Consider the following 72089-nt stretch of genomic DNA (forward strand, 5'->3'; position numbering starts at 1 on the left):
GAAATCAGAACCACAATGAAATACCATCTCACAATAGTCTAAATGGCTGTTATTAAAAGTCAAAAACTAACATGCTGGCAAGGTTGTGGAGTAAAGGGAACACCTATATACTGCTGATAGGAAAGTAAATTAGTTCAGCCATTGTGGAAAACAGTGTGGCAATTTTTAAAAGAAATTAAAACAGAATTACCATTTGATCCAGCAATCCCATTATTGGATGTCTACCCAAAGGAATAGAAATCATTCTACCATAAGGACACATTCTGTCACCCCGTTATTAAATATAGTATTGGAAGTTCTATCGAGGGCAATCAGAAAAGAGAAAGATATAAAAGGCCTCTAAGTTGGAAAGGAAGAAATCAAATTATCCTTGTTTGCAGGTGATATGATCTTGTATTTGGAAAAACCTAAGGACTCCACCAAAAAACTGACAGGACTAAAAAATTCAGTAAAGTTGCAAGATAGAAAATCAACATACAGAAATCAGTAGCATTTCTATATGCCAACAGTGAACAATCTGCAAAAGAAATTTAAAAGGTAATCCCATTTACAATAGCCACAGATAAAATTAAGTACCTAGGAATTATCCAAGGAAGTGAAGGATCTCTATAATGAAAACTATAAAACACTGATGAAGTTGAAGAGGACACCAAAAAATGGAAAAATATCCCATATTCATGGATTGGAAGAATCAATATTGTTAAAATGTCCATACTACTTAAAGCAATCCACAGATTCAATGCAATGCCTATCAAAATACAAATTACCTTCTTCATAGAAATAGAAAAAACAGCCAGGTGCAGTGGCTCACGCCTTTAATCCCAGAACTTTGGGAGGCCAAGGTGGGTGGATCGCCTGAGGTCAGGAGTTTGAGACCAGCCTGGCCGATATGGTGAAACCCCGTCTCTACTAAAAATACAAAAATTAGCTGGGTGTGATGGTGGGCCCCTGTAATCCCAGCTACTGGGGAGGCTGAGGCAGCAGAATCACTTGAACCCAGGAGGCGGAGGTTGCAGTGAGCTGAGTTCGTGCCACTGCATGCCAGCCTGGGTGACAGAGCGAGACTGTCTCAAAAAAAAAAAAAGAAAAGAAAAAAGAAAAAACAATCTTTAAATTTATATGGAACCACAAAAGACCTGGAATAGCCAAAGCTATTCTAAGCAAAAAGAACAAAACTAGAGGAATCACATTACTTGACTTCAAATTATATTACAGAGGTATAGCAACCAAAATAACATGGTACTGGCATTAAAGCAGACACTTAAACCAATGAAACAGAATAGAGAACCCAGAAACAAATCCACACATCTACAGTAAACTCATTTTTGACAAAGATGCCAAGAATGTATACTGGGGGAAAGATAGTCTCCTCAACAAATCGTGCTGGGTAAACTGGATATTCATATGCAAATAATGAAACGAGACCCTTATCTCTCATCATATACAAAAACAGATCAAAGTGGATAAAAGACTTAAATCTAACACCTCAAACTGTGAAACTACTGCAAGAAAACATCGGGGAAAATCTCCATGATGTTAATCTGGGCAAAGACTTCTTAAGCAATACCCCACAAGCACAGGCAACCAAACCAAACATGGACAAATGGGACCACATCAAGTTTAAAAGCTTCTGCATAGCAAAAAATACAATCGACAAAGTGAAAAGACAACCCACAGAATTGTAGACAATATTTGCAAACTACCCCTCTGACAAAGGATTAATAACCAGAAAACAGGCCCAGAGCAGTGGCTCATGCCTGTAATCCCAGCACTTTGGGAGGCCAAGGCAGTTGGATCATAAGGTGAGGAGTTCGAGACCAGCCTGGCCAATATGGTGAAACCCTGTCTCTACTAAAAATACAAAAATTAGCGGGGGCGTGGTGGCACGTGCCTATAGTCCCAGCTACTCAGGAGGCTGAGGCAGAAGAATCACTTGAACCTGGGAGGCGGAGGTTGCAGTGAGCTGAGATCAGGCCACTGCACTCCAGCCTGGGCAACAGAGTAAGACTCTGTCTCAAAAAAAAAATAAAAAATAGAATGAATAAGCCCTACTATTTAATAGTACAATTGGGTGACTATAGTCAATAAGAAATTTTACATTTTAAAATAACTTAGAGTGTAATTGGATTGTTTGCAACTCAACAGATAAATGCTTGAGGGGATGGATGCCTCATTTCCCCTGATGTTCTTATTTCACATTGCATGCCTGTATCAAAACATCTCATGTACACCATAAATATATACACCTACTATGTACCCACAAAAATTAAAGAAGTTTTTTAAAACTTAAAAAAAATGCACATGCATATGTTTGTCACAGCACTATTCACAATAGCAAAACGTGGAATCAAACTCCCATGTATGGTAGACTAGATAAAGAAAATGTGGCAGTATACACTGTGGAATACTACACAACCACAAAGAAGAATAAGATCATGTCCTTTGTAGCAACGTGGATGGAACTGGAGGCCATCATCCTAAGCAAACTAATGCAGAAACAGAAAAGCAAATACCACACACTCTTATAAGTGGGAGCTAAACATTGAGTACATATGGACACAAAAGGGAAGTATAGGCACCAGGGCCTACTTGAGGGTAGGGGATGCGATGAGGTTGAGGGTAGAAAAACTACCCATTGCTGGGCGTGGTGGCTCACACCTGTAATCCCAGCACTTTGGGAGGCTGAGGCAGGCAAATCACTTAAAGTCAGGAGTTGGAGACCAGCCTGGCCAACATGGTGAAACCCCATCTCTACTAAAAATACAAAACTTAGCCTGGCGTGGTGGCATGTGCCTGTAATCCCATTTCCCATCTTCTTGGGAGGCTGAGGCCCAAGAATCACTTGAACCTGGGAGGCAGAAGTTGCAGTGAGTGGAGATTGTGCCACTGCACTCCAGCCTGAGGTGACGGAGTGAGACTCTGTCTCAAAAAAAAAAGAAAGAAAAACTACCTGTAAAGTACTGTGCTTATTACCTGGGTGAGAAAATAATCTGTACAGCAAACCCCTGCAACATGAAATTTACCTGTGTAACAAACCTGTACATGTACCTCTGATGCTAAAAGATTAAGAAAGAAATATGGTATATATTAATCAAATTATATCAATAATCACTTTAAATGTGAGTGGTCTAAATACAGCAATTTAAGGAACTATTAGAGTGGATCATAAAACAACTACAAGAAGCCCACATTATATAAGAAGAGAGATAAATTAAAAGTAAAGAGATGGAGCAAGCTATGTCATGCCAATATTAATCATAAGAATGCTGGAGTAGGTATATTAATTTCAGAGTAGATTTTAGAACAAGGAAAATTATCAGGGATAAAGGAGGGGCATTACACAATGATAAAGGGTTCAACTGTCCAAGAAGACATAACAATTTTGAATGTGTATGCACCTAACAAGAGTGTCAAAATACATGAGGCAAAAACTGTTAAGAGCTGCAAGGAGAAAGACAAATTCACTATTATAATTGGAGACTTCAGTGCTCTTTCATCAGTAATTGATCCAGTGGACAGAAAAACAGTAAGAGTATTGTTGAACTAACTAATTTACATTTACAAGATATTTCATATAACAACAGCAAAATACACATTCTTCTCAAGCTCACATGGCATATTCACCAGGATAGATCACATTCTGAGCCATAAAATATAAAACAAATTTAAAAGGATAAACATCCAAATATGGTTTCACAACACAATGGAATTAAACTAAAAATCAATAGCAGAAAAGTAGGAAATCCTAAAGTATTTGGTGATTAATTAAGACACTTCTGGTCAGTATCACTAATCATCAAAGAAATACAAATTGAAACCATAATTAGATATTGTCTCACACCTGTTAGGATTACTAAGCTTAAAAAAATGATAGCATGTTTTGGCAAGGATGTGGAGAAACTGGAACAATTTTTCACTGTTGATGGGACTGTAAAATGGTGCAGCTACTATGGAAAACCGCATGGAGGTTACTAAAACAATTTAAAATAGAACTACCATATGATTCAGCAGTTCCACTTCTGGGTATGTATCCAAAAAATTGAAATTAAGATCTCAAAGAGATACTTGCACTCCCATGTTCATTGCAGCATTATTCACAATAGCCAAGATGTAGAATTAGCCTAAATGTCCATTGACAGATAAATTTTTTAAATATGGTACATACATAAAATGGAATGCTGTTGAGCCTTAAAGAAAGGTATTCTGCCATATGCAACAACATGGATGAATTGTAAGGACATTACACTAAGTGAAATAAGCCAGTTACAGCAGGACAAATATGGCATGATTTCGGTTATATTGAGGTACAGGAAGTCTTCCCTTAACATCATTGATAGGTACTTGGAAAATGTAACATTAAGGTAAAGGATGTATAACAAAGCCAGTTTTTGGGTTTTTTTTTTTTTTCCCATCAACATTGTAGGGGAACAACTATTCAAGAACCTTCTGTACCTCGGTTCACTTAAAGTCACAGTTCCAAGAACCTATCAATGACATTGAGGACTTACTGTATCTAAAATAGTCAAATTCATAGAATCAAAGAGTAGAAAGTTTTTTTTGTCAGGGTTTGGGGATACGGAGAAATGAGGAGATGCTATGCAGCAGATTCCATGTATGCAAGACGATTAAATCCTAGAGCTCTCCTATGCAACATTGTATCCACAGTTAGCAATACTGTATTGTACACTTAAAAATTTGTTGGCTGGGCACGGTGGCTCACACCTGTAATCATAGCACTTTGGGAGGCCGAGGTGGGCGGATCATGAGGTCAGGAGTTGAAACCAGCCTGACCAACATGGTGAAACCCCGTCTCTACCAAAAATACAAAAATTAGCCAGGTATGGTGGTGCTTGCCTGTAATCCTAGCTACTCGGGAGGCTGAGGCAGGAGAATCGCTTGAACCTGGGAGGCGGAGGTTGCAGTGAGCCGAGATCACACCACTGCACTCCAGCCTAGGCGACTGAGCAAGACTTCATCTCAAAAAAAGAAAAAAAATATTAACAGGGTATAGTTCATGTTAAATGTTCTTACCACAATAAAAAGGTGTGTAGAAGAAATATACTTTACATTCTCTTACATATATCTTTCAATAACTAAGTTCATATATGCAACTGAAATTAAAATTTCTGCCGGGCACAGTGACTCATGCATGTAATCCCAGCACTTTGGGAGGCTGAGGCAGGTGGATCACCTGAGGTCTGGAGTTCGAGACCAGCCTGGCAAACATGGTGAATCCCCGCCTCTACTAAAAATACAAAAAATTAGCCAGGCATGGTGTCAGGCACTTGTAATTCCAGCTACTCAGGAGGCTGAGGCAGGAGAATCGCTTGAACCCAGGAGGCCGAAGTTGCAGTGAGCTGAGATCGTGCCATTGCACTCTAGCCTGGGCAAGAAGAGCAAAACTCTATCTCAAAAAAAGAAAAAAAATTCATGAAGTAAAAAATAATAAAAATAAAAAACCAGACTTCTAAATAATATATGGATTAAATGTCTTATGAGAAATTCAAAACTATATTGAATTGTGAAAATGCAACCTATCAAAATGTGTGGAGTAACCAAAGATAATATTATATTCTTTGCTTTAAAGTCATATACATATTAAAGAAATCAAGAAGAAAAAAACCTTTTATATTTACCCAAACATGTACTGTTTCTGATGCTGTTTATTAGTTCTTTAAAATCTGAGTCTCTTTCTAATATCATTTCTTTTCATCTATAAGAACTTTCTTTAGCGTTTCATATAGTGAAGGTCTGCTGGATACAAATTTTCTGTTTTCCTTTATCTGAAATGTCTGTTTTTAGCCTTCATTCTTTAGAGATACTTTTATTGGCTATATAATTCTAGATCAACCTTTCATTCTTTTAGAACTAAAAATATGTTTTTGCACTGTCTTCTACCTATGATTTAAATGTTTTTCCTTTTTTTTCAGTTTAACTCTCATATTTTTAGTCTTGGGTTTCTTCATATTCATTCATCTTGTTTGGGATTAAATATTATTTTTGTACAATTTTTTCTTTCCTTTCCTAGAACTCTAATTCCATATAAATTAGACCTTTTGGTTGGTTCCAGAGTTAAATGTTCTATTTTTTTAATTGTTTATTTCTATCTCATCTATACATTGGGCATTTTCTGTTGATTGTGCTTCAAATTTACTTACTTTTTGCTTTGCCATTTCTATTATACTATTAAATTTATCCAGTGAATTTTATATTTTATATTTTTATGTTCTAAAATTTCCAGTTGGGTCCGCAAAACTCATTCCAAGAAGTAGATTTTCTAGAATTGTCTTCTAAGTCCCAGCCTAGGATGACTGTCCCATTTTTACTGGGACTAAAAGTTTTCCCAAGACTCAGGACTTTCAGTGCTAAAACTGGGGAAATTTTGGCAAACTGGGCAGAGTTGAGTATCCTAAGTATGACACACATATGGCTATCTTGCCCACCTATTTAAAGTGTGATATTCAGTGGCTTTTAGGGTATTTACAGAGTTATGCAACCAGACCATTATCTAATTACAGAACATTTTCCCCACCCAAAAAAGAAACCCCTACCTATTAACAGTCACTCCTCATTCCCTCTGCCTCCAGACCCTGGCAACCACTAATCTATTATACTTTCTGTCTCTATGGATTTGCCTACTCTGGATATTTCATATAAATGAATCACACAATATGTGGGATTTTATGTCTGGCTTCTTCACTAGCTTAATCTCCTCAGGGTTTATCCATGTTGTAGCATGTGTCAGTACTTCATTACATGTTATTGCTGAATGATATTCTATTGTATGAATATGCCACATTTTCTTTATCCTCTCAACAGCTGATGAATGTTTGGATTGGTCTTAGTTTTTGACTATAATCAATAATGCTGCTAGTAACATTGGATCCATTTACTTTTTTTTTTTTTTTTTTTTTTTGAGACAGAGTCTCGCTCTATCACCCAGGCTGGTGTGCAGTGGTGCAATCTTGGCTCACTGCAAGCTCCACTTCCCAGGTTCATGCCATTCTCCTGCCTCAGCCTCTGAAGTAGCTGGGACTACAGGCACCCACCACCATGCCCAGCTAATTTTTTGTATTTTTAGTAGAGACAGGGTTTCACCATGTTAGCCAGGATGGTCTTGATCTCCTGACCTCGTGATCCACCCGCCTCGGCCTCCCAAAGGGCTGGGATTACAGACATGAGCCACCACACCTGGCTGGATCCATTTACTTTCAATTCATCAGACAATCTTTTTGCCCTAAAGAGGTTGCTGTGAGCTCCCATATGTCTGTAACAAATTTCCAGAAACAAAGAAAGCTACTGCCACTGCCAAATGCTCAGCCTGACAGCAAAATATACAGTCACTGATACTCAATATGATACCAGCCCTCTGCCTCTCAGGAATGAAGTTCTAGGTTATCATACCAAGCAAGCAACCTAGACCAGTTGATATGCTAGAAAATGGTGAGCCGAATCTAGAAAGGTTAGCCTGGGCCTTTCCAGCAAGACCCCATCTCTGCAAAAAAAAATTTTTTTAATTAGCCAGGTGCTGTGGTGTGTCCCTGTAGTCCCACATACTTGGGAGGCTGAGGTGGGAAGATCTCTTGAGCTCAAGGAGTTCAAGGTTGCAGAGGTTAAATGTATATCCTGCATTCTGAAGGAGCACATACAGACCCTGCAGGGTATCGTCTCCAGCTGATGAGCATCTTAGTCATCTCAGGCTGCTGTAGCAAATTACCACAGACTGGGTGGCTTAAACAAAATTTATTTCCCACAGTTCTGGAGGCTGAGAAGTCCAAGAGCAAGGTGTTGGTAGATCACGTGTCTGCTGAGAGCCCACTGCCTTCATAGGTGGCCTTCTTGCTGTGACCTCACATGATAGAAGGGGCAAGGGAGCTCTCTGGAGCCTCTGTTATAAAAGCACTAATCCCATTTGTGAGGGCTCCACCTTGCCTCCCAAAGACTCTGTCTCTAAATACCAAAACATTGGGGATTAGTAACTTAGCCAGGGTTTTAAGAAGTCATTCCAATCTTCTATTATGAAAGCATCTTTTGGATGATGGAGCCATGGACTCAATGTTGTCCCTCCTTTGCTTTGAAATGGGCCCAATGGTTAAGAAAATATACATGGGATCCCAGGTCAGTCTATGAGGTACTTTGTGAGCCCTTCAATAGGTGTACCGGTAAATAAGCTGCAAGTAGAAAAGGAAGCTGATACCTCAAATACTTGTCAGTCAAGGACAATGAATTACTGTAGGGTGGAAGGGGTCTGATGTAATCAGCTTGCTACCCACTGTCTAGCTAGTGACTCTCTGTGGTATGGTACTGTACTGAGAGCTTGGTTTCTGCTACTAGCTAGGTCAGATATATGGAAGCAGCCATGGCTAGATCAGCCTTGGTGAGAGAGAGTGCAAGTTGTCAGGTCCATGCCCAGCCTTCATTTCTCCCACCATTACTATTCATGTAACAGGCTCATTGTGCAAATGCTGGGGTGGCTGATGACACAGCTGGCTGATGCCTACTGGGTGAGCCATTCTGTTGACCTAGTTGTTCGGTGTCTCCTCTCTGGTGAGTGCCTTCTCGTGGCAATAGACATAAGATACAAAGAACCATATACCTGTGTCCACTCCTATGAGTCACCCAGGCTATCCTGTTTCCAATTTTCCAAACTTACTTTTCCTTCGCTCCGAGTCAGCAAACAATTCATGTGTATTCATACTTCCACCAATTTTTCCTACACCTAGTGTTGATAACAAGGTTTACTGTTGAAAGATATGCACACTGAGAGGACATCTCCTCACCACTGTCAGGTTCAGCCCTCAGAGGATTGTAGGACAGCAACAGTTCATTATCTAACCCTCACTATTCCATTGAACTCATCCATCCATAAATTAGGCCTGAGTCCCTTCTCCATCAGCTGTCACAGGAAACCCCTACAGGCCACATGTGTGAGTGTGAGATAGGGGTGAGGCAGCAGTAGTAGGTAACATGGACTGGGCCACCTCTGCGTAATGCACTCTGTGGACATGGATCAGTTCTGTATTAGTCCATTTTCACACTGCTGATAAAGACATACCTGAGACTGGGCAATTTACAAAAAAAAAGAAAAGGTTTAATGGACTCACAGTATCACGTGGCTAGGGAGGCCTCACAATCAGAAGGTGAAAGACACGTCTCACATGGCAACAGACAAGAGAAGAGAGCTTGTGCAGGGAAACTCCCTTATAACCATTCAGATCCCGTGAGACTTATTCACTCTCATGAGAATAGCATGGGAAAGACCCACCCCCATGATTCAATTACCTCCCACTGGGTCCCTACCTCAACAGGTGGGAATTGTGGGAGTTACAATTCAGATGAGATTTGGGTGGGGACACAGCCAAACCATATCAAGTTCTTTTCTGCTTTTGTTTTTAACACTGTTTTTTTTTTCAAATTATTTATTTATTTTTGAGACAGTCTCATTCTGTGACCCAGAGTGGAGTGCAGTGGTGCCAACTCAGTTCACTGCAACTTCTGCCTCCCGAGTTCAAGCAATTCTCGTGCCTCAGCCTCCCAAGTAGCTGAGATTACAGGCACATGCTACTTTGCCTGGCTGTTTTGTGTTTTTTTGTAGAGATGGGGTTTCGTTGTGTTGCCCAGGCTTGTCTCTAACTCCTGGCCTCAAGCAGTCTTCCTACCTCAGCCTCCCAAAGTGCTGGGATCACAAGCATGAGCCACAGCACCTCCCCACCCTTTTTTTTTTTTTTTGAGATGGAATTTCACTCTTGTTGCCCAGGCTGGAGTGCAATGGCATGATCTTGCTCACTGCAACATCTGCCTCCTGGGTTCAAGCAATTCTCCTGCCTCAGGCTCCCAAGTAACTGGATTACAGGTGTCCACCACTATGCCCAGCTAATTTTTGTACTTTTAGTAGAGATGGGATTTCACCATGTTGGCCAGGGTGGCCTCTAACTCCTGATCTCAGGTGATCCACCTGCTTCGGCCTCCCAAAGTGCTGGGATTACAGGTGTGAGCCACTGTGCCTGGCCCCTCCCCCACCCCTTTTTTTTGAGACGAAGTTTCACTCTTGTTGCCCAGGCTGGAGTGCAATGGTGCAATCTCAGCTCACTGCAAACTCCGCCTCCCCTGTTCAAGTGATTCTCCTGCCTCAGCCTCCAGAGTAGCTGGGATTATAGGCATGTACCACCAAGCCCAGCTAATTTTTTTGTGTTTTTAGTAGAGACAGGGTTTCTCCATGTTGGTCAGGCTGGTCTCAAACTCCCAACCTCAGGTAATCTGACCACCTCGGCCTCCCAAAGTGCTGTGATTACAGAGATGAGGCAGCATACCCGGCCTGCCCCTTTTTTTAATATAGGGTCTCACTCTGTTGCCCGTGCTGGAGTTTAGTGGAGTGATCATGGCTCGCTGCAAAATTGCCCTCCTGGGCTCCATTGATCCTCCCATCTCAGCCTTCCAATTAGCTGGAACTACAGGCACGTGCCACCACACCTGGCTAGTTTTATTTGTTGTACAGACAGGGTTTCACCATGTTGGCCAGGCTGGTCTCAACTCCTGAACTCAAGCGATCTACCCACATCAGTCTCCCAAAGTGCTGAGATTACAGGTTTGAGCCACCATGCCTGGCCAAAATTGTATATATTTATAGTGTACAAAATGATGTTTTGAAACATATGTGTGTGTGTGTGTGTGTGTGTGTATATATATACACATATACATTTACGTGTGTGTATATATATGTTTATATATGTGCGTTTACACCCACACACATTGTAGAATGGCAAAATCAAACTAACATGCATTGCTTCACATAGATATTATTTTCTGGTAAGAACACTTAAAATCTACTCTCTTAGCATTTGTTGAGAAGACAATATATTATTAATTGTAGTTATTATGTTTTACAATCAATCTCTTTTTTTTTTTTTTGAGACGAAGTCTTACTTTGTCACCCAGGCTGGAGTGCAGTGGTGCAATCTTGGCTCACTACAACCTCTGCCTCCCAGGTTCAAGCGATTCTCCTGCCTCAGCCTCCCTGGCTAATTTTTATATTTTTAGTAGAGACAGGGTTTCACCATGTTGGTCAGGCTGGTCTTGAACTCCTGACCTCAAGCAATCCACCCACCTCGGCCTCCCAAAGTGCTGGGAGTACAGGCATGAGCCACCACGCCCAGCCACAGTCAATCTCTTGAACTTATTCTTCCAAACTAACTGAAATTTTGTATCCTTTGACCAACATCTCCCTAACCACTCTCCAACCCTCACTGCAGCCCCTGGTGACTATTGTTCTATTCTCTACTTTATGAGTTCAACTTTTTAGATTCTGCATGTAAGTAATATTATGTGGTATTTGTCTTTTACTTAATGTATTGTCCTCCAGAGTGTACCATTTCCATCATACAATAAATTACTGCTTCATCTATGAGCTCTATCATAAGGCTGGGTGCCTCTGACAATATCCAGTGCATGATGGCATGTCATTGCAGCCTCACTTCTTGTCTTGGTCAAACACTAAGAGTACCAGTAGTACTCCGAGAGCTGCTCTTCAAATGGAGGAGATTTTTCCATTTGAGGAAAGAACCAGCCATAGAAACCTAGGAGTTTGCACTGTGACTGTCCCTATTGTGGTTTCCAAAGATTCCAGACAGCATTCTTACCTAACAAAACCACTGGATCTATGGCCTGAGCGGTAGAGTGGCTTACAGCACAGCCTCTTCCTTTCTGAAACAGTCCTCTTTGCCTCATAGCAGGCAGTAAATGGGCTGAGACAGTATTGCCAAGAGTGGCACACACTGTTTCCAAAGTCCAAAGCAGCCTGTCAATCGCCCTGCCTCTTTCTTAGTAGTAGACAGTGCAGGTGCAGTGACTTGTCCTTTGCCTTGGATGGATGTCTTAGCAGGTCCTAGAACCCTGTATCTCTGAAAGCTTCACTGATGTGCTAAGCCCAAGACTATATTTAGCATCTATTCCCCACCCTCTGCTGCTCCTGTTTCTGTCTGCAGCGTCTAGAGTACTTGCCACTTGCTGTATCTCAGGTCAGATTGATGTAATGTCATTAGTAGTTGGATCCTGATGCTCTGAAAAATTGCATGATAAGGTCCTTGAGGGATAATTTGTGATGGAGAAAAGGAGAGTTAACATAGTCATGGGACAAGACGATAAGTATATATTGCTCTTCACCCAAGTGAAGCATTGTTGATCTTTTTCAGTCACATAAGCAATGTCCTCACTGGCTACTGCCTGTCACCATAGTTACCACTCTGGCCCTGCTGTCCTTTATAGTATTTCTACCCACTTTGCTTTTGACTGTTAGTGCTGCCTAATAGAATTTTGTCATCTCCACTGGCATTTGGGAGTCCGTTCCACAACGCATCTCATGTCACTATGAATTGTGGCCAATAGAAGACAGTCACCGCACTTGTGCACTCTTTATCACTTTGGTGTCCCCTGGGCCCCGTGGGTAGCACATCAGTCAGGAGTCCTCTACCCTTATGTAGTAGAACCATTATAAAATGTCCATGACTAGAGTCATCTGACCCTCACCTCAGTACAGTCCTCAATTTCATTTTTTAAGGATTACTTTAGCCAATGAATTTATTTTCATCTGAAGAGCCTTTACAATTTAACTTGTTTTATTATTTGTTCCAAAGTAAGAAATAAATAATGGACCACACATTGTGGTAATTTTTAGCCATGGTTTTATTCTTGTAACATATTTATTCATGATTAAGGATGTAAATATAGGAAATGGTCATCTTGTGTTACCCTACATTGTTTTAACCTGATTGTTTCTCTTAGCTGAGAGAGCCAGACAGACTCCATTTTAGTTCCTTCACTTACAGCCCCCTCTTCCTTAAAGGTATGACGAATGCAAGCTGACTCCAAGCACATCCAGGAATGCACTTGCTGATAAGATATAGAGGCAAGCTGTACGAGCAGCTCCTGGGGACGTGCTTGTTGGATGGTACCCAAAGCCCCTACATCATCTCTTTATGATAGTTTAAGCCCCTGCATCTGGAACTGTTTATGTTTCTGCAACTATCTCTGTAACCATTATTTTTTTAACTTTTTGCCTACTCTGCTTCTGTAAAAATTGTTTCAGCTAAACTCCCCCTCCCCTATTTAGACCAAGGTATAAAAAGAAATCTAGCCCCTTCCTCAGGGCCGAGAGAATTTTGAGTGCTAGCCGTCTCTCGGTCACCAGCAATAAAGGACTCCTGAATTAGTCTCAGAGTGTGGCGTTTCTCTACAACTCACTCGGTTACAACATTTGGAGGCCCCAGCGAGATGCGCCACCGGGTGAAGACCAGACTTGTTCCGGGCTCCCCCGGACAGATGGCGGGCTTATAGGGGAGGCACCCCCTGAAGACGTTCCAGGGCCCCGTGGGCCACTGTATTCCGGAGGGGAGTGGATTGACTGCCGGGATTGACTGCCCAACCAAATCCAACTCCTGAGTGCTCAGTCTCTGGTCCCAGAAAGGTAAGTCAGATCTGACTCTGTTTCTCTGGGAGGGAAATGGCCCTGACGAGGGTCCTCCCTCAGACTCTGTCCACACTCCAGGATGCTGGAAGGCAGAGTCTTGGTTTCCGTCAGGCTTCTCTGTTAAGTCTAGTCTCTTGCTCTCTCTCTCTTTCTGTCTCTCTCTCTTTTTCTCTATCTCCTTCTCTTGTTCAGGTCTCTAGGAGACCTGTTTTAGAATGGGAATAAAAAATATTGTAATAAACTGTGTGAGTGAGTGAGTGAATTTGGAGTTCAAGGGCTTGTGCTTGAATTTCCAGTTTGTAGCTCCACAGCAAAAGCTATGGAGTTCGAGAGGGCCCTCACCTGCAGTTCTGTGGTGACCTATAAGCCTTAGGGCAGCGTGGGGCATAGCTCGATCTGAGCCAGGGGTTTATACCAGTCTGCCAATGCCAAGAGGAGCCTAAGTCCCTGCAAGGAGAGTGGCCAGGTGGGCATCTGATTATCCCTTCATGAGACTCCCTCCCCTTGTCTGTGTATAAAAATTGTCATACTTGTTTTTATACCCTAGTGTCTATTGTCCTGTTTTGTGTCTGTCTGAATTTCATATGTCCGGTCGCCAATACTGCCCATGATGACTGGGCAAGGACTTCTTCAAGGTCCTCAGTACAGATTTTCTATCCCAGGAGGTCAAGTCTCTCATCAGTCATTTGGGCTGGCCATCCCAGTCCTGCCTTTTCTGTCAGAAACTAATCAGATGTTGTTATGGGGAGGGGTGTGGAAGACATTCGCCCATTTGGGATTTTGGCATCATAAAGATTGCTGCCATTTAGATTGCCATACTCCATGCCCCAATGACTGGTCTACCTCCTCCTTAGACCAGTGATGGATCCAAAATAGCCACCCTGCAGACTTCCTTGCTCACCTTTTCTGTCATCCCATAACTTTTCCCGTGCCCTTAAATAACACACTATGTAGAGAAACCTATGCCCGTGCTGCTTTACTCTGTCTGGACCCTTATTCTATCCCCCTGTGGCTACTCTCCTACCTTAGGAAAGATCTGAGTGGCCCCTTTCCTCCTTACCCCCATCCCTTACCGCACACATCTCGTTTTCCTGTGTCACAGCAAGTCCAGCACCTCCAAGACTTGGCTCTGCTCTCCATCCTAAAACCCTTAAAAGAAAGGGCCGAGTTTGAACTTTTTGCCTTTGAGTCGGGGAGACACCAAAGATATTTGGCTATAAGTCAAAAAGGAAGGGGGGGGTCACATAGGTCCCACTGGCCTCAGACCCACCTCTTGTCCTCTCTCTAGATCTCAAAGCTTAAAGAGACAGATCTTATGTGGCAAGAAATGTTGGCTATAGTTGTTTTCCTACTTCTTCTGGTTATAATACTTCTGTTCTTCCAATACTACAGCCCCCCAGGCCATGAATATCTCTGTCTGTGCTGGGTTTAATATTTCTGCTTAAACCTTGTTAATTGCCTCCAGAATGGGAAACTCTTCTTCCTGGCCCCGTAGAGATTACAGCCCTCTCCAGTGTATGTTGCAGAATTTCTCTCTGGGCTTCTCAGAGGATTACGGAGTCCACCTTAAGAAAGGCAAACTCCAGACACTCTGTGAAGTAGAATGGCCACAGTTTGGAACTGGATGGCACCCAGAAGGGTCATTAAACCTCATAACTGTTCAGGCTGTGTGGCGGGTCATGGCTGGAACTCCTGGACACCCTGATCAGTTTCCTTACATTGATCAATGGCTAGATTTGGTCCAGAGCCCTCCTCCATGGCTCCGCTCATGTGCCATTCATGATCCCACCTCCAAGGTCCTTTTGAGCTGGACCACACTTTTGCCCCAACCCTCAGTGCCTTCGGCTCCTCCTGTACAGTCTCCTTCTGAAGAAGAGGAAAGTTCTCTTCACCCATTTCTGCCTCCCTATAACCCTCCTGACCCCCCCAGAATATTTCCTTGTCTCCTCGACTACATCCCCTGTGGCCTCTCCACCTATAGCCACCCGATTACGGCATCGGCTGGAGGAGGTGGCCCTCCTCCTCCCACCGACAGAGGCCCAAATCCCTCTGGGCAATGAGCGCTCTGCTCCATTTTTAGTTTATGTCCCCTTCTCTGCTTCTGACCTGTACAACTGGAAGGCTCATAATCCCCCCTTTTCTGAAAAGCCCCAGGTCTTGACCTCACTGATGGAGTCCACGCTCCGGAATCACCGGCCCACCTGGGATGACTGTCAGCAACTTCTTTTAACCCTTTTCACCTCTGAAGAGAGGGACCATATCCGAAGAAAGGTCAGAAAGTATTTCCTCACATCAGCTGGTAGACCAGAGGAGGAAGCCCGGGACCTCCTTGAGGAGACTTTTCCCTCTACCTGGCCTGATTGGGATACAAAATCCTCGGGTGGGAAGAGAGCTTTGGATAATTTTCACTGGTATCTCCTTGCGGGTATCAAGGGAGCCACTCAAAAACCCATGAATCTGTCCAAGACAACTGAAGTTGTCCAGGGGCCTGATGAGTCACCAGGAGCATTTCTAGAATGCCTCCTGGAGGCCTATCAGATTTACATCCCTTTCAACCCGGAGGCTCCCGAGAATAGCCGTGCTATTAATTTGGCATTTGTGACTCAGGTAGCCCCTGACATTATAAGAAAATTACAAAAGCTGGAAGGATTTGCTGGAATGAACAGCAGCCAACTTTTACAAATAGCCCAGAAAGTTTTTGACAATTGAGAGTTTGAAAGGCAAAAACAGGTAGTTCAGGCAGCTGAAAAGGCTGCTGACAAAGCATCAAAAAGACAGGCAAAGATCTTAGTGGCTGCCATCCAAGGAAGAAAGAAGGCAGGGCCCCCATCACAGAGCACCAGCCAGGGGACCCCAGGTCCCCACCAGAAAGGCCAAAAAGGTGAGCAGGCTCCCCTACAAAGAAACCAATGTGCTTATTGCAAACAAATTGGACACAGGAAAAAAGAATGCTCATTAAAACCAGAGGAAAAACAAGAGAAGAAAAAGGTCCTCACCCTCCCTGCTGTGGATGAATCTGAAGATTGACAGGGCCGGGGCTGCCACTTCCTTCACCCCCAGGAGCCCTTGGTGACTGCCACAGTGGGGGCCCAGCCTGTATGCTTCCTAATCAACACCGGGGCGGAAGACTTGGTACTGCAAACACCCTTGGGCAGTGTCTCTAATAAAAAGGTGGCTGTGCAAGGGACTTCATAAGCTTCATAAGCTGCAGGCATCCATCTCCTTCTCAGCCCAATAAGCTCACCTCACATTAGGGGACCCAACACCCTCTACCACCCAGCTCCTGCTAACCACCCCTTTGTCGGAGGAATATCTCTTAGTTTCACCCTCACAACCGCTGGAGAATAAAACTAATCCTCTCCTACTGGATTTACAGACTCTCTTTCCTCAAGTCTGGGCCGAGTCAAACCCCCCCAGGACTGGCAAAGCACCATCTGCCAGTAGTTGTAGAACTCCTGGCCACTGCCCTGCCAGTCCAGGTAAAACAATATCCTATGAGTCAGTGGGCTAGAGAGGGAATCAATCCCCATATTCAGTCCGCCTGGAATACTCCATTTTTGCTGGTCCAGAAACCTGGAACAAATGATTACCAGCCTGTACAGGACTTGCAGGAAGTTAACAAGTGGACAGTCACTGTCCATCCAACTGTCCCTAACCCTTATATTTTACTCGGCCTGCTTCCACCAGAACATGCAGCATACACTGTTCTTGACTTAAAGGATGCTTTCTTTGCTATTCCTCTGGCCCCTAAAAGCCAACCTATATTTGCTTCTGAATGGACGGACCCTGGCTCAGGAGACACCACTCAATTAACCTGGACTTGGTTACCCCAGGGTTTAAAAAATTCCCCCACCCTTTTTGGGGAAGCTCTGCAACAAGATCTTATACTGTTCTGAGCCAGTCACCCTAACTGCACTCTTCTCCAGTACATAGACGACCTGTTTCTGGCTACTGAAACCACTGACAGCTGCCTGCAACATACTAGGGACCTACTTTACCTCCTTCAGGAACTCAGGTATTGGGTCTCAGCCAAGAAGGCCCAGCTTTGTCTTCCCAGACTTTTCTACCTAGGATACAAGATAAACAAGGGAGAAAGGGCACTCGCCACTGCTCGAAAGGAAGCCATCCTGCAAATCCCCACTCCCACCACTAGGAGATGGGTACATGAATTCTTAGGGGCTGTGGGATACTGTCGTTTATGGATATTGGGGTTCGCAGAAATCACCAAGCCCCTGTACACCACTACCAGAGGGAATGGCCCACTAGTTTGGACTGACAAAGAAGAACAGGCTTTTCAAAATCTAAAGAAGGCATTAACTGAGGTCCCTGCTCTTGCCCTCCCAAATATCTCAGAACCATTTCATCTTTTTGTTCATGAAAGCCAGGGAGTCACTAAAGGGGTACTCACTCAAACTTTAGGACCATGGTGATGCCCGGTGGCCTATTTGTCTAAGATACTGGACCCTGTGGCCTCCGGGTGACCAAGTTGTCTGTGAGCCATAGCGGCAAAAGCAAGCCTGGTCCAGGAGGCTGATAAACTGACTCTGGGCCAGAATTTAACCCTTATGGCTCCTCATGCCATAGAGACTTTGCTACAAAGGGCCTCTGGCAAATGGATGTCGAATGCTCGCATCCTGCAGTATCAGAGTTTACTGTTAGATCAGCCTTGGTTAACTTTCTCTCCCACAAGGTGTTTAAATCCAGCTACCTTTCTCCCTGATCCAGACCTTACCACACCTGTCCATGACTGCCAAGAACTGTTAGAGACTACATAAACTGGCCGACCTGATCTCCAAGATGTGCCTCTAAAGGAGGTGGACTCCACTCTGTTTACTGACAGTAGCAGCTTCCTTGAACAGGGAGTAGGAAAGGCTGGTGCAGCCATTACTATGGAGACAGATGTACTGTGGGCCCAGGCACTGCCGGCAGGTACCTCAGCACAGAAGGCTGAATTGGTCACCTTCACTCAGGCTCTCTGATGGGGTAAGGACAAAGGTATTAACATCTACACTGACAGCAGGTATGTTTTTCCTACTGTACATGTACACAAAGCCATCTATCAAGAGCGAGGGCTAGTCACCAGGAAAGACTATTAAAAACAAAGAAGAAATTTTGGCCCTGCTTGAAGCTGTTTGGCTTCCTCAGCAGGTGGCTGTAATTCACTGCAAATGTCATCAAAGAGAAGGCATGGCCATTGCCTGTGGTAACCAAAAAGCAGGCTCTGCAGCTCGAGAGGCAGCTTGGCTCCCAGTCACGCCTTTGACCCTGCTGCCCACTGTGTCCTTTCCGCAACCTGACCTACCAGACCACCCACAATACTCCCCAGAGGAAGAAAAACAAGCTTCAGATCTTCGGGCCAGTAAATATCAGGAAGGTTGGTGGATTCTTCCTGATTCCAGAATCTTTATGCCCCAAGCCCCTGGGGAAACTTTAATCAATCATCTGCATTCTGCCACCCATTTGGGAGGAATAAAACTGGCCCAGCTTCTAAGGAGCCATTTCAAGATCCCGCACCTTCAGGACTTAACTAACCAAGCAGCTCTCTGGTGTATGGCTTATGCTCAGGTAAACACCAAACAAGGTCCTAAGCCCAGCTCAGTCCACTGCCTCCAGGGAGGCTCTCCCCGAGAAAGGTGGGAAGTTGACTTTACAGAAATAAAACCACACTGGGCAGGGTATAAATACCTCCTAGTGCTAATAGACACCTTTTCAGGATGGACTAAGGCATTTACCACTGGAAACGAAACTGCCACCATGGTAGTTAGGCTTTTACTCATTAAAATCATCGCTCAACATGGGCTGCCTGTTGCCATAGGGTCTGATAATGGACCAGCCTTCACCTCGTCCATGGCTCAGTCAGTCAGCAAGGCATTAAACATTAAATGGAAACTCCATTGCACCTATTGACCCCAGAGCTCTGGACAGGTAGAATGCATGAACCACACAATAAAAAGTACTCTTACTAAGTTAATCCTAGAGACCAGTGAGAATTGGGTAAAGCTCCTTCCTTTAGCCCTTCTTAGAGTAAGATACACCACTTACTGGGCTGGGTTTTCACCTTTTGAAATCATGTATGGAAGGGCTCCGCCTATCTTGCCTAAGCTAAGGGATACCAATTTAGCAGAAATCTCACAAGCTAATTTGTTCAGTACCTGCAGTCTCTCCAACAGGTACGAGACACCATCCAGCCACTTGTCCAGGGAGCACACTCCAATCCAGTTCCTGACCAGACTGGGCCCTGCCACTTTTTCCAGCCAGGTGACTTAGCATAGGTTAAAAAGTTCCAGAAGGAAGGATTCACTCCTGCCTGAAAAGGACCTCATACTGTCATCCTCACCACGCTGATGGCTCTGAAAGTGGATGGCATTCCTTCTTGGATTCATCACTGTCACATCAAAAAGGCGAACAAAGCCCAGCAAGAAACATGGATCCCCAAGCCTGGGCCACGCCCCTTAAAACTGCGTGTAAGTCAAGTGAAGCCATCAGATTAATCATTTTTATTTACCTCTTTTGTTTGTTTCCGCCTATTACGCCCTCTGCCCCTCTCTACTCTTTTCTCCTCACTTCTTTCACGACAGTATGTGTGTTTGCAAACACCACCTGGAAGGCAGGAACCTCCAAGGAAGTCTCTTTTGCAGTTGATTTATGTGCTTTGTTCCCAGAGCCTGCCCAAACCCATGAAAAACAACCCAACCTGCCGGTTATGGGAGCAGGAAATGTCAACCTCGCTGCAGGGTCCAGACACACAGGAAGCCGGACTAGATGTGGAAGCTCTAAAGGTGCAGAAAAAGGACTCCAGAGCGTTGACTTTTACCTCTGTCCTGGAAATCACCCTGACTCTAGTTGTCTAGATTCTTATCAGTTTTTCTGCCCTCACTGGTCATGTGTAACCCTGGCCACATACCCTGGAGGATCGACTTGGTCCTCAACACTTTCCAGAACTCGCAGTTCCTGTCCTAGACAGTGTACTGTAAAAAATTGCAATCCTCTTACTATAACTGTCCATAGCCCTAATTCAGCTCAATGGTATTAAGGCATATCATGGGGATTAAGGCTTTATATCTCGGGATTTGATGTTGGTACTATGTTCACCATCCAGAAAAATGTCCTGGTCCTATGGAGCCCTCCTAAGTCAATCGGACCTTTAACTGATTTAGGTGACCCTATATTGTAAAGACACCCAGACAGGGTTGATTTAACCATCCCGCCACCACTCCTTGTTCCCAGATCTCAGTTACAATGACAACATCTCCAACCCAGCCTGATGTCCATTCTGGATGGGGTACATCACCTCCTTAATCTCACCCAGCTTAAACTAGCCCAAGATTGCTGGTTGTGCCTAAAGGCCAAACCCCCATATTATGTTGGGTTAGGAATAGAAGCCATGTTCAAAATTAACTCTCTTCTTATCATACAAGGCCCCATGCCCTTACACTAGGAGACATGTCAGGAAACGCCTCCTGTATAGTTAGCGCAGGGTATAACTTATCTGCTTCTCCCTTTCAGACTACCTGTAATCAGTCTCTACTTACTTCCTTAAATGCCTCAGTCTCCTACCAGGCACCCAACAATATCTGGCTGGCCTGCACTTCAGGCCTCACTCACTGCATCAATGGGACTGAACCTGGACCTCTCCTGTGTGTGTTGGTTCATGTACTGCCCCAGGTCTACGTGTACAGCAGGCCAGAAGGGCGACTTCTCATCGCTCCACCTGAATTACATTCCAGGTTTCGCCGAGCCACCCCACTCCTCATACCCCTTCTGGCCGGCCTTAGCATAGCTGAAACAGCAGCCATTGGCACAGCTCTCTGGTTCAGGGAGAAACTGGACTAATATCCCTGTCTTAATAAGTAGGTGCTGATTTAAGCAATCTCTAGTCAGCCGTAAATATACTGCATACTCAGGCAGAGTCTGTAGCTGAAGTAGTATTTCAAAACTGCCGAGGCTTAGATCTGCTATTTCTCTCCCAAAGAGGGTTATGCACAGCTCTAGGAGAAAGTTGTTTCTATGCCAATCAGTCTGGGGTCATAAAAGATACACTCCAAAGAGTTCAAACAAATCTAGATAGATGCCAACAGAAACAGGAAAATAACACCCCTGGTACCAAAACATGTTTAACTGGAATCCATGGCTAACTACTCTAATTACTGGATTGGCGGGACCCCTTCTCCTCCTCTTGTTTGGCTTAGTCTTTGGGCCTTGTATATTAAATTGGTTTCTTAACTTTATAAAGCAGCGCATAGCTTCTGTCAAACTTATGTATCTTAGAACCCAATATAACCCCCTTGTTATAACCGAGGAATCAATGATTTGATTCCCCTAAACACGAGTGGGGAATGTGATACCCTACTTTGTTTTAACCTGATTGTTTCTCTTAGCTGAGATAGCTGGACACACTCTATTTTAGTTCCTTCACTTACAGCCCCCCACCCCGCCCCCGGCCGCCACTGTACACGTAGACCTGGGGCAGTACATGAACCAACACGCACAGGAGAGGTCCAGGTTCAGTCCCATTGATGCAGTGAGTGAGGCCTGAAGTGCAGGCCAGCCAGGTATTGTTGGGTGCTTGGTAGGAGACTGAGGCATTTAAGGAAGTAAGTAGAGACTGATTACAGGTAGTCTGAAAGGGAGAAGCAGATAAGTTATACCCTGTGCTAACTATACGGGAGGCGTTTCCTGACATGTCTCCTAGTGTAAGGGCATGGGGCCTTGTATGATAAGGCCTTCACTTACAGTGACATACATTTCACTGTATGAAATGTCCTTCACTTACAGCTGACATTCATTTATGTCTCTGCATGTACTTAGTCTTCTGATTAAGTAATATGTACAGATGTTTCTGGTGACTTTCTCTTTGGAAAGGCAGTGTTTACCTGTTGGGCATATGACTGTGTATCTCACATGAAATATCTGGTAATCTCAATTTAGAATCTGTGAGGGGAAAATTCAAGCCAAGTTCCAGGTTGTTCAGTAACATTTTTTTTTTTTGAGATGGAGTCTCACTCTGTTGTCCAGGCTAAACTGCCATGGTGTGATCTCAGCTCACTGCAACCTCCACCTCCTGGGTTCAAGTAATTCTCTTCCCTCAGCCTCCCGAGTAGCTGGGATTACATGTGTGTGCCACCATATCTGGCTAATTTTTGTATTTTTAGTAGAGATGGGGTTTCACTATGTTGGCCAGGCTGGTCTGCAACTCCTGGCCTTAGGTGATCTGCCTGTCTTAGCCTCCGAAAGTGCTGGGATTACAGATGTGAGCCATAGTACCCAGCCTATTCAGTAACAATTTCATATGATGAGTTTACAGGTATTTTAAGGTTTAGATCACATTGTCGTCATCCTTAGGGATAGCTGTAGAACTATAGGCCAAGAAATATGAAGTTTTTTTTAAAAGCATTGTGTATTAATTATGTTTAAAAACTTTTTCTGTCTATGATGTTTTGACATCTTGCTGGCTTGGGAGAGACTGCCCTTCCCAGGATTAGCCAGTTCCTACAGATAGCAAAGGGCTCAGCCTGGAGCAGGTCTTTGATTTGCAAACCAACAATCACAGGCTCAATCATTTCTTTATCTAATTCTCCAAGCAAGTTTTCTCCTACCCTAGATCATCCCAGGGTCAGGTTCCAGATGACTAGAGACAACACCTGGAGCCTGCTGGCCTTATTCAGACTAGCCCATCCCAAACTCTTCACCCTGCCCTGCCTTGCCCTTCCCACAGAAACCCAATAAAGGGTGTAGCCTAGGCTTTCCCTTGAATCTTGCTTCTGCCTCCTGACTGACACTGGTGCTCCACGGCCCTGTGTGGCACACGGTGATGACCCCTGTCTGGGACCTGTGAGTGTAAGAAACTTCTTACTTCCAAGTCTTGTTCTCATTTCCTCCTGTAGCTGCACAAGCTTTCCCAAATTATGTCCAACATTTACATTCTTAGAACACAGAGAAAGTTTTTTTTTTTTTTTTTTTTTAGACAGTCTTGCTCTGTCACCCCAGGCTGAAGTGCAGTGGCATGACCTCGGCTCATTGCAACCTCTGCCTCCCGGGTTCAATGTGATTCTCCTGCCTCAGCCTCTCAAGTAGCTGGGATTATAGGTGTCCACCATCACGCCCGACTAATTTTTGTATTTTTAGTAGAGACGGGGTTTCACCATATTGGCTAAGCTGGGCTTGAAAGACTGACCTTAAATGATCTACCCACCTCGACCTCCCAAAGTGCTGGGATTACAGGCGTAGGCCATCGTGCGTGGCCTGAGCCCACTGCGCCTGTCCAAAAGTTTTGAATCTGAAGCAATTCACTTATTTGATCGTCTTAGAGCTTTTAGGACAATGTAGGTGATGGAACTTGTTTTTAAATGAGAATATCATATAGTTTAAGTGTTTCACTGGGAAATGGATTCTCAAGGTTGGAAACAAAATTAAAAAGCTCTTGGGCCAGGCTTGTGGCTCATGCCTGTAATCCCAGCACTTTGGGAGGCTGAGGTTGGCAGATCACAAGGTCAGGAGTTCGAGACCAGCCTGACAAACATGGCGAAACCCCGTCTCTACTAAAAAAATACAAAAATTAGCTGGGCATAGTTGTGCATGCTTGTAATCCCAGCTACTCAGGAGGCTGAGGCAGGAGAATTGCTTGAACCTGGGAGGCAGAGGTTGCAGTGAGCCGAGATCGCACCACTGCACTCCAGCCTGGGCAACAGAGCAAGACCACATCTCAAAAAAAAAAAAAAAAATGCCAGGCATGGTGGCTCACATCTGTAATCCCAGCTGTTTGAGAGGCCGAGGTGGGTGGATCACGAGGTCAGGAGATCGAGACCATCCTGGCCAACATGGTGATATCTGGTCTCTACTAAAAATACAAAAATTAGCTGAGTGTGGTGGTGCATGCCTGTAATTCCAGCTACTTGGGAGGCTGAGGCAGGAGAATCGCTTGAACCAGGGAGGCAGAGGTTGCAGTGAGCCAAGATCATGCCACTGTACTCCAGCCTGGTGACAGAGCAAGACTCCATCTCAAAAAACAAAACAAAAAACAAAAAAGCTTTTGAATCAAAATAATAGTTATTTCACAAGGGAAAGTATAATCAAAATACAATTTATACGAACCATTTAAAGAGGATTAATGCTTTCAAGTAGCTGAATGAACTCACTTGTAAATATCTAAATGCTCTATGAGAGAGTGTCTTAAGCCATCTGTAAACTTTATGGATGAGGCAAGATTTGGTCGCCTGTTAAATATCTTGGATAAAATCTTCATTTAAAAAATGGACAAGTTTTTCCTGTTATTAGGGTTTATTCTTTGTTATGTAAGTTTCAAGGTCTGGATATAGTTTTGGGTGACAACTTGCAGTATAAGACAGTCCAATTTAGCCAACACTACCTCTCTTTCATGGGGACAGACTGTTATATTTGGGTAAGTCCTCTTTATTATTTATTTATTTATTTATTTTTTGAGATGGAGTTTTGCTCTTGTCCGCCAGGCTGGAGTGCAATGGCGCAATCTTGGCTCACTGCAACCTCCATCTCCTGGGTTCAAGAAATTCTCCTGACTCAGCCTCCTGAGTAGGTGGGATTACAGGCATCCACCACTGTGCCCAGCTAATTTTTTTTTTTTTTGAGACAGAGTCTCGCACCGTCACCCGGGCTGGAGTTCAATGGTGCGACCTCGGCTCACTGCAACCTCCGCCTCCCAGATTCAAGCGATTCTCCTGCCTCAGCCTCCAGAGTAGCTGGGATTACAGGCACCTGCCACCACGCCTGGCTAATTTTTTGTATTTTTCAATAGAGACAGGGTTTCACTGTTGGCCAGGTAGGTCTTGAAATCCTGACCTTATGATTCACCTGCCTCGGCCTCCCAGTGTTGGGATTACAGATGTGAGCCACCGTGCCCGGCCACCTAATTTTTCTACTTTTAGTAGAGACGGGGTTTCACCATGTTGGCCAGGCTGGTCTTGAACTCCTGACCTAAAGCGATCCACCTATCTCAGCCTCCCAAAGTGCTGAGATTGCAGGCGTGAGCCACTGTGCTCAGCCTGGGTAAGTCCTTTTTAGAAATCAGATTAAACAACTGTCATTTCAAATATTGGCAAACTTCTAAGGGCCACTTAGGTGGCATAACTCTTGTTGTGCAAGAGACTAACCATTCAATTTCTTAAACATTTTGTTTAAGCTTTTTGCTTTGATTTGTTGCTTACTCTCTGATTCACTCTGAAATACCTAAAACTTAATGGCTTAAAACAATGACTGATGTATTACTTTTCTGTGTGTACTGGGAATTCTGCTTCAGTTGGCTGTGGCTGGTGTCTCATTCAGGTCACTGGTACATTCAGCAGTGGAGGGGCTGGGCTGGAGGAGCTAAGGGAGCTTCATAAGCATGCTTGATACCAGGGGCTTCACCATGGGCTGCTTGGGTTTCTTCATGACATGGCCTCAAACTAGTCCAACTTTTTGCATGATGGTTAGCTTCAAGCTGCCACACTTCCTAAAGGGTAGGCCTGGAACTTCTCCATGTTGTAGTAGGCTAAAGCAAGTCCCAGGCCAGCCCAGATTCAAAGATGGGGAAAAGAATCTCCCTCTTGTGACCAGAGTGGCAGGCAGGAAGGAATTGATAGTGTATCTGTGGCCTTCACTAACCAAAGGAACTCTGTACTTGTAAATCACAGCCAAAGTATAAGACGATACAGAGCTTTAGGAAACATGGGATTCAGGAATTGGCCAGCTTTTGAAAGAAAGAGTGTTGAGGGACTGGCTTTCTTTTGGTGGTAAAAGCATGGTCACCGGCCTGAGCCAAAAGCTAACTTGCCAAAGCATGGTCAGAATGAAGGCTGGTGCTGACTGGCTTTCAGAAATGCATAGCTGTCAGATTGGGTGACTTTCATAAGCATGTGTACTGAGGAGAGATTGTCTGACTAATTGCTTTCAATGTCTGATTACGTGTCTCCTATCAATTTTTGTGGTTACCCATTCATGGCTTGAGACTATGGCCAAGAAACTCTCAGGCTTGACTATGGAGAACGTGAGTATTCTCATCATTAAGAGTATTAAAGTGTTCTTGTTAGTACAGGCTTTATTTATGTATTTATTTATTTTTTCTGACACCCAGACTGAAGTGCAGTGGCATGATCTTGGCTCACTGTAACCTCTGTCTCCCAGGCTCAAGTAATTCTCCTGCCATGGCCTCCTGTGTAGCTGGTTCTACCACGCCCAGCTAATTTTGTATTTTTAGTAGAGATGGGGTTTTGCCATGTTGGCCAGGATGGTCTCGAACTCCTGACCTCAAGTGAACCACCTGCCTCAGCCTCCCAAAATACTGGGATTACCAGCATGAGCCACGGCACCCAACTGGCTTTATTCTTGATAACAGATTTGTCACAGTTATTGGACTGTCCCCAGAAAGTATTCATTTTTATTTAATTTTTTATTGAGAAGCCTGAGGATTTAGAAAGTGTATTTTCTTTCACAGTAAAATAAAGAACCACCCTAAAGGCTTATCTACAGATAGATGTTACCTCAAACCTCCATCAAGATGGCATGCTCGCGGCAATGCTGAGTAGAATGAAATATTGGTAAAAATATTTTCCCATAAAGTTTTCAGAAGGTATAACATGTAAGTACAAAGTATACCTTCTTGAGATACAAGTAATCAGTAAATATCATATTAGGGGTTCATAAATGCTAAACATCAGACAGGTCAGAACGTCACAACAAGGCATGATTAAGAAGCTTAATATTAGATGGGTGTGGTGGCTCATGCTTATAATCCCAGCACCTTGGGAGGCCAAAGCAGGCAGATTGCTTGAGCCCAGGAGTTCAAGACCAGCTTGGGCAACATGGGGAGACCCCATATCTACCAAAAAAAAAAAAAAAGGCAAAAATTAGCCAGGTGTGGTGGTGCGTGCCTGTAGTCCTAGCTACTCGGGAGGCTGAGGTGGGAGAATTGCTTGAGCCTGGGAAGTGGAAGTTGCAGTGAGCCGAGATCACATCACTGCGTTCCAGCCTGGGTGACAGAGCAAGACCCCGCCACACATACAAAAAGAAGCTGAACATCAATGAAAGTCTTTATTAGGAAGGGGAAGTAAGACGCTGGCAGGTTTAGATTGTAGCAGCATATGACAATTACATGAAGTGCAGGCAATAATTTTATAGATTACTAGTAATGTAGCTGATGGAATTGGGTATTTTAAGTTTTTTGTTATTGGGTTACGTTAGCTAAGTATGACTTACCAATGGTATCTTATGGGATAGAAAGAAAATTATAAAACGATACAGGGAAAACTGGCCATTGATTTGGGAGAAAACAAAGGAATACTGTGGGGTGGGATCAATGAACAATTCGATTTAATTTAGACAATGTTTATTTCATATGTTTACTGCTACATTCCATCAAGAAATTTCTTGTTTTGATGTTATGACAATTTAGCAAGTAAAAAACACATTTCTTTGAAAAAAATACTTCTAAGCTCAGGCTCTTAACATATAAATATAATGCACAAAATAAATATACTGCAAAAAACCACCCACCTACAAATTGCTGTATGCATCATTTCTGAAACATGAAATACTTATAAAAGCGTAACTCTACATTGCTTTTATTTTCAGCTCTAAGTAACAGAAAAACTTACTTTGTAAAGTGCTAGATCTTAGGCTCAAGGGCATGTGGTGTCTGCTACAACTACTCAACTCTGCTGGGGTAGTGCAAAGACAGCCACAGGTCAAACATAAATAGGTGTTTTTTGTTTGTATTCATGTTTTCAAAACTTTATGGACACTGAAATTTGAATATCATATAATTTTCATGTGTCACAATATTCTTTGATTCTTTCAACCATTTAGAAATATAAAACCATTCTTAGCTTGCAGGATACAAAAATGGGTAGTGGGCCAGATCTGTCTGATGGACTGTCATTTGCCAAACCCTGACTTAGTGTAGTCAGGATCTGCCCCTAAATCACTTGTAGGAAAACAAACAAACAACCAAATCAAGGCACTGGCAGCAAGAAGGTGGGGGATGAATGTTGGGTAGCCAACATCTTTTTTTTTTTTTGCAGCGTAATTCACAAAATACAAATAATGATGATAACCTCTAACATATAGCTCTTGTGTCTCAGACACTATTCTAAGTGCTTTGAAAATGTTAACTCATTTAGACCTCAAAGCAATCCTAAGATGTTGTCACTATCACTACTCTTTTATGGGATGGGAACTGAGGCACAGAGATATTAAGTAGCATGCCCCATGCTGGAATCGGGGCCCAGGCAGCAGGAGCCCAGAGTCCACACCCTTAACTATGTCATGTTGCTTCTATGAGGAAGAAAAAGTTGGTGAAGAACATTTAGGACTCTCACACAAAATACAAATGCAGATAGCTCTGCTCCCTGCTCACACATCAACAGTAAGATACATAATATTTCTTACATTGCACTATTTGTTTTCATTGTGGAGATTGTAATAAATACTACTGTTTTTAGCTGTTTAAAAACAGCTCAGGCTTTTGCTATATATAAATGTGTCCCTAATGCAAAACTTGGCTGACATTTGAAAATTTTACAAAAACATTTTAACTTATTTTTGAAGGATTAGTTATTACCACTGTCTATATCCATTTACAAACACAAAAAAAGGATAAAAAGATGCCTTATAATTTAAAAGGAATATTACACTTACAATACAAATATTAACAACCAGAGTCACTACTGAGACTTAATGTGCAACATCTTCATACACATAATAGTTACTGAACTAAGATTATATTATTTCGCTATGTACCATTATGGATGGATTCCACATGCACGCTGAACATCCGCAAGTTACATGTTATAGCACACTCACATACACACAAAATCCTATATGCTAACAGACATTTAATGTATGTTTAATGATGTTGCCTGATAACTTGTGCTTTTTAAAAGCTTCATATATGCAGACATTTGCAGGTTTCCTTTTAAAACAGAGCAATCTTGGCATCAGATCTGCAACATGATTTGTAGTATAACTGTTTCCCTCAGTACAAATTATTTGAATTTTTATTGAACACCTTCCAAATATTTAAAATATCTATCCAAGTACCAGTGATCTGAAATTGAATGAAACATCAATTCTTAATAAAGGCTTCTATATACCAGTGTCTTTGCAGTTATCCCTTTGAATTCTCTAGTACATGAGCTCCAATTGTGTAAAGAGATTTCTAGATACTCAAGGAGCTTCTCATTTGTGAGCTTTTGGATGTCTACAGCTGGCTGCCCTGACAGAAAATGTCTTGACATTCGTTTTACTTACAGGATTTTTCTCCTGTGTGACTTCTATGTTGCAAAACAAAAGTATGACTTCTGAAAGGTTTCCTTCCTGTTTTACAATTTGCATGACTTCTGCCATCTATATTATCTAATATTTAGAAAAGCCTAAAATATGATAAAATTTTCTCCCAAATAAATGTACAGAATCTATGTATTTGCTGATACACAGAGAGAGCAAAGATTGTAGCTGAAAATTTCCCTCTATTGATGCGATTCATAAGGTGTACCTCTTGTGTGAATTATCTGATTGTTTTGAAGGATTCAGTCAAGAGAATTTCCCAACTCATCTTACTTCTCAGCCTTCCTCTTCTTTGTGTGTGTCTTCTGATGTGCAGTGAGTTGTGACTTCTGGATAAAGGTTTCCCCACACTCCTGACACTCATAGGGCTTCTCCCCTGTGTGTTTTCTCTGATGTATAATAAAATGTGACTTCTGAGAAAAGGACTTCCCACATTCCTTGCATGCATAGGGCTTCTCTCCTGTGTGAGTCCTTTGATGTAATCTGAGGACTGAATTCACAGCAAAAGATTTGCCACATTCTATGCATTCATAGGGCTTCTCCCCTGTGTGTTTTCTCTGATGTTTAGTGAGGTCTGATTTATAGTAAAATGTTTTCCCACATTTATTACATTCAAAGGGTTTCTCCCCTGTGTGAGTTCGCTGATGTACTGTGAGGGCTGACTTCTGGTAGAAGCATTTCCTACATTCCTTACATTCATAGGGTTTCTCTCCTGTGTGAGTTCTCTGATGAGTTTTGAGGTGTGAATTCCTAGAGAAGAATTTCCCACATTCCTTACATTTATAGGGTTTCTCCCCTGTGTGCATTCTCTGATGTACTGTGAGGTGTGACTTCTGGGAAAAGGCTTTCCCACACTCCTTACACTCATAGGGTTTCTCCCCTGTGTGTGTTTTCTGATGTACCATGAGGTATGCCTTCACATAGAAGAACTTCCCACATTCAGTACATTCGAAAGGTTTCTCCCCTGTGTGTGTTTTCTGATGTTCTATGAGATGTGGTTTCTGGTAGAAGGATTTTTCACACTGATTACATTCATAGGGTTTCTCTCCTGCATGGGTTCTCAGATGTCTACTGAGAGATGATAGGTGGTAAAATATTTTCTTACATTCTTTACACTCATAGGTTTTATCTCTCGTGTGAATTTTCTGATGTCTTATGAGGTCTTCATTTTTAGAGAAAGATTTCCCACATTTATCACAGTCATAGGATTTGCCCTTTGAGTGAGTATGCTGATGTACTATGAGGGCAGACTTCTGGCAGAAGAACTTCCCACATTCCTTACATTCACAGGCTTTCTCTGTGGTACGAGTTTTCTGATGTTTTGTGAGTTCTCCATTCCTAGACAGAAAGTTCCACATTCATTAATGTGTAAGACTTTTAAGGCTTTTTGTTCCCCCTGCTCCACTGGGCGTATTTTCCAAGTACCTCTGAGGACTGATTTCTAGAGATGTTCCCATATTTACTGGATCCATAGGGTTTCTCCACTGTGAGCATTCTCTGACCTGCACTGTAGTTTAACATTTGGTAAGGTGAATCTGCATTTGCATTCTATTCACAGGGTCTCTCAATTGCCTGCATTCTATTTTGTGTAATAGAGACTCCCTTTCATTACTTAATTCAGAAGAGTAAAAAGACCACTTCAAAGTTTCAATCTCCCGATCCTGCACAAGGTCTCTATGAAAAGGGGCAGTCCCACTTGGATTATATTCCTTGGGATTTGCTCTGCAGTGTTAGTTTTCTCACGTTTAGTATTAACTAGTGCCCTCCCATTTCTAGTAACTCCTTTAAGACTCTTGCTTACAAATCTTCTATCTTAAACATTAATTCTTGAACTTGCCTTGAATTTCCAGCTTGGCTTTCCTGGTATCTTGCTTCTAGATCATGAATGCTCCATAGGTCTTCTACAAGGGAACCAAAAATGTAATACTTTATAAATATTACACATTAATATTGTCATAGCATTGATTCTTAGGCTTCAGGCCAATTTCTCATAATGAAAGAACCTCAAATGCAAATTTCCTCTAGCCCATTGTTTTGGGAAAAAAACCTAAAACAAACACTGAAAACTGCTGTCACACACAGAAGGAGGATCCTACTTGTAGACCCATGTACTCTGACATTTTTACAAATGTGACCATAAGAGCTTGGAGGTGAAAGTTAAAGACAAAAAAAGAACCGGGAGAGGAGAACATAGGACATTCGAAGTGTTGCTGAACGGGAGTGTGGGAAGTATAGAGAATACTGTGAGCCCCTTAAGGACCATGAACAGTAAGCAGGTTAAGAAAAACTACTGGACAACAGTGTCCCCTGGAATACATGGAAAAGATTAAACTGAAAGAAGGAGCTGAAGTATAGGTCTTTATTCCCTCAAACCTAGATTACTGTGCTAGGATTCCTAGCATTTAGCAGACAAACTTCTACTTTATTTACTCTTCATCCATCCACAGCAATCTAGGTGTCAATTACTAAAGTGACTTTTTCAGAACATCAGTTTCCTCATGCTTAGAGGAAGAGTCCTGTAGCTTGGGCTTTCACTCTCCATCTAGTTGGCTTTATTTTCAGGACAGGAAGACAGAGGACCACATATATCCAAAAGGAAGGATTTTCTTAAAAGCATTGGGATAAGCCATCTACACAAGGATGAATTCCTAGTTGTACCACCAGAGATTTTCAATCCTGAACTCATCCTGACCATCAAATCCTGCACTTCTAACGCACTTGTTACTCATGACTCAACACTAGTCTTGAATTTCATTTTCATATCTTGCTTCCTCCATCTCTGCTTCCAATTTACTACAGGATCTTTAAAGGTCCAATTATTGAACATCATTCTAGAATCTTTAGTGACCTTCATATTTATGCATCTTTAAATGCATGAAAGCAAATGAAAGATTATCAGCAGATGCTTGGGGTTGGAATTTCATAGCAATGGTGGGGAATACATAAGAAAAGTCACTTCATAGTGACTTATGCGACGTTAACTCAGGAACACATGAAATAAGATCATATGTATGAGCCAGGAACGGTGGCTCATGCCTGTAATCCCGGCACTTTGAGAGGCTGAGGTGGGTGGATCACCTGAGGTCAGGAGTTCGAGACCAGCCTGACCAACATGGTGAAACCCCACCTCTACTAAAAATACAAAAATTAGCTGGATCTGGTTGTGGGCACCTGCAATCCCAGCTACTCAAGAGGCTGAGGCAGGAGAATCACTTGAACTCAGGAGGTGGAGGTTGCAGTGAGCTGAGATCGCACCACTGCATGCCAGCCTGCGCAACAGAGTGAGACTCCATATCAAAAAAAAAAAAAAATCTTATGTTTGGAAAACATTTAAGAGCATAGTAAAATGGAGATTAACAGGTGTTTGGGGGCCACAAGGAGAAATAAGTTGCATAGGCAAGAAAGGGCCAGACTAGTTCCTGACAGAAAATTCATTTAAATGAATATTACTAATACCTCCTTACCCTTGTAAGACTTTTATTTTGTCTAAAGGACTTAATACTGAGTCAGTATTAAGTATACCATGCAGGCTTCTGGCAATGTACATCTGCTGCATTACACAACTACTGTGGGAATTTAAATCAACAATTTTTGTTTTGACCCTAACAAGGAAGGAAGTAGAATAAGCAGAACTATCTTATAAGAAGGTAAAAATATGGGATCAGAATATAAATAGGGCAAAGATGCTGGAGAGGTCAATTTTAGGAATCCTTATCATAAAAACCAATGCATTGGCTTTAAGAATGGATGAGCTCCTACAGGAGTTAATAAAAGGAACAGAGCAGAAAGTAGAAAGTGTCTGTTGTTAATCATTTTATATATTTTTTATTTCTTTTTTTCGTGAACATGAGTCTCACTGTTGTCCAGGCTGGAGTGCAGTGGGGCGATCTTGGCTCACTGTAACCACTGCTTCCTGGGTTTAAGCGATTCTCATGCCTAAGCCTCAGCCTCCTGAATAGCTGGGACTACAGGTGTGCACCACCAAGCCCGGCTAATTTTTGTATTTTTAGTAGAGACAGGGTTTCACCATGTTGGCCAGGCTGGTCTCGAACTCGTGGCCTCAAGTGATCCACCCACTTTGGCCTCCCAAAGTGCTGGGATTACAGGCATGAGCCGCCACTCCCAGCCAGTCTCTTGTTAATTAATATTCATTCTTTCAACAAATATCTAGCGAGCAACTAATATGTACTAGGCATTGTTCCTGATACTGGCAACACATCTGTGCACAAGTTAGAAAATACGTGACAAACATTTAAGAAGGCAGGATGAGATTGTCTTAGTGTTATCCAAGTAAGTTTAGGGAGGATAAGCAGTGCTTTGTGGGAAGGATAAACACTGTATAGCAGGAAGTAGCAACTCCGAAATGAAAGAATTGATGAGCAGCATACCAATTTTTAATCTGAGCTCAGAGTTTAAAGAAAAAATGGGAAGTTAAAAGTGGTGCCAAAATAACTGAGGTATTTTATTGTTAATAAAAGGAAGGCGATGCCATTTAAAAACGTTATAAGTCAGATTTACAAACACTTTATAGTTGCATACTCTAATGGCAGGGAGTAACTGGTGATTCTAGACAAAAAGACAAAGTCTTACAAGGGTAAGGAGAGATAAGAGTTTGTATACAGGAAAGAGAAGTAAATCTATTTAAAACATGTCTAGCAAAGAAGAGAATTTAAGTGGAGAGAACAAAAATTGGAGGTGTGAATTAGGTTTTTTTACACGTGCAAATAAAGTGTCCTTAATCGCTTCCAAAACTACAGGGCATTTATAAAGAGACTGCTGAGGCCGGGCGCGGTGACTCACACCTGTAATCCTAGCACTTTGGGAGGCCGAGGTGGGCAGATCACCTGAGGTTGGGAGTTCAAGACCAGCCTGACCAACATGGAGAAACCCCATCTCTACTAAAAGTACCAAATTAGCCAGGCTGGTGGTACATGCCTGTAATCCCAGCTACTCGGGAGGCTGAGGGAGGAGAATTGCTTGAACCTGGGAGGTGGAGGTTGCAGTGAGCTGAGATGGCAACATTGGACTCCAGCCTGGACAACAAGAGTGAAACTCTGTTTCAAAAAAAAAAAAAAAAAAAGTGAGAGATTGCCGAAAAGTACTTCAGAAGGCAAGAGGCACCAACTACTCACCAGTAACATGGGATATAATTTCTTCTAACTCACCAGGGAAGCCCCGATGTGGAAATTCTACTTCTAATATCCATGGCTCTTTTCCTTGCTTCAACTTGAAGACTGCATTTGGCTTATTCACATGGTAACCTATGAATGGAAAATATCAAGGAAATGATACAAATTGCTTGGAATTTAGGGACTGTGAAAGATGAGGAAGTGGAGTTTCAGGATAATAATGAAGGTTCCAGTTAGGCTTGGCAAATTTAGATTCTTTCAGCGGGGAGAGAGGGACACAAATATTTTTTCTAGTACCCAAAATGGATTTATTAACTTCGACCTCTGAATCATAGATAATGTCAATCATTCAACCCTATAGGGACATTTTATACTCCAGTAACCGAGAAGATAGATGCAAACTACTGGGATTTACACCTGGGGAAGTTTTCCTCACCCACTGAGACCAGGTGACTATAGTTTTCCAGCATCACATCTTTATACAGAGTCCTCTGAGCAGGGGTCAGTAACTTCCATTCCTCCTTGGTGAATTCCACAATAACATCCTTTAATGTCACGGGTCCCTGGAATAACATACTTCAGTTCAATTTGAAGTAACCAGAATAGATTGCATACCATTGAAAAGACATGTGAGCTAGCTCTTAGTGTACTAACTGCAAAGTTCACTCTGGAGAGTTAGGATATGTGCCATGCTGTACCCTGCTTTATTCATAGAAGGAATATTTGTTCATTACATATTTACTGAGCTCCCACTCCATGCCTGGAACTCTGCTGAAGATACAAAGATGAAGAAAAAAAATGAGTGTCATATGCCACATAATGACATTTCAGTAATGACAAATTCCATATATGATGATGATCCTATAAAAAAATATAGTATTTTTATTGTCTGCTTTCTATGTTTAGATACACAAATTCTTACCATTGTGTTACAAGTTGCCTACAGTGTTCAGTACAGTAACATACTGTACAGGTTTGTAGCCTAGAAGCAATGGGCTACACCACATAGCCTAGGTGTGCAGTCAGCTGTACCATCTAGGCTTGTGTAAGGACACTCCATGATGTTTGCACGATGAAGTCACCTAATGATATGTTTCTCATAACATATCCCTGTCACTAAGTGACACATGACTCTATTCCTGTTATCGAGGAGCTTATATTTTTGCCAGGGAGACAAAGGTGAAAATGCTAAAATACAGTATGTGAAGCAGGTGCCATTACAGAAACATGTATACAACATGAGATGGTCACAAATGGGGGTAATTATTTGCATTTCATATTGTCATGTTAGATTTTATTAGGTGGTCAAACTGACTAACTTTAGGAATAAAGAAAACACAATTGGCAAAGGCATGGATGCATGAGAAATGGTAAGTTTAGGAAACCACATATAATTTGGTAGGTATGATACCTATTGTGGGTACATAATGGTAGGTATATACCATAGGTTGGTAGGTATGTACTTACGGTAAGGCATAGGACCAAGATTAGTTAGAAGGTTACAGTGAAAAGTCAAGGGACAGGACAAGAAGAAATTCTGAATCTGTCTTTTGGAGAAGTAAAATATATTTTACATACACACTTAACAAATACATCTCTGCTTATTAATATAATACATACCTTTACATGTATTAATGTTTATTAAGAATTAAGGAGGTGGGTGTGGTGGCTCAGGCCCGTAACACCAGCTACTTGAGAGGGTGTGAATTCAGTCCTCAGATTACATCAAAGGACTCACACAGTTGTGACTTCTGGATAAAGGTTTCCCCACACTCCTGACACTCATAGGGCTTCTCCCCTGTGTGTTTTGAAGGATTAATTCAGTCAAGAGAATTTCCCAACTCATCTTACTTCTCAGCCTTCCTCTTCTTTGTGTGTGTCTTCTGATGTGCAGTGAGTTGTGTGTTTTCTCTGATGTATAATAAAATGTGACTTCTGAGAAAAGGACTTCCCACATTCCTTGCATGCATAGGGCTTCTCTCCTGTGGGTCATGAGGTCAGGAGTTTGAGACCAGCCTGGCCAACATGGCAAAACCCTGTCTCTACTAAAAATACAAAAATTAGGCGGGTGTGGTGGTCCACGCCTGTAGTCTCAACTACTCGGGAAGCTGAGGGAGGAGAATCGCTTCAACCTGGGAGGCAGAGGTTGCCGTGAGCCAAGATCATGCCACTGCACTCCAGCCTGGGTAACAGAGTGAGACTCTACCTCAAAAAATAAATAAGCAAATAAATAAAGAGTCTAGGACCTACCCCTTATCTCTCTCTCTTGCTCCCACTGTCACTATGTGATGTGCTGGCTCCTGCTTCACTTTCTGCCCTAAGTAAAAGCTCCCTGAGGCCTCACCAGAAGCTGAGCAGATGCCAGTGCCATGCTTCCTGTACAGCCTGCATAACCATGAGCCAACTAAACCTCTTTTCTTTATAAATGACCCAGCCTCAGGTATTTCTGTGTAGCAATGCAAAAAACAACTAACACAAAATAGGTACTGAGGAGTAGAGCATTGCTATAAAGATACCTGAAAATATAGAAGCAGCTTTGGAACTGAGTAACAAGCAGAGGTTGGAAGAATTTGGAGGGCTCAGAAGAAGACACTAAGCTGAGGGAATGTTTGAAACTTCTAAGAGACGGGTTAAATGGTTGTGACCAAAATGCTGATAGTGACATGGACAGTGAATGCTAAACTGATGAGGTCTCAGAAGAAAATGAGGAATTTATTGGAAACCAGAGTATAGGTCACCCATGTTTTGTCCTGGCACAGAGCTTGGCTGCATGTCCTAGGGATCTGTGGAAGACTGAACTTAAGACTGATGACCTAGGGTATCTGGCAGAAGAAATTTCTAAGCAGCAAAGCATTCAAGATGTGGCCTGACTGCTCCTAACAGCCTTTGATCAAATATAGGAGCAAAGAAATGACTTAAAGTTGGAACTGATATTTAAAAGGGAATCAAAGCATAAAGTCTGGAAAGTTTATAGCCTGGTCCTGTGGTACAGAAAGAATCCAAGCCCAAGCAGGCTGTGGAGCAACCACTTGATAGAGAGATTAGCATGACTCAAATGGAGCCAAGTAACAATCCAAGACAATGGGGAAAAGGCCTTAAAGGCATTTCAGAGATCTTTGGGACTCTGCCTTCCATCACAGGCCCAGAGGCCTAGGAGGAATGGTTTCAGGGGCCAGGCCTAGGGCAATGCAGCTCTGTGCAGCCTTGTGACACTGTTCCCCACATCTCAGCTGCTCTGGTTCCAGCTTCAGCTCAAGGGGGTCCAGGTATAGCTTGAGCCAAAGCTCAGGAGGGCACAATCTGTAATCCTTCATGGTTTCTATCTAGTGTTAAGTCTGCAGATGCTCAGAATGCAAGCATGAAGGAGGCTTGGCAGCTTCCCCCTAGATTTCAGAGGATGTACTGGAAAGCCTCGGTGTCCAGGCAGAAGTCTGCCACAGAGATGGAGCCCCCACAGAGAAACTACTAGGGCAATGTTGAGGGGAAATGTGGGGTTGGAGCCTCCACACAGAGCCCCCACTGGGGTACTGCCTAATGGAGCTGTGGGAAGGGGACCACTGCCCTCCATACTTTGGAATGCTAGAGCCACTAGCCACTTGCAACCTCAGCATGGAAAAGCTGAAAGCAGTCAACTCCAGTCATTAAGATTAATCCATTAATCCATTAAGATTAAAGCAGATTTCTTAACAGAAACTGTGAAAGCCAAAAGGCAGTGTGATGACACATTAAAGTGCTGAAAGAAAAGAATTCTACTTCAAGAATTCTTTTCCATCAAGACTATCCATCAATAATGCAGAAGAAATTAAGGCATTACAAGATAAAAGCTAAAGGACTCTGTTTCTAGTAGACCTGCCTTATAAGAAATGCTACAAGCAGTCCTTCAGTCTGAAATGAAAGGACACTAGACAGCAATTCAAGGCCATTTGAAGCTATAAAGAACACAGGTAAAGGTAACTATATAGGTACATAGAAAAGCTGGTATTGTGATATTTTTTAAATTATGTCTCCTCTGTTTGCTTCCTATAGGATTTAAAAGACAAATGCATATAATAGTAACTATAAATATATGTTAATGGTCATACAACATGCAAAAATATAATTTGTGACAGTAACAACATAAAGGGGGGAGAAACAGCTATATATCAGCAATTTGTATACACTACTGAAGCTAAGTTGGTATCAATTCAAACCAGATTGTTAAAAATTAGAAAAGTTAATTGTAATACTAAGAGTAACCACTAAAAACACCTTAAAACACTCACAAAAGGAAATGAGGAGGAAAGCAAAATGGTACATTAGAAAAAAAATTAAAAAGAAGGCAGTATTGGAGGGTATTAGTGTGTTATCACATTGCTATAAAGAACTACCTAAGGCTTGGCGTGGTGGCTCACTCCTGTAATCCCAGCACCTTGGAAGGCTGAGGTGAGCACATCACTTGAGGTCAGGAGTTCAACATGGCCAACACGGTAAAACCCTGTCTGTACTAAAAATACAAAAAATTAGCCAGGCATGGTGGCATGCACCTATAATCCCAGCTACTTGGAAGGCTGAACCACGAGAATCTCTTGAACCCGGGAGGCGGAGGTTTCAGTGAGCCGAGATCGCACCACTGCACTCCAGCCTGGGTGACAGAGCAGGACTCCATGTCAATTAAAAAAAAAAAAAAACTACCTGAGACTGGGTAATTTACAAAGAAAAGAGGTTTAATTGACTCATGGTTCCACAGGCTGTGCAGGAAGCATGGCTGTGTAGGCCTCAGGAAGCTTACAGTCATAGCAGAAGGTGAAGGAGAAGTTGGCACATCTTCACATGGCAGAGCAGGAGATAGAGGGCAAAGGGGGAAGTGCTACACACTTTTACCCAGATCTTGTCAGAACTCACTCACTATCTCAAGAACAGCAAGGGGGAAGTCTGCCCCCATGATCTAATCACCTCCCACCAGGCCCCTCCTCCAACATTGAGGGTTACAATTTCACATGAGATTTGGGTGGGGACACAGAGCCAAACCATATCACGGAGGAATTAAAGGAAAATATATAAAGTATGTTGAAGAAAAATGCCAAGTTGCAGAAGTAAGTCTTTATCAAACATCACTTTAAATAGATTAGACTCACGAGTTAAAGGTGGAGATTGACTGAATGGATATTAAAAACATGATTCAAATATATGCCTTCTAAAATTAAATTTAGATCCAAAGACACAAGTAGGCTGAAAAGAAAGGATGGAAAAAGGCATTTCACGAAAATAGTAGTAACCAAAAGAGAGCTGGCTGGCTATACTAAGATGAGACCTAAATAAATGAGATGGCATCCTGTATTCATAGACTGGGAGACTTAATATGGTTCAAATGACAATACTACCCAAAGAAATCTACAGATTCAAACCAGTCCCTATCAAACTCCCAATGGCTTTTGCACAGAAATGGAAAAGATTATCCTCCAATTCATACGGAATTGCAAGGGGTCCCCAATAGCCAAAACAACATTGGGAAAGAAGAATAAAGTCAGAGGACTCACACTTCACTATTTCAAAACTTACTGCAAAGCTGCAGTTATCAAAACAGTGAGGTACTGGCATAAGGACAGACATACAATCTAATGGGATAGAACTGAGTTCAGAAATAAACCCATATATCTACGACCACATGATTTTCTTCTTCTTTTTTTTTTTCTGAGACAGGGTCTCACTGGCTGGAGTGCAATGGTCCAGTCATGGCTTACTGCAGCCTGGACCTCCCCAGGCTCAGGTGATTCCCCCACCTCAGCCTCCCAAGTATCTGGGACTAAAAGTGCACACCACCCACCTGGCTAATTTTTGTATTTTGCAGAGACAGGGTCTTGTCATGTTGCCCAGGATGGTTTCAAATTCCTGGGCTCAAGAGATCTGCCCACTTCGGTCACCTAAAGTGTTAGGATTACAGGCATGAGCCACCACATCCAGCCCCAACTGATTTTCAACGAGGCTGTCAAGACCATTCAGTGGGAAAAGAATAGTCTCTTCATCAAATAATACTGGGAAAACTCAATACCCACATGCGTGAGTTAAATGGTAACTCTAACTCACATCATATGCAAAAATCAATTCAAAATGGATCAATGACCTAAATATATGAGTTAAACATGTAGAACTCTTAGAAGAAAACATAGCCTACCTTGAATTTGGCAATGGATTCTTCTATATGACACCAAAAGCACAAACAAAAGAAAAATAAGTTTTACTTCATCATAATTTGAAATGTTTGTGCATTATAGAACATTGTCATAATGGAGAAAAGACAACACACAGTCTGGAAAATATTTGCAAATCATCTGAGACAGAGTCTCCCTCTGTTGCCCAGGCTGGAGTGCAGTGGCGCCATCTCAGCTCACCACAACCTCTGCCTCCCGGGTTCAAGCAATTCTCCTGCCTCAGCCTCCCAAGTAGCTGGGACTACAGGCACATGCCATCATGCCTAACTAATTTTTGTATTTTTAACAGACATGGGGTTTTACCATATTGGCCAGGCCTGTCTCAAACTCCTGACCTCGTGATCCGCCTGCCTCAGCCTCCCAAAGTGTTGAGATTACAGGCGTGAGCCACTGCACCCGGCCAATTTTTTTTTTTTTAAGACAGAGTCTTGCTCTGTCACCCAGGCTGGAATGCAGTGGCGCCATCTCGACTCACTGCAACCTCCACCTCCTGGGTTCAAGTGATTCTCCTGCCTCAGCCTCCCAAGTAGCTGGGACTACCGGTGTGCACCACCAAGCCCAGCTAATTTTTGTATTTTTAGTAGAGACAGGGTTTCACCATGTTGACCAGGCTGGTCTGAACTCCTGACCTCGAGTGATCTACCCACCCTGGCCTCCCAAAATGCTGGGATTACAGGCATGAGCCACTATGCCTGGCCATAAAATGTTCTTATAATTCAACAACAAAAAGATAAACAGCCCAGGTAGGAAATGGGCAAAGAACTTGAGTGTACATTTCTCCAAATAACACAACTCACCCTTGAACAACACAGGCTTGGATGCAGATTATTTTCAACCTAACATAGATTGAAAATGTAGTATTTGCAAGATTGGAAACCCACACATATGGAGGGCCAATTTTTTGCACACGTGGGTTCTGAAGGGCTGACTGTAGGACTTGAGTATGTGTGGATTTAAGTACATGCAGGGGTCCTGGAACCAATCACCTGCATATACCAAATGATGACAGTATATACAAATGGCTAAAAAGCACACTAGAAAAAAAATAGCAGAAAAAAGCACAATAGAAGATGTTCAGCATCACTCATCTCTAAAGAAATGCAATGCAAAACCGCAACAATACCACTTCACCCCCCCACCCCAATTATAATGGGCATAATTTTAAAAATGGCAGGTGTTGGGGGTATATGGAGAAACTGAAACCCTTGTACATTGCTAATGGGAATGTAAAACAGTGCAGCTGCTGTGGAAGTTTGGCAGTTCCTCAAAAAGTTAAACATAGAATTGCCATACATCCCAGCAATTCCATTTTTAGGTATATACCCGAAATAATTGAAAATAGGTATCAAATACTTACAGATGAATTTGCATAACAGCATTATTCATAATAACCAAAAAGTGGAAACCACCCAAATGTCTGTCAATGGATGAATGGATAAACAAATTGTGGTGTATATACACAATGGCATTTTAGCCATAAAAAGGAATGATGTACTGATACATGCTTCAAGGTGGCTGAACCTGGAAAACATGCTAAGTAAAAGAAGGCAGATACAAAAGGTCACCTAATGTATGATCTCACTTACACGAAATATCTAGACTAGGTAGATCCATAGAGATAGATAACATATTAGTGGTTGCCAGGGGAAAGAGGGAGAGAGAACAGGGAATGACTGCTTAATGGGAATGGGGTTTTCTTTTGGGATGGTGAAAATGTTTTGTAACTAGGTAGAGGTGGTGTTACACAATACTGTGAATGTACTAAATATTAATACCTTACAATTGTATACTTTTAAATGATGAATAGTATGTGAATTTGACTTCAATTAAAACAAGTAAACAAAACCTTTGAACAAAGACAACTTCAGGCCTAAATGGTTTCATTGGTGAATTCAATCAAACAATAAGACAGAAACAATACCAATTACATGTAATTTCTTCCATAAAACCAAGAAAAAATAACCATTCTCGACTCACTTTATAAGGCTCACGTGACCCTGAAACCCAAATCTAACAAAAACATTACCAGAAATGACAACTACAGTGGTTGCTGGCACCAGTTTGTATCAGCTCAGAAGAGCTGATGGTTAAGTTTTCAGAATCTGGCTGGCATGTTGTAGCTTGAAATTTGCCATGGTGGGAGTATTGATACCACAGAAATTGGTAAACAGTATAAACCAGATTTCTATCCCAACCCCTAAAATCTGATTATTAAACATTTACTAGTATATTGATCACTGATCAATATTCCTCATGGTGATAGATGCAAAAATCCTCAACAAAATGTTAGCAAACCTAATTCAGCAATATATAAAAATATACACATTGTGACCAATTTACCCTGGCAATGCAAGGTTGATTCCACATTTGAACATCAATCAGTGTAGTTCACTATGCTAACAAACTAAAAAAGAAAAACAACATGATTATCCCAAAAAAAGCAGAAGAACATTTGACAAAATTCAAGATCCATTCATGATAAAAACTCTGAACAAACTAGGAAAAGAAGGGAACTTCCTTCATCTGATAAAAGGCATTTACATAAAATCCATAGTTTATACCATCCTTATTATTGAATGGCTAAATTCTTTCCCCCCTAAGGTCAGGTTTCATTATGTACATTCCTTTGATTATGTAAAGGATGATTTTTAAATGAGCAAACAAAACAAAACAAAACAAAATTCAATGTTTTCTACAGTCTACCAGGGCCATACATATTCTAGCTTCCTCTACCTTTTTGATGTTACCTCTTACCATTCTTTCCCTAAGTCATATCTCTCTAGCTTCAATATCCTACATACTGTTTCTGGAACACGATTTGGGGTGTCTGTATTGCTGTTTTTCCTACCCACAATGCTGCTCCCTCAGATTTCTACTTGGCTCTCTCTCTAATTCAGGACTTTCCTCAAACATTATATTTTAGGGTAGCATTGTCCTAATCAACCTATAACTCATTCCTCACTTATCTGTATCACTTTGTCCTCCTAAATTGCTTGAGTTTGTCTCCAAACATATACCTCAGAAATACTACTCAAATGTTGACATATTGTTATAAAATATATTTTTAAAATCACATTTGTGGCCTGGCGCAGTAGCTCACGCCTGTAATCCCAGCATTTGGGAGGCTAAGGCGGGAGGATCATTTGAGGTCAGGAATTTGAGACCAGCCTGGCCAACATGGGGAAACCCCTTCTCTACTAAAAATACAAAAAATTAGCTGGGCATGGTGGCAGATGCCTGTAATCCCAGCTACTCATGAGGCTGAGGCAGGAGAATCACTTGAACCTGGGAGACAGAGGCTGCAGTGAGCCAAGATTATACCATTGCACTCCAGCTTGGGCAACAGAGCGAGACTCCATCTCAAAAAAAAAAAAAAAATTCACATTTGTTAGTATCAATGTCATTGTCTACTTTATGCCAAACAGGCAGTAACCTATTTAGCATGGTTTTCATGCCATCAGTGCAAGTATCAACAGTGTAAAAGGCAATCTACATCTTAGCACTCTGAGTCTCAACCTCATAGACCCCTTGAGAGGGTCTTGGAGCTCCCAGGGATCTGCAGACCACATTTTGAGAATTGCTGTTTTATTCAAACGGTATTTTGCCTGTAGGTGATTTTTAACTATTTCTACGTTTCTAATTTAGTACATGGGCTCTCGTTCATAAAACTCATTAAACACACACACACACACACACACACACACAAAATGAAACAAAGTAAGGGCTAAGTAAATGACTCACCTGGAACTTGTTCATTTTCTGCTGCTCTTGGGAAAGGCTGAAAACTGCAAAGCCAGAGCAGAAATCATAAGGGACCTTAGCTGGCAGCCCCAGGAATCACCTGTGAGAAATTTCCATACAACATTTTAGTAAAATATATACCTTTGAGAAAATGTCCCTTTGACCCATTAGAAAGCATAGTAAGGACCATGATGAAGTAGCACCCACCTGTCCACTTCTGACTCTGATATTAATGTTGATGAGCCTGAGACATTTTTTAGTGAATCTACACATTTCTTTCCTATTGGTTGTTTTGAAAATTATGTTTCTGTTTTCTGAATAACACAAAAGAATCGAAAACTTAAATATCCAATAATGACTGATTAAATAACAAGTATAATATATCCAAAGTATGGAGCCCTTTGCTGACACTAGAAATGATGTTGAAGAGATATATTTATTGGCACATAAAAGGTAATTAAGTTACATATCATAACCATTTTTTTCTATTATAAACCCAAAGTTAGAAAGTCTGAATTTTCAAAGTTCTCAAACATAAGACATTTCTTCTCCCTAAATTGCAGTTTCTCAGAAACCATTTCTCCAAGAACCTTCTTTTGATATAAATATGATATAATGAACTTAAAGACTCAGTTCTACTCTAGGCTCTGCTATTAATAAACTTAGTGATTGTCTTAGTTTCAATGCTTTTGTCTTCAAAATGAGTAGGAATTAGATAATCTTGCACAACCCTTCATGTACCATTCTACTTCTATATATCTTCACTCAGGATCACCAATACAGACAGTACCTGCAATGCACTGTGCCCTCAAAACTTGGGCTGGGCCTAAGGTAAAATTTAATTAGGCCCTGATGAACTCTGACTTGAGAATCTAATCTGCTGACAGTGACACAAATCTACCTTCTAAAATAACAGTTAATCATCATAATTCTCAAACAAGCACTTCATATAGGTAGCAAAAGGCAACTACGTCATAATCCTAAGGTCCTTTTCATAAGCAGCAGAAACCATGCAGGGCATCCAAACTGGAAAGAAAAAATCAAATTATCTTTGTTCACAGATGACATGACCCTATATTTAGAAAAACATAAAGACTCCACCGAAAAAACTGGTAGAACTGATACATGAACTCAGTAAAGCTGCAGGATACAAAATCAACATTAAAAAACCAGTAGCAGGCCAGGCACGGTGGCTCACGCCTGTAATCCCAGCATTTTGGGAGGCCAAGGTGGGTGAATCACCTGAGGTTGGGAGTTCAAGACCAGCCTGACCAACAGGGAGAAAAACCAGTCACTACTAAAAGTACAAAATTAGCCAGGTGTGGTGGCGCATGCCTGTAATCCCAGCTACTCGGGAGGCTGAGGCAGGAGAATTGCTTGAATCCAGGAGGCGGAGGTTGCAGTGAGCCAAGATCATGCCACTGCACTCCAGCCTAGGCAACAAGAGCAAAACTCTATCTCAAAAAAAAAAAAAATCAGTAGCATTTCCATACACCAACAGTGAACAATCTGAAAAACAAATCAAGAAAGCAATCCCATTTACAACAGCTACCAAAAAAACCCCAACACCTAGGAATAAATTTAACCAAAAATGTAAAAGATCCTATGATTAAAAGTATAAAACAGGCTGGGCACTGTGGCTCACACCTGTAATCCCAACACTTTGGGAGGTGTAGGCAGGTGGATCACCTGAGGTCAGGAGTTCAAAATCAGACTGGCCAACGTGGCAAAACCCTGTCTCCACTAAAAATACAAAAAAAATTACACAGGTATGGTGGTGCACTCCTATAATCCCAGCTACTCGGGAGGTTGAGGCAGGAGAATCGCTTGACCCTGGGAGACAGAGGTTGCAGTGAGCCAAGATTGCACCAAACTGAGCCCTTGTCTCAAAAAAAAAAAAAAAAAGAGTATAAAACACTGATGAATGATATTAAAATGGAAAGATATCCCATGCTCATGGACTGGCAGAATTAATATTGTTAAAATGTCCATAGTACTAAAAGCAGTCTACAGATTAAATGCAATCCATATCCAAATACCAATGACATTCTTCACAGAAATAGGAAAAAAAATCCTAAAATTTATATGGAACCACCAAAGACCCCGAGTAGCCAAAGCAATTTTGTGCAAAAAGAACAAAGGTGGAGGCATTGCACTACCAGACTTCAAAATATACTATAAAGCTATAGTAAACAAAACAGTAGGTTACTGGCATAAAAAGAGACACATAGACCAATGGAAAAGAGAATTGAGAAATAAATACATGCATTTATAGCCAATTTCATTTTTGACAAAGGCACTAAGAACATACATTGGAGAAATGACAGTTTCTTCAATAAATGGTGCTGAGAAAACTGGATATCCATATGCAGAAGAACGAAACTAAACCCCTGTCTCTCATCATATGCAAAAATCAAATGATAGTGGATTAAAGAGTTAAATGTATGACCTGAAACTATGAAACTACTTGAAGAAAACATTTGGAAATGCTTCAGAACATTGTTCTCGGCAAAAATTTTTTGGTAAGACCTCAAAAGCACAAGCAACAAAGGCAAAAATAGATGAATGGGATTACATCAAATGAAAAAGTTTCAGCACAGCAAAGTAAGCAATAACAGTGAAAAGATACCTAAAGAACAGGAGAAAATATTTGCAAACTACCCATCTGACAAGGAATTAATAACCAGAATATACAAGGAACTCAACAGTCAGAAAACAAAAAATTTGATTTAAAAAAATTGAGCAAATGATCTGAACAGACATTCCACAATAGAAGACATACAAATGGCCAATAGGTATACGATAAAATCTTCAACATCATTAATCATCAGACAAATGCAAATCAAAACCATAATGGGATATCATTTTACCCCTTAAAACAGCTATTATAAAAAAGGCAAAAAAAAAAAACAAATGCTGGGATATAGAGAAAGAAGAACCCTCATACAACCTTGGTGGCAATGTAAACTAGTACAGCCACTGTGGAAAACAGTAATGGAGGTTCCTCAAAAAATTGAAAACAGAATTACCATATGATCTAGCAATCTCACTGCTATATATATATCCAAAAGAAGGGAAATCCGTATATTGAAGATATCTCTGCACTCCCATTTTTATCGCAGCACTATTCACAATAGTCTAGATACAGAATCCACCGAAGTACCCATCAATGCATGAATAGATAATGAAAATTGTGGTATATATACACAATGGAATATTATTCAGACATAAAAAGAATGAAATTTTGTCATTGCAGCAACAAAGATGGAACTGGAGGACATTATGTTACATGAAATAAGCCAGGCACAGAAAGACAAATATCATGTTCTCACTCATACGCAGGAGCTAAGATAGTTGATCTCATGAAGATAGGATGTAGAATGATGGTTACCAGAGGCTGCGAAGGGAAGTAGGGAGTGAGGAATGAAGAGAGGTTGGTTAATGGGTACAAAAATACAGTTAGGTAGAAGGAATAAGTCCTAGTGTTCAATAGCACAGTATGGTTACAAGTGTTAGCAATAATTTATTAGCTATCAGAATAGCTAGAAGATTTCGAATATTTGCAACACAAAGAAATGATAAATGAGGCGGTGGATATTGTAATTACCCCGATTTGATCATGACACATTGTATGCATATATCAAAATATCACATGTACCCCACAAATATGTACATTATGTACCAAAAAAAAAAAAAAAACTAAAATAAGCAGCAAAAACCACTTCCAGCTAGCATGGTGCTTACGAAATGCCTAAGCTCAGTTATCAGCCAATGAGAGGCATTATAAGATCACCACCATAAAATGGGGGAACTGATGAACTGCAGTTTTCATCTTTAAAAAAATTTTTTGTCCCATTTCCTGTCTTTAGAAACTAGCCTCTGGGCTGGATGGGATTCCCAGCTTCTCCTGTAAAATGCAAAATTGAGGGCTCAAATTGTGGTTTCAGTTTACACGTTTCACAGTCCTCTGAGAAGAGACTAAGGTTGGAGGATGCAGGAAGGCCTTAAATAATTCACCTTTTGACTCAAGTGCTCTGAAGATTCCCCAAGCATTTTTGGAAACAGAACACTACCTGGATGAGACTGGGTTCAAGTACACTACACAGCTATGTTCTGGTGGTGCTCAAGGGGCAAATGCTGTGCTAAATACAAGTCAAGACTGGATTTTAGTGTGGGAAGGCGCATTAACTCAGAGGAAAAAGTGAGGATTTACATCCCACCTGCTAATACTGTGGGTAAACGGATTTCTCTCTCTGAATCTTTAGTAGTCACATTTATTTAAACAGAGATGGTTAAGTCGAAAGGATGGTTACGATGATTAAATGAGCCAATAATGAAAACAGCATGTTTTGTAATAATAGAAGCAGCTCACCTTTATTGAGTCCTGTATCATACTTTACATCTATTACCCTATTCAGTACCCAAAGGCCCCCATCATTTGCCAGATGCGCGTCGAGCCGCACTGGGACCACCTACAGACGATGGACCAGAGCCCACGTCCCTGCGGCTTTGGAGCGCCGCGTCTGCAGCGGCCAGCGCGCCTCACATGGCGGCTCCGGTCACGTCACACAAGGCGGCTGCTCCGGGCGCCCACTGCCCAGCACCGCAGGCCTCCTCTGGCCGCCCCTCAAGCAGGTCGCGCAAACGCCATTCCGGGCAGGGGCGCCAGCGCAGCCAGCCAACCTCCCCACCAGGCGGCTCCCACCCGGGGCCCTCCGCGGAGGCCGCTCCGGGGCCAGGAGGCGGCTTCCAGGCTCGAGACCCCGCCTCCCAGGCCCTGCCCGCCCGCAAAAGCCTTCGACACACCTGCAGGGTCTCGGCCTCTGCTCCCGGCCCGCGCCGGGCCCAGGCCCCGCCCTTTGCGGCCCAGCCCAGACCCGGAGGCACCGGAGTCCTCTCCCCACCCTAGGGCGTAAGACCAAAAAAACGCCAATGCCAGAAAGAAGACACTGCACATGCGCAGAACGTTTCCCTAGCCCTACTCCAGAACTACGCTTCCCAGAAGGCCCGGCTGCGACTCCATCTTGGATGACGCCGTGAGGCGCGGCCGCCTCCAGCGGCCTGAGTGATTGCTGTCGGGTTTCCGGGAGAGGGCGCTGTCCTTGCTCAGTGATGGCCGGAGAGCTGCACCCTGCACGTCTGGGCTTGAAGACAGAAAGCCACCGTGAGGTGCTCCAAGGAACACTGATGGGCAGTTTTGTTAAAGTGATTGAACTCCGTGGGTACAGGAGTACGTGGAGTAATGAAGGATAATGCCCTGTAACCGCTTCCTCTTAGGAATGCTAGCTTTCACAATTGTGCAAACGGTACGCGAAACGTAATAAACTACAAAATATGTATAAGCTAAAACAGAAAACGAGTATACCACTTCCCAAAAGCAAAAGCGCTTAATGTTAGGTGAACATCCTTCTCATGAATTTACACAAATTTTAACCTAATGGTATAGAGTATCATGACTATCATTTCACTAAGGAATATATATAGTCATCCCTCCTTATCCTGGGGGTGCATATCTATGGATTCAACTAAGCTCAGAATGAAAATACTTAAAAATTCTATCTTACTGAACATGTACAAAGTTTCCCCCTTGTCATTATACCCTAAACAATACAATAAAACTATTTACATAGTATTTACATTGTGTTAGGTGTACAATTAATCTAGACATAATTTAAAATATGCAGGAGGAGGTGTGTAGGTTATGCAAATATCAGGTTATTTTCTACCAGAGACTTGAACATCCCTGGATTTGAGTAATCCAGGGAGGTCCTGGTACTAATCCCCCGCGGATACAGAGAGAGGACTTGGCTGTATATGTAAAACAAATTATATATTTCCTGGTCAATAACTTTATTACATTAAAACATGTAGAATCATCTAGAAAAAAACGTATATATTGTCATGTGTATAAACACACATATATATACATATAAAAATATGCGCACATAATACACACACACACACACACCACCTTTCTGGATGGGAAGTATTGAGGAAATAATTTAAAATAAAGCCTCTTGCCAACCCAGAAAATTCTCTCCACAGATGGAGAAAAGAACAAAACGTTACATTATTGAATAAACATTAAACCAGACTGCGATGTGCGTCACAGGCAACCCACTAATGAGTTTATGAAGACAGGAAGAACTATCATTTTTTGTATTAGCCGGTCTTGTACAACGCATTCCATTTCCTCAAGGTAAAAATAACTTGTCCTCAAGTAAGCTGACTGTACAGCAACATTTGCTATGCATAATTCATCTGAAATTCACCTGATAATTAGGGTAGCCATCAGTGTTAGTTAATTGCCATTATGCAAATGAAAAGTAAAGTTTCTGGTATCTGTATGACAGGCAGGTAGTTAACCGCGGGTAGCCAGGAGCCTAGGAGTTTACCACAGACGCAGGGAGATGGGGTGCAATCTTCCTTGATGCTTACATTTCAAAGACATGACCCAAGGCCATTAAGAAAGACCTTCCTGGGTTGTTAAACTAGCAAGAAGCTTATTTACTTTTTAAAAAGTTTTGCTATATCTCACAGGGACAGAGAAGGGATTTACAATTACAAGTTTTCTTAAGGAAATGCTGTAAGAAAAGAGAGGAGTAAAGGTCTTTTTCCCTTTTTGCAAGAAGGAAAATTCAGTTGTTTTATTTTTTTCTTTGAGACAGAGTCTGGCTTTGTCACCCAGACTGGGATGCAGTGGCATGATCCTGGCTCACTGCAACCTCTGCCTCCCAGGTTCAAGGAATTCTCTGCTTCAGCCTCCTGAGTAGCTGGGATTACAGTCGCCCACCACCACGCCTGGCTAAATGTTTTTGTATTTTTAGTAGAGACGGGATTTCACCATCTTGGTCAAGGTGGTCTTGAGCTCCTGACTTCGTGATCCACCTGCCTCAGCCTCCCAAAGTGCTGGGATTACAGGCGTGAGCCACTGCGCCCAGCCCAAATTTTTATATTTATATTTACCCTTAGAGAAACTATAAAATTTAACACAATTTCAATCAAAATTTAAATTAAAAAATCTTAACGGGGAGCTTAGTTTTGTTTTACTTGATAAAATAATTTTTAACTTCCTCAGGAAACAACCTCAGGGAATAGCAAGGAACTGAAGACTAAACTCTGATTTTTTTTATCTTACCCAAATTTCTATCTAAGGGGTCTGAGGAGTTATGCCCTACAAACCATAAATTCATATCAGATGGGTTTTATTTAACCCCATAAAATGTGACTTACTTTCCAACCAGACTCTGGCATAACATTATGAGACAAGGAAGAAAATAAAAACATTTTACCCCAAAAACATGTTTGTCACATTTTGAAATGGCCCTGCAAGCCGTCCTTTGTGGGAAAATTCGCATCTCTAAATAATCTCTATTAACTAACATAGCTAGACCTTTTCCTTCCAGGCCCTTCTAATTCTGAATAGATTGACTGAGAGTCTAGCACCTTTTAAAGGGTCTGAATAGGAAACATCTGTCATCTCTTGTTTTTAAGGATAGCCACTATGAGACTTCAAAAGAACTTTGGTCTCCACAACCTTTTATCTTAACCTGAACATTTCCTTTCTATTGATCCCAGCTCCTTAGACAAAAATTCAACCAATTGTCAACTAGAAAATGGTTAAATTTACCTGTAGCCTGGAAGCACCCCCACCCTTCAAGTTGTCCTGCCTTTCTGGAACAAACCAATGTATTCCTTGAATGTATTTGATTGATGTCTCATGCCCTCCTACAATGTATAAAATCAACCTGCACCCCCAACCACCTTGGGTGCATGTTCTCATGACATCCAGAGGGCTGTGTCAAGGTCCATGATCACTCACATTTGGCTCAGAATAAATCTCTTTAAATATTTTACAGAGTTGACTTTTTTCATTGACAGAACTTTTTTTGAAAATGCAAATTTAAAAAGTAATTTAAGGCTGGGCGTGGTAGCTCACCCCTGTAATCCCAGCACTTTGGGAGGCTGAGGTGGGAGGATCACGAGGTCAAGAGATCGAGAATATCCTGGCCAACATGGTGAAACCCTGTCTCTACTAAAAATACAAAAATTAGCTGGGCATGGTGCATGCCTACAGTCCCAGCTACTCGGGAGGCTGAGGCAGGAGAATCACTTGAACCTGGGAGGCAGAGGTTACAGTGGGCCAAGATCGTGCCACTGAAATCCAGCCTGGCAACACAGTGAGTCTGTGTCTCAAAAAATAAATCAATGAAATAAAAAGTAATTTAAGTTTGATGCTAGTTTCGAAAAAGCACAGAAAGATCCAAATATACATGAGAATTTAGTATATGTTAAAATTTTCATTGAAAACAAAACAGTGTGGACATAGATATATACCTTTTTTTCTTTTCTTTCTAATTTGGTCTTGAGGTCTCTCTCTCCTAAGGGTGGCTATAAACTATCCCTGTGGGGCTCCTGGGATTTGGTGTCATGGATATTTGGTGTGCCATATGTTAAAAGTTTCATTTCAAATTTACTGAAAGTCCACTCTTAATTTTTAGAAGTTACTAAGTTCCAAGAGAAGTAGCAATTTGAAGTCACTGGTGAAGGGTTCACACAAGGTGAATTTTTACATTTGGTTTCTCCACAGCATAAGGAATAAAACTGTTCTTTTGAAATGAAGAAGAGAACCACCTAGGAGACTATCACCCTGACCTGAGGACTTCACTAGGGATTCAGGAAAGAAGACACAGAAAGAAAGCAATCCTCAAGGTGTTATATCTGAATAGTTTAATTTTACTTAAAAATGTTTTTATTGAAGTATAAAAAATATAAAAGTATGCAATGGCATGTGTATCACTGTATAATTGATAAGTGAATGATGAAGAGAGGTAAACACAAACACGTAAACACCAAGGAGTTCAAAGACAGTATTACCGGTGCCTGAAGTCGCCTTGAATGACCCATTCTCTATTGGTCATTTCTCTCCCTCTCAAAAGTAGCCCCATCTTGATTTCTGGGTTTTTTTTTTTGTTTTTTTTTTTTGTTTTTTTTTGTTTTGAGATGGAGTTTCTCTCTTGTTGCCCAGACTGGAGTGCAATGGCACGATCTCAGCTCACTGCAACCTCTGCCTCCTTGGTTCAAGTGATTCTCCTGCTTCAGCCTCCTGAGTAGCTGGGATTACAGGCATGTGCCACCATGCTTGGCTAATTTTCTCCAATTTTAGTAGAGACAGGGTTTCACCATGTTGGCCAGGCTGGTCTGGAACTCCTGACCTCAGATGATCCACCCACCTCGGCCTTGGAAAATGCTGAGATTACAGGCGTGAGCCACTGCGCCCAGCCCCCATCCTCACTTCTAACAATAAAGACCAGTTTTGCAATTTATTATTGCAATTTCTTTTACTCATTTATTTTGAGGTAATCTTATTTTTAATTTTTTTTTTAGATAGAGTCTCACTCTATCACCCAGGCCGGAGTGCAGTGATGCAATCTCGGCTTACTGCAACTTCCATCTCCCAGGTTCAAGCTATTCTTGTGCATCAGCCTCCCAAGTAGCTGGGATTACAGGTGTTTGCCACCATACCTGGCTATTTTTTTCTATTTTTAGTAGAGTTGGGGTTTCACCATGTTGGCAGGCTGGTCTTGAAATCCTGACTTCAGGTGATCTGTCCACCTCCACCTCCCAAAGTGCTGGGATTACAGACGTGAGCCACTGCACCTGGCCTGAAGTAATCTTTAACTTATAAATAAATTGCAAAAGTAGGATAAAGAATTCTCCTATAGGCCAGGCATGGTTGCTCCTGCCTGTAATCCCAGCATTTTGAGAGGCTGAGGCAGATGGATCACGAGGTCAGGAGTTTGAGAACATAGTGAAACCCCATCTCTACTAAAAATACAAAAATTAGCTGGGTGTGGTGGTGCACACCTGTAAGCTCAGCTACTCAGGAGGCTGAGGCAGGAGAATTGCTTGAATCTGGGAGGCGGAGGTTACAGTGAGCCAAGATCATGCCATTGTACTCCAGCCTGGGTGACAGACTGAAACTCCATCTCAGAAAAAAAAAAATTGAATTATCATATATCCTTCACCAAGATAATTCCACCATTAATATTTTGGCACATTTGCTTCATAATTTTTGCTATTTGTGTATATTATGTATTTATTTTTCTTAATCATTTGAGAGTCAGTTGTAGGAATCATTCCACTTTACTCCTAAGTTCTTAGCTGTATATTTTCTATCAGCAAGGATAAAATTCTCAGATAACCATGGTACAGTGCTCAAAATCAGAAAAATTTAACAAAGATATAATATCTAATCTATAATGTACAGTCCATGTTCAAATTTCACTGATTGTCTCAATTAAGTCTTTTTTTTTTTTCTTGAGATGGAGTCTTACTCTGTCACCCAGGCTGCAGTGCTGTGGCACAATCTCAGCTCACTACAATCTCCCCTTCTCAGGTTCAAGTGATTGTCCTGCATCAGCCTCCTGAGTAGCTGGGACTACAGGCATGCACCACCATGCCCGGGTAAATTTTGTATTTTTTTTTAAGTAGAGATGGAGTTTCACCATGTTATCCAGGATAATCTCGATCTCTTGACCTCGTGATCTGCCCATCTCATCCTCCTAAAGTGCTGAGATTACAGGCATGAGCCACTACGCCCAGCCGTCAATCAAGACTTTTATAGATAATTGTTTTTCTGATTCAAGATCCAATTCAAAAACTGTTTCTGGGCTGGGTGTGATGACTCATGCCTGTAATCCCAGTACTTTGGGAGGCCGAGGCGGGTGGATCACTTGAGGTCAGGAGTTTGAGACCAGCCTGGCCAACATGGTGAAACCCCATCTCTACAATAGATACAAAAACTATCTGGGCATATCAGGGGAACCTGCCCCCAATATTTCAACATAGGTTCTTTCTATTTTCCATAAGTGTCAGCCGGCTGAGAAAAATAAAGAGAAAGAGTACAAAGAGAGGAATTTTACAGCTGGGCCTCTGGGGGTGACATCACATATTGGTAGGACCGTGATGCTCACCTGAGCCTTAAAGCCAGCAAGTTTTATTAAGGATTTCAAAAGGGGAGGGGGTGCAAGAACAGGGAGTAGGTCACAAAGATCACATGCTTCTAAGGGAAAAATCAGAAACTCCTGATAAGGGTCTAACAAAGATCACAAGACAAAGGGCAAAGGAAAAGATCACAAAGCAAAGGGCAAAAACAAGATCACAAGGCAAAGGGCAAAAGCAGAATTACTGATAAGGGTCTATGTTCAGTGGTGCACGTATTGTCTTTATAAACATCTTAAACAACAGAAAACAGGGTTTGAGAGCAGAGAACCAGGCTGACCTCAAATTTAGTGGGGCAGGGTTTTTCCCCACCCTAGTAAGCCTGAGGGTACTGCAGGAGACCAGGGCATATTTCAGTCCTTATCTCAACCATGTAAGACAGACACTCCCAAAGAAGCCGTTTATAGACCTCCCCACAGGAATGCATTCCTTTCCCAGAGTATTAATCCTTGCTAGGAAAAGAATTTAGCGATATCTTGCCTACTTGCACCTCCATTTATAGGCTCTCTGCAAGAAGAAAAATATGGCTCTGTTTTGCCCAACCCCGCAGGCAGTCAGACCTTATAGTTGTCTTCCCTTGTTCCCTGAAAATCGCTGTTATTCTATTCTTTTTCAAGGTGCAATGATTTCATATTGTTCAAACACACATGTTTTACATTCAATTTGTACAGTTAACACAATAGTGGTCCTGAGGTGACATACATCCTCAGCTTACGAAGATAATAGGATTAAGAGATTAAAGTAAGACAGGAGAAAGAAATTATGAAAGTATTATTTGGGAACTGGTAAATGTCTATGAAATCTTCACAATTTATGTTCCTCTGCCACGGCTCCAGCCGGTCCCTCTGTTCAGGGTCCCTGACTTCCCACAACACAGGTGTGGTGGCCCGTGTCTCCTGAGTTGGAAGAAGCACTTGAACCCAGGAGGCAGAGGTTGCAATGAGCTGAGATCACGCCACTTCACGCCAGCCTGGGCAATAGAGGGAGACTCTGTCTAAACAAACAAACAAACCAAAACAAAAACCGTTTCTGGCCAAGGTGGAGTAACAAGGACTGGATTTACCCTCCTGCCTAAAACAACTGAAGAAACCAGATAAAATATATGAAACAATGTTTTCAAGTCACTGGATATCAGGCAATGAGCACAGTGACCCATGAAACATGAAATAAGTAAGCTCTACATTTGCCACAGCTTACTGCCTTAAAAGAGTTTCCAGGCTGTGGCACAAGGAGGGGGATCCCAGGCTGAGCGTCATAGACTCCTTGAATTGAGGAGACGCAGCTGAGAGTCCAGAGACACCAAGGCAGCTAGAGTTTGTAGGACAAATTACCAAGGAAGAGAGCTGCACAGAGAGAGACAGCTCTGGTGATCTTCAGAAGGTCCCCTTGAAAACTCAGCAGAGTGCTGTCTGGAACATGCGTATGAGAATATCACCTGAGGCTGGGGAATCATCCAAAAAGATTGAAGAGAATAGAGCCCAGTGATGCTGGAAAAAGTACCTGCTGTCACCAGCCAGGATGAGAAAATCATGATTCATGAGCATTGGGATAGAGTACTCAGAATGATCTTGTCTCAGCAACAAAGAATAATTAGCCCTAGAATAAACACTACAAATGTTAAAAGCAAGACCCAACACTATCAATTAACTGCACCCCAGAAGAAGCCTCAAGAATATTTAGAGAAATACAAAAACATTTTATGGGGCTAAAAGCACCATAAAATTTGTAATATCTGCTAATCTCATTCAAAGATTAGCAGGCTTGGCCAGGAGTGGCTCATGCCTGTAATCCCAGCACTTTGGGAGGCCAAGGTGGGTGGATCACCTGAGGTCAGGAGGTGGAGAGCAGCCTGGCAAGCATGGTGAAACCCTCTCTCTACTAAAAAGACAAAAATTAGCTGGGCGTGGTGGCAGGCACCTGTAGTCTCAGCTACTCAGGAGGCTGAGGCAGGAGAACTGCTTGAACCAGGGAGTTGGAGGTTGCAGTGAGTTGAGATCACGCCATCGCACTCCAGCCTGGGCAACAGAGTGAGACTCCATCTCAAAAAAAAAAAAAAATGATCAGCAGGTTTGCAAAGAAACAGAAAAATAATAACTCACTATGAGGAGAAAAATCAACTATGCAAAACTGACCCAGAACTGATGCACATATCAGATTTAGCAGACAAGGACATGAAACAAGTTTCCATAACTGTGTTCTAGATGTTCAGAGACAAGCAGAGACATGGAAGATATTTATGGAAGATATTTTTTCTTTTTTTTGAGACAGAGTCTTGCTCTGTCACACAGGCTGCAGTGCAGTGGCACAATCTCAGCTCACTGCAGTCTCCGCCTCCTGGGTTCAAGCAATTCTCTTGCCTCAGCCTCCTGAGTAGCTGGGGTTACAGGCACATGCCACCACGCACAGCTAATTTTTGTATTTTTAGTAGAGACAGGGTTTCACCATGTTTGCCAGGCTGGTCTTGAACTCCTGACCTAGTGATCCACCCGCCTTGGCCTCCAAAAGTGCTGGGATTACAAGTGTGAGCCACCGCACACAGCCGACATGGAAGATATTAAAAGATCAAACCAAACATGTAGAGATGGAACTTACAATGTCTGTGATGAAAATACACTGAATGGGATTAATAGCAGATTAGAAACTGAAGGGAAGATTGGTACATTTTAAGATAGCAGTAGAAACTTCAAAATGAAACAATAAGAAAATATAAAAAATAAGAAGCATCAGTGAGCTGTGGGACAACTTTAAGCTGTCTGACATATATGTAATTGAAATCCACGAGAATAGGGTGGAGAAGGGGACAGTAAAATTTTTATTTGAAACATTAATGGCCAGACATTTTATACATTTTATGAAAACCATAGTTGGGAGAACCAGGAAGCTTGATAAACTACAATCTGCAATTATAGTTTGAAATCTCATACTCCTTCTCAATATTTGGTGGAAAAGAAAATCAACAAGGATATCAAAAACCTAAACAACACTATCAACCATGTTAGGTTATTGACCTAACATTTATAAAAAATTCCATTTTCCTGGCTGAGCATGGTGGCTCACGCCTGTAATCCCAGCAACTTTGGGAGGCTGAGGTGGGTGGATCACCTGAGGTTGGGACTTCGAGACAAGCCTGTCCAATATGAAGAAACCCCATCTCTACCAAAAATACAAAATTAGCCGCACATAGTGGCGCACGCCAGTAATCCCAGCTACTCAGGAGGCTGAGGCAAGAGAACTGCTTGCACCCAGGAGGCAGAGGTTGTGGTGAGCCAAGATCATGCCATTGCACTCCAGCCTGGGCAACAAGAGTGAAACTTGGTCTCAAAAAAAAAAAAAAAGAAAAAAAATTCCATTTTCCAACAATAAAATACACATTCTTTTCAAGTACACATGGAATATTTACCAAAAATGACTATAATTTGGGCCATAAAAGATGTCTCATAAATTTAAAAGAATTCAAGTCATTCAAAATACATTCTTTGGCCATAATGGAGTTAAATTATCAATTAATACCTAATTATATTTGGATAATAATAAAATATTTGGAAACTAAATACCAAACTCATTTCTTCTTCTTTCTCCTCCTCTTCTTCTTTTTCCTCTTCTCTCCTCCTACTTCTCCCCCTCCCCGTTTGCCTCCTTCTCCTCTTTCTTCTTTTTCTTTCTCCTTCTCCTTCTTCCTTGTTTTCCTTCTCCTTATTCTTCTTTCTTTTCTTGTTTGTTGCCTAGATAGGAGTCCAGTGGTGTGATCATAGCTCACTGCAGCCTCCACCCTGGGATGAGGTGATCTTCTGGCCTCAGCCTCCCTAGTAGCTAGGACTACAGGCATGTGCCACCATGCCTCAAGCTGTTTTTCTTATTTTTTGTAGAGAGCAGGTCTCACTGTGTTGCCCAGGCTGGTCTCAAACTCCTGGACTTAAGCAATTCTCCTGCTTTGGCCTCTAAAATGCTGGGATTAGAGGCATGACCCACTGCACCCTACTTAAATAATATACTTCTAAATAACCCATGGGTCAGACCAGGCACGGTGGTTCACACCTGTAATCCCAGCACTTTAGGAGGCTGAGGTGGGTGGATCAGGAGGTCAGGAGCTTGAGACCAGTCTGGCCAACATGGTGAAACCCTGTCTCTACCAAAATACAAAAAATTAGCCAGACGTGGTGGACTGCGCCTGTAGTCTCAGCTATCAGGAGGCTGAGACAGGAGAATTTCTTGAACCCAGGGGACAGAGGTTGCGGTGAGCTGAGATTGTGCCACAGCACTCCAGCCTGGGTGACAGAGCAACACTCCTTCTCAAAAAATAAAAAATAACACATGGGTGAAATTGAAAATTAAAAGGGGGAAATTAGAAGGTAATTTGAACTGCATGAAAATAAAAACACATCAAAATTTGTGGGATACAATTAAACCTGCACTTGGAAGAAAATTTTTAGCACTAAACATTCAAAAAAAGAAGTCTCTAATGAATGACCTCAGCTTCCCACCTTAAGGAACCAGAAACATTTAAGAGCAAAAATAGCTAAAAGTAAGCAGGAGAAAGGAAATAAATAAGCATCAGAGTGGAAATCAATGAAATAGAAGAAAATAGAGAAAATAAATGAACTGAAAAGCTGGTCATTTGAGAAGAGAAATAAAATTGACAAGCCTCCAGCCAGAGCGATTAGGAAAAGAGGGAACAAACAAATGACTAATATCAGGAATAAGAGTGGCACGATGGCTCACGCCTGTAATTCCAACACTTTGGAAGGCCAAGGCAGGCGTATCACGAGGTCAGGGGTTCAAGACCAGCCTGACAAACATGGTGAAACCCCGTCTCTACTAAAAATACACAAATTAGCTGGGGGTGGTGGCTCACACCTGTAATCCCAGCTACTCAGGAAGCTGAGGCAGGAGAATTGCTTGAACCCAGGAGGTGGAGGTTTCAGTGAACCAAGATCATGCCATTGCACTCCAGCCTGAGTGATAGAGCCAGACTCTGTCTCAAAAAAAAAAAAAAAAAAAAAAAAGTACAGATTCTTCAGACCTTAAAATTAAGCAAGGGGCTGGGTGCCGTGGCTCACGCCTATAATCCCAGCACTTTGGGAGGCTGAGGTGGGTGGATCACCTGAGGTCAGGAGTTTGAGACTAGTCTGGCCAACATGATGAAACCCTGTCTCTACTAAAAATACAAAAATCTCTCCAAGATTGGGAACAAGACAAGGATTTCCACTCACACCACATCTGTACTACATTGTTCTGGAGGATCTGCTAGTATATTCAGGCAAGATAAAGAAATAAAGTAGGCCGGGTGCAGTGGCTCATGCCTGTAATCCCAGCATTTTGGGTGGCTGAGGCAGGCTGATCACAAGGTCAGGAGTTCGAGACCAGCCTGACCAACACGGTGAAACCCCGTCTCTACTAAAAATACAAAAATTAGCTGGGCGTGTTGGCACACACTTGTGGTCCCAGCTACTCAAGAGGCTGAGGCAGGAGAATCACTTGAACCCGGGAGGCAGAGGTTACAGTGAGCCAAGATCGCACCATTGCGCTCCAACCTGGGTGACAGAGCAAGATTCTGTCTCAAAAAAAAAAAAAAAAGGAAAAAAAAAAAAGAAAAGAAAGAATGTAGTTGGCCAGGCGCAGTGGCTCACGCTTGTAATCCCAGCACTTTAGGAGGCCAAGGAGGGCAGACCACCTGATTTCCGGAATTTGAGACCAGCCTGGCCAACATGGCAAAACTCTGTCTCTACTAATTGTCAGGTGTGGTGGTGCCTGCCTGTAATCCCAGTTACTTGGGAGGCTGAGGCAGGAGAATTGCTTGAACCTGGGAGGCAGAAGTTGCAGTGAGCCAAGATCACCAAGATCATGCAACTGCACTCCAGCCTGGCCAACAGAGGGAGACTGTGTCAAAAATAAAAATAAAAATAAAGTAGTTGACTTCTGGAATGGCAAAATGATTTCTGTGAAACTTCTCTCTAGTGAAACAATCTTACTTGGTGAATTTTTTTTTAAATGACCACTTAATATTTTTGGAAGTTGTTTGTTGCTGTTGTTCTTGTTGTTTGTTTGTTTGAGATGGAGTTTTGCTCTTGTTGCCCAGGCTGGAATGCAGTGGCATGATCTCGGCTCACCGCAACGTCCACCTCCCGGATTCAAGTGATTCTCCTGCCTCAGCCTCCCAAGTAGCTGGGATTACAGGCACAAGCCACCACGCTTGGCTAGTTTTGTATTTTTAGTAGAGATGCGGTTTCTCCATGTTGGTCAGGCTGGTCTTGAGCTCCTGACCTCAGGTGATCCACCCACCTCGGCCTCCCAAAGTGCTGGGATTACAGGCATGAGCCACTGTGCCTGGCCGAGATTCTTGTTAGAATTTGCATTTTTTTTCAGGTTTTCCTTCTGTTTAAAACATATGAAACAACTGTGTTTAATTTAAATAGAATACTCTCTCTTTTTTAAAAAATAGAATACTCTCTTGAGCCCTGTCTGTTATTACTTTATTGAATATGGTGTGAACTAAGAAGCTGACTTTGTTTTCTTCTAAATGAATAGCCAATTGATCTTTCACTGTTAAATTCATTCGCTATTATTTCATGGATTTGAAATTTCTTTTTTATTGTATACAAAATTATCCTTCGGAGTGGCTATTGCATTTGTAGGCTCTGCGTTATTTTTCACAGTTTTCTACTGCTGGTGCTTAACCCAGATGGGCCAGTCACAGGACCTCACCCTCCTAGTCTCACATTGAAGATTTCATTGATGAGTTTTTGATTAAGTTGAACCACTGACAGCTTATCCTAAGATTTTCATAACTGGAGGTATTTATGTTCCAATTACTTGGTGACTGGAATGCATTTTCAGTAAGAGAAAAAATGTGTGGAAATGTAGGAAAGCAAAGAGAAGCATGATGGTGAACAGGCTAAAGCATTGTTTGAGCTGCTGATTCTACAGCTCAAAGACCCACACCATACCTCTGCTGTGGCTTCTTCATGAAGCCAATAAATACCAATGTCTGGCTGTGCATGTGTGGCTCACACCTCAAATCCCAGTGCTTTGGGAGGATTGCTTGAAGCCAGGAGTTGGAGACCAACCTGGGCAACATAATGAGACCCCGTCTCTGAAAAAAATAAAAGAAAATTAGCTGTGTGGGGTGATGTGCATCTGTCATCCTAGTTGTTTGTGAGATTGAGGTGGCAGGTTGCTTGAGTCCACGTGTTCAAGATTATAGTGAGCTGTGATCACACCACTGCACTCCAGCCTGTGTGACAGAGCAGGACCCTGTCTCTAAATACTTAATACATACATACATTTCACTATTTTCCGTGTACCATCATCTGTTCTGAGTTCTGCTGCAATCAATTATTCATTGATACTGTGCTAAACATATTTTAATTACTATGCCTTTGTTTATTTATTTATTTAATTATTTATTTATTTATATTTTTTGAGATGGAGTTTCAGTCTTGTTTTCCAACCTGGAGTGCAATGGTGCGATCTTGGCTCACTGCATCCTCCGCTTCCCGGGTTCAAGCGATTAATCTGCCTCAGCCTCCCGAGTAGCTGGGATTACAGGCATGCACCACCACGCCCAGCTAATTTTGTATCTTTAGTAGAGATGGAGTTTCACCATGTTGGTCAGGCTGGTCTCGAACTCCCGACCTCAGGTGATCCGCCCGCCTCAGCCTCCCAAAGTGCTGGGATTACAGGTGTGAGCCACTGAACCTGGCTGACTTTAATATTTTTTAATACATTGTAGAATGTATTAGAATTCTTAGAATCTATTTGACACCCACCTCTTCTTTCAGGGATGGAATTTTTAAGATTTGGATTCAATTTTCATTCAACTGGATAGAACCAGCTTGCTAGAGCCATTCCATGAAGGAGACAGAGCCAGTGGCTAGGGCCTTGAGCTGCAATTGCCTTTCCCCATTTCCTCTCTCCCACTGTTCAGGCCCCACCCCACACTGTCTTCTGAAGAGGGCTCTCTGGGCCATGGTCATGAGTGCCATCTTTCCCTACCTGGGTCTCCTTCCTCCTCCTTATCAAGTCGCTGTCTTTTTTTTTTTTTTTTTTTGAGACAAGTGTCTTGCTCTGTCACTCAGGCTATGGCACAATCTTGGCTCACTGCAGCCTTTGCCTCTGGGCTTCAAGTGATCTGCCCACCTCAGCCTCCTGAGCAGCTGGGACTACAGGCATGCACCATCATGCGTAATTTTTTTTTTTTTTTTGAGACAGGGTCTCTCTCTGTCACCCAGGCTGGAGTGCAGTGATGTGATCTCAGCTCACTGCAAGCTCGCCCTCCCAGGTTCAAGTGATTCTCCCAGCTCAGCCTCCCGAGTAGCTACAGGCATGTGCCATTATGCCTGGCTAATTTTTGTATTATTTGGTAGAGACCGGGTTTTACCATGTTGGCCAGGCTGGTCTTGAGCTCCTGACCTCAAGTGATCCTCCTGCCTCAGCCTCCCAAAGTGCTGGGATTACAGGTGTGAGCCACCGTGCCTGGCCAATTTTTTTTTTTTAATATTTAGTGGAGACTGGGTCTCACTATGTTGCCCAGGCTGGTCTTGAAGTCCTGGACTCAAGTGATCCTCCTTCCTCAGCCTCCCAAAGGGCTGGGATTACAGGCATGAGCCACTGTACCTAGCCAAGTCTCTGTCTTTCATTCAACAAACAGAAGTCTCATTTGGACTTCCAGGAGGAGTCAGACTTTCTGTCTACTCTCCCGAACTTGTCTAACCCACCCTATTTGTTGTTGTTGTCCTGTTTTGTTTTGTTTCAGGATTTTAGCAGCCTGAATCCATGGTTTTTAGTTTCTGTCTCTAGTGATAAGTGGAAAAGAAGGATGAGGAATGGGCTTTGCTGGCCCAACCAGAAACAGAAACTAAGAACCCATGACTGTATTCACTCCCTTGGACACCCATGCTAAAGCATCTTCAGTGCGCTGTGTCAGGGTGGCAGGGTGGTAGGGTGGCTGCAGCTGCCATAACAAAGCACTGCAGCCTGGGCAGCAAAGACAATGGAAATCTATGGTCTTACTGTGTGGAGGCTGGAAGGCCAAGATCAAAGAGCAGGTTGGTTTCTCCTGAGGCCTCTTCTTGGTTTGTAGATAGCCATCTTTTCCCCGTATCTGTCTCATGGTCGTCCCAGTGTGTGTGTCTGTGTTGTAATCTCTTTTTTTTAATAAAGACACCAGTCATATTGGATTATGATCCCCTTTTAACTTAATTACATCTTCTAAGGTCTTGTCTCAAAATGTCAGATTCTGAGGTACTGGGCATTAGGACTTCAACATGGGAATTTTAAAGGGGATGCAGTTCAGCCCATCACAGAGGGAGGGGATCTGTGCACAGAGTTTATCACACTGCTGCATGTGGGAAACTTTGGCTTGATGATTTCATCCTTGCCAAACCCCTCTTGCTTGCCTGGCTCTAACCAACAAAGCCTCAAAATCTAGACCACATACAGGCTTCACTGAGCACCTGCATAACTAAGTGGCTAAATGACTACCATCGACCCTTTCTCTGGCCTTAGGATCAGAATGGCCAGCAGGAGGCCATATGCACCTAAACCAGATGGAAGAAAATGGCCCGGGGTGACCAGCTGGCTCTCTTTATCAAGCTCAGACTCCTCAAGTCCCCGCTTGGAAGAACAGTCACAGATTCCATATACAGATAAGCAGGAAACTGACATCTTTGTCTCCAGCAGTTGTTGAGCTGGTGCCTGCTAAGGAGATGCAGGAAGATAATGAAATTCACTGAATGAGCAAAATTGTGTCGCTGCTTGAGTAAGTTCATGTTTCTGAAGAGACAGCTCATAGCACACATCAGATCCTTAACCTGTGCCCCACTTTCCCCAAAAGAGTCACTTTCCAAAGGAGATTCAAATTCTGACCTATCCACAAACCTCACTTCCATGATTTTGAAAGTAAGAGGGTAGATTTCCTCTCAGAGCTCCATCTGGAGTCCTGTGCTCTATGCACCCTTGGGTGTCATCAGGGCCATGACTGTGTGGTGGCTTCCAGAAAGAAGTCCAAGGGAATCTGCCTGATTGCCTGGGGACTTCCTTGGCACAGAGTGATGGACCCTTCTCTCCCAGCACAGAGAGGGGCACTGGACTAAGGTGTAAGTGCCAGGGTTCTGAAGGGAGCAAATCACAGAAAGATAACTTGTATTTGGCAAGTTCCAGTGCCACACCCACTCAAGAAATTTCCTGGGAACTTGGAAGTGCTAAGTGAGCCCAACTGGAAAGGAAAGAATGATGGGGGGGAGTATATTTAAAAAGCTAGAGTTTAAAGCTTGACACTGTTCTCTTAAGCTCTTCTGGTTGGTTTTTTCCTCTGCTTATCATCTCTGGAGCTTCCTCTTGGTGCAGCTCCCTCCCCTGCAGACTCAGTCCTGCAACTGCCAGCTCCATTTCCTTTATTTTTATTTTATATTTTGCGACAGAGTCCTGCTCTGTCACCCAGGCTGGAGTGCAGTGGCACAATCTTGGCTCACTGCAACCTCTGCCTCCCAGGCTCAAGTAATTCTCTTGCTCAGCCTCCCTAGTAGCTGGCATAACAGGCACATGCTGCTACCGCCTGGCTAATTTTTGTATTTGTAGTAGAGATAGGGTTTCGCCATGTTGGCCAGGCTGGTCTTGAATGCCTGACCTCAAGCGATCCACCCCCCTCAGCCTGCCAAAATGTTGGGATTACAGGTGTGAGCCACTGCACCTGGCCCCAGCTTCATTTCCTTTAATGAGGGAGAGCTCTGGGCTCTGCCTGGGGCTCCCATCCCCATGCCACTGCCTGGAATGTCTCACGCTATAAGCTGGGGCAGTCTGTGTAAGCTGGGGCAGTCGGAGGCGCACCTCACTTGATCCCTGTCTCTCAGGAACACTGTCCTTCAACTGCCTGATGTCCATGGTCTGGTGCGCCATCATTTCCAACATTTTGTCTGCTATTCGAGTCCTTTCAGACGGGAGGATAAATTTGGTTCCTGTTACTCCATCTTGGCTAAAAGCATAAGTCCCATAGCCATTTATATATTCCAGAAAATAAGAGAAGTGAAGGCATGATCATTGTATGTTACTGTATTGTACCACTGTCCACACTGAACCTGTTGTTCCCACCACCGACATGTTCAGGAGTTAGTCTTTGTGGCTGTTCTGAGGCTGCCATAGTCCCCTCATCTTTCCAGTCTCTCTTCTGAGGCTGCAAGTCCTCTGGGGCTCTACCACTGTGTTTGTGGGAGCAAGGCAGATTGCAGCAGCCAGCAAGCCCCTTTTGCTCAGGGGGAATAGGTGTGAACGAGATCCTGGTAAGAGGGGCTGCTTTTCCTGGAAGTAAAAGGCCTCTCTGGGGATGAGGCCTGCAGTCCTTTTATTTAAGGGAGTTGGGAGGCAATGGTTGCTACCCACCTTTCAGATTCTGGACCTGTCATTAACAACTTTGTTCTTAGCGTCCCACCTTTCAAAGTCATCCCCCAGCTGGATGAGGGGTTATAACCTCAAGCATATTCTAAGAATTTCATCACCAAGTCATCCCTTTTTCCTCCTACAAGGAATTCAAGGTCTCCAAGCAGCAGGGAGGGGGTTCAGGATACATATTCAAGTTGTTGCAGCTCAAAACACTGATGTAGACATGGCTGGCACCAACGTGGCTCTAGGACATACTCCAGGTAACAGAAAAGATGGTCAACGAATTAAGGATCCCAAATGGAGTCACAGATGGGAGTGGGGCCAGGGTTTGTGGGAATTGGATTCCAGGTCTCTGCATGCCTACTTGGATTAGCCTTCACATCTTGGGAGGTTGTCCCTGTGCAGCAATGAATGGGGCCTCATTAGGGAACTGGGGTGCTAGTTCCAGTTTGTCAGTGAGTGCTCTGTGATCTCACTTTGCTTTTCTGGGCTCAGATGCCTCCTATGCACAACAATGAGGGTTAATATTTGTGATGATTAATTTTATGTGTTAACTTGGTCACAGAGTGCCCAGATATTCTGGATGTGTCTGTAAGGGAGTTTCTGAATGAGATTAACATTTAAACCAGCTGACTGGCAGAATGGCTATTACTAAAAAGTCAAGGCTGGTCTGAAGGTACTGAGTTATCTCAACTGATTGTTCCCAGTCAGTTATAGACTGAATTCCTGGTTCTATTTTTTCTCCCCTTCTCACTACTGCACTTGACTAGCCTTAAAAAAAAAAAAAGTAAAAAAGAATGGATGTTGGCATGGTTGCAGAGAAAAGGTAACACTTATATACTGTTGGTGGGAGTATAAACCTCTACAGAACACAGTGTGGAGGTTTCTCAAAGAACTGAAAATAGAACCAGCAATCCCAGTACTGGGTATCTACCTAAAGGAAAAGAAGACATTACATAAAAAAGTGGCTGGGCGCCGTGACTCATGCCTGTAATCCCAGCACTTTGGGAGGCCAAGGCGGGTGGATCACAAGGTCAGGAGTTTGAGACTAGCCTGGCCAACATAGTGAAACCCTGTCTCTACCAAAAAAAGACAAAAATTAGTCTGGGCACTGTTTTTCATGCCTGTAATCCTAGCACTTTGGGAGGCTGAGGTGGATGGATCACAAGGTCAGGAGATTGAGACCATCATGACTAACACGTCTCTACTAAAAAAAAAAAAAAAAAAAGAAATGGCCTGGGAGGAGCCAAGATGGCTGAATAGGAACAGCTCCGGTCTACAGCTCCCAGCATGAGCGACGCAGAAGACAGGTGATTTCTGCATTTCCATCTGAGGTACCGGGTTCATCTCACTAGGGAGTGCCAGACAGTGGGCGCAGGTCAGTGGGTGCGAGCCGAAGCAGGGTGAGGCATTGCCTCACTTGGGGAGCACAAGGGGTCAGGGAGTTCGCTTTCCAAGTCAAAGAAAGGGGTGACGGACAGCACCTGGAAAATCAGGTCACTCCCACCCGAATACTGCGCTTTTCCAACAAGCTTAAAAAATGGCGCACCATGAGATTATATCCCACACCTGGCTCGAAGGGTCCTATGCCCACGGAGTCTCGCTGATTGCTAGCACAGCAGTCTGAGATCAAACTGCAAGATGGCAGCGAGGCTGGGGGAGGGGCACCCGCCATTGCCCAGGCTTGATTAGGTAAACAAAGCAGCCGGGAAGTTCGGGAAGCTCAAACTGGGTGGAGCCCACCACAGCTCAAGGAGGCCTGCCTGCCTCTGTAGGCTCCACCTCTGGGGGCAGGGCACACACAAACAAAAAGACAGCAGTAACCTCTGCAGACTTAAATGTCCCTGTCTGACAGCTTTGAAGAGAGCAGTGGAGATCTGAGAACGGGCAGACTGTCTCCTCAAGTGGGTCCCTGACCCCTGACCCCCGGGCAGCCTAACTGGGAGGCACCTCCCACCAGGGGCACACTGACACCTCACACGGCAGGGTATTCCAACAGACCTGCAGCTGAGGGTCCTGTCTGTTAGAAGGAAAACTAACAAACAGAAAGGACATCCACACCAAAAACCCATCTGTACATCACCATCATCAAAGACCAAAAGTAGATAAAACCACAAAGATGGGGAAAAAACAGAACAGAAAAACTGGAAACTCTAAAAAGCAGAGCGCCTCTCCTCCTCCAAAGGAACGCAGTTCCTCACCAGCAACGGAACAAAGCTGGATGGAGAATGACTTTGATGAGCTGAGAGAAGAAGGCTTCGGACTATCAAATTACTCTGAGCTATGGGAGGACATTCAAACCAAAGGCAAAGAAGTTGAAAACTTTGAAAAAAATTTAGAAGAATGTATAACTAGAATAACCAATACAGAGAAGTGCTTAAAGGAGCTGATGGAGCTGAAAACCAAGGCTCGAGAACTACGTGAAGAATGCAGAAGCCTCAGGAGCCAATGCGATCAACTGGAAGAAAGGGTATCAGCAATGGAAGATGAAATGAATGAAATGAAGTGAGAAGGGAAGTTTAGAGAAAAAAGAATAAAAAGAAATGAGCAAAGCCTCCAAGAAATATGGGACTATGTGAAAAGACCAAATCTACGTCTGACTGGTGTACCTGAAAGTGATGGGGAGAATGGAACCAAGTTGGAAAACACGCTGCAGGATATTATCCAGGAGAACTTCCCCAATCTAGCAAGGCAGGCCAACATTCAGATTCAGGAAATACAGAGAACTCCACAAAGATACTCCTCGAGAAGAGCAACTCCAAGACACATAATTGTCAGATTCACCAAAGTTGAAATGAAGGAAAAAATTAACAGGGCAGCCAGAGAGAAAGGTCGGGTTACCCTCAAAGGGAAGCCCATCAGACTAACAGCAGATCTCTTGGCAGAAACCCTACAAGCCAGAAGAGAGTGGGAGCCGATATTCAACATTCTTAAAGAAAAGAATTTTCAACCCAGAATTTCATATCCAGCCAAACTAAGCTTCATAAGTGAAGGAGAAATAAAATCCTTTACAGACAAGCAAATGCTGAGAGATTTTGTCACTACCAGGCCTGCCTTACAAGAGCTCCTGAAGGAAGCACTAAACATGGAAAGGAACAACCGGTACCAGCCACTGCAAAATCATGCCAAAATGTAAAGATCATCAAGACTAGGAAGAAACTGCATCAACTAACAAGCAAAATAACCAGCTAACATCATAATGACAGGATCAATTTCACACATAACAATATTAACTTTAAATGTAAATGGACTAAATGCTCCAATTAAAAGACACAGACTGGCAAATTGGATAAAGAGTCAAGACCCATCAGTGTGCTGTATTCAGGAAACCCATCTCACGTGCAGAGACACACATAGGCTCAAAATAAAAGGATGGAGGAAGATCTACCAAACCAATGGAAAACAAAAAAAGGCAGGGGTTGCAATCCTAGTCTCGGATAAAACAGACCTTAAACCAACAAAGATCAAAAGAGACAAAGAAGGCCATTACATAATGGTAAAGGGATCAATTCAACAAGAAGAGCTAACTATCCTAAATACATATGCACCCAATACAGGAGCACCAAGATTCATAAAGCAAGTCCTGAGTGACCTACAAAGAGACTTAGACTCCCATACATTAATAATGGGAGACTTTAACACCCCACTGTCAACATTAGACAGATCAACGAGACAGAAAGTCAACAAGGATACCCAGGAATTGAACTCAGCTCTGCACCAAGCAGACCTAATAGACATCTACAGAACTCTCCACCCCAAATCAACAGAATATACATTTTTTTCAGCACCACACCACACCTATTCCAAAATTGACCACATACTGGGAGGTAAAGCTCTCCTCAGCAAATGTAAAAGAACAGAAATTATAACAAACTATCTCTCAGACCACAGTGCAATCAAACTAGAACTCAGGATTAAGAATCTCACTCAAAACCACTCAACTACATGGAAACTGAACAACCTGCTCCTGAATGACTACTGGGTACATAACGAAATGAAGGCAGAAATAAAGATGTTCTTTGAAACCAACGAGAACAAAGACACAATATACCATAATCTCTGGGACACATTGAAAGCAGTGTGTAGAGGGAAATTTATAGCACTAAATGCCCACAAGAGAAAGCAGGAAAGATCCAAAATTGACACCCTAACATCACAATTAAAATAACTAGAAAAGCAAGAGCAAACACATTCAAAAGCTAGCAGAAGGCAAGAAATAACTAAAATCAGAGCAGAACTGAAGGAAATAGAGACACAAAAACCCTTCAAAAAATCAATGAATCCAGGAGCTGGTTTTTTGAAAGGATCAAAAAAATTGATAGACTGCTAGCAAGACTAATAAAGAAAAAAAGAGAGAAGAATCAAATAGATGCAATAAAAAATGATAAAGGGGATATCACCACCGATCCCACAGAAATACAAACTACCATCAGAGAATACTGCAAACACCTCTACGCAAATAAACTAGAAAATCTAGAAGAAATGGATAAATTCCTCGACACATACACTCTCCCAAGACTAAACCAGGAAGAAGTTGAATCTCTGAATAGACCAATAACAGGAGCTGAAATTGTGGCAATAATCAATAGCTTACCAACCAAAAAGAGTCCAGGACCAGATGGATTCACAGCCGAATTCTACCAGAGTTACAAGGAGGAACTGGTACCATTCCATCTGAAACTATTCCAATCAATAGAAAAAGAGGGAATCCTCCCTAACTCATTTTATGAGGCCAGCATCATTCTGATACCAAAGCCAGGAAGAGAAACAACAAAAAAAGAGAATTTTAGACCAATATCCTTGATGAACATTGATGTAAAAATCCTCAATAAAATACTGGCAAAACGAATCCAGCAACACATCAAAAAGCTTATCCACCATGATCAAGTGGGCTTC

The 72089-nt window shown here is 42.5% G+C and overlaps 1 protein-coding gene and 1 long non-coding RNA gene across 9 annotated transcripts; one reads left to right on the forward strand and one right to left on the reverse strand.

Moving 5' to 3' along the window:
* Window positions 1–27783: 27783 nt before the first annotated feature.
* On the reverse strand, window positions 27784–49764 carry ZNF25 (zinc finger protein 25). Of its 8 annotated transcripts, none has more exons than XM_063780368.1 (7): window positions 49623–49764; window positions 44817–44916; window positions 41039–41061; window positions 35324–35450; window positions 34924–35019; window positions 31596–31659; window positions 27784–31096 (listed from the first exon to the last, which is right to left on the reverse strand). In XM_063780368.1, the coding sequence occupies exons 4-7, from the start codon at window positions 35355–35357 to the stop codon at window positions 30028–30030; spliced, it is 1263 nt and encodes a 420-aa protein (XP_063636438.1). In that variant the 5' UTR covers window positions 35358–35450; window positions 41039–41061; window positions 44817–44916; window positions 49623–49764; the 3' UTR covers window positions 27784–30027.
* LOC107976961 (uncharacterized) lies at window positions 49756–53596 on the forward strand. The gene is made up of 3 exons (XR_001721309.4): window positions 49756–50122; window positions 50862–51015; window positions 53407–53596. It is a non-coding gene; the product is annotated as an uncharacterized LOC107976961 (long non-coding RNA).
* Window positions 53597–72089: the final 18493 nt, after the last annotated feature.

This window comes from Pan troglodytes, chromosome 8, assembly GCF_028858775.2.
Source record: "Pan troglodytes isolate AG18354 chromosome 8, NHGRI_mPanTro3-v2.0_pri, whole genome shotgun sequence".
Classification (NCBI taxonomy): Eukaryota; Metazoa; Chordata; class Mammalia; order Primates; family Hominidae; genus Pan; species Pan troglodytes.

Excerpts from the sequence above, each read along its gene's own strand:
- ZNF25 (XM_063780364.1), bottom strand. Across the intron at positions 31,660-34,890 it reads AATTATATCCCATGTTACTG|AAGACCTATGGAGCATTCAT; the intron begins GTGAGTAGTTGG and ends GTTCCCTTGTAG. Across the intron at positions 31,097-31,595 it reads AGCCAAGCTGGAAATTCAAG|GAATGGAGAACTCACAAAAC; the intron begins GCAAGTTCAAGA and ends CTTTCTGTCTAG.